This window comes from Equus quagga, chromosome 11 (genome assembly GCF_021613505.1).
Source record: "Equus quagga isolate Etosha38 chromosome 11, UCLA_HA_Equagga_1.0, whole genome shotgun sequence".
Lineage (NCBI taxonomy): Eukaryota > Metazoa > Chordata > Mammalia > Perissodactyla > Equidae > Equus > Equus quagga.
In genome coordinates this window covers 100,116,926-100,189,014 of record NC_060277.1, presented here as the reverse complement: position 1 = coordinate 100,189,014, position 72,089 = coordinate 100,116,926, and the positions used below count along the sequence as shown (strand labels likewise).

The 72,089-nt window shown below is 43.4% G+C and overlaps 1 protein-coding gene across 1 annotated transcript; it reads left to right on the top strand.

Moving 5' to 3' along the window:
• Positions 1–16,546: 16,546 nt before the first annotated feature.
• Positions 16,547–58,839, top strand: MARCHF10 (membrane associated ring-CH-type finger 10). The gene is made up of 5 exons (XM_046677079.1): positions 16,547–16,624; positions 21,647–21,752; positions 30,681–30,800; positions 51,046–51,217; positions 58,412–58,839. Exons 2-5 carry the CDS (start codon positions 21,663–21,665, stop codon positions 58,744–58,746), a joined length of 717 nt encoding a protein of 238 aa, XP_046533035.1. The 5' UTR covers positions 16,547–16,624; positions 21,647–21,662; the 3' UTR covers positions 58,747–58,839.
• Positions 58,840–72,089: the final 13,250 nt, after the last annotated feature.

Sequence of the window (72,089 nt, the reverse complement as noted above, 5' to 3'; positions counted from 1 at the left end):
GAGGAAATACATCAAAACAAAATCCCAGTATTAACTCTGGGATTATGGGTGATTTAAATTTCCTTAGTGTTCTAAATTTTCTTTAATTACCACGCATTATATCTGAAAAGAGTAAAACAGTAAAAATCATTCCAAGGATAAACTGAAAAGCTTTTAAAACTCAATGGCCTGAAGCTGTGGTCATTGGTGGAGGGTTTGGAGTGTCTATAAGTAACACCATGCTGTTGATGTACTGGTAATCCTGGCCCTGCATTAACTTGGAAATAGAAGTGGAAGCGTAAGTGGGAAGCATCACTTCATCACATCGTGGTGTGATGTGACACACGGTGTCTAAGGGAAACAGGCCTACAGGTAAACTGCATAGAAGTTTCACTCAGCTGTACTCCGCGCTGGTCAGATGAGCGAATAACATGGGTGGCAGACTAATGATACAAAAGTTGGTATTTATGGAGCCTTCACCTCATATCAGGAAGTTCTGGATGCTTTACGTGGCGCATTGTCCTCATAACAACATGTACCCCATTTTACAGATGAGAAGACAGAGGCAGAACTGCCTTATGTTGATTGCCCTAAGTCACAAAGTAGCAAGCAGAGGAGCTAGGAATCAAAGCACAGATAGTGTGGCTGCAGAACCCAACCTCTTGATTTCAAGGGTATCAAGAGGGCCTCTGCTGCCCTAAAAATACCTCCTCTTCCAGGTGTTTCTTGACATGCTGTGCTTGCCAAAAGCAGTGTTAAGATGCTTCTGGATGAAGGGAAGATGCAACTAATCTTGCCCGTGGGAATTCTGGTGGGCAAGTACATCCTGTGACATTTCCCTGGTGGTTTGCCACTGATTTTTCCACTCCCACTACTTCTGGAACATTCCCCATGATTTGCTTTCATCCTTAACTTCTGACCGTTATTAGATCTTTGCCTTTGGAAAGGCCACTTTGTCAGTTATACATCACACCTCCTATGGTCCCATCCTTAGGTTCTGTTCCAGCTGCTTCTCATGTTCATTCATATCTTTAGTACCTGTGCCGGGGGTTGACAATACTAGAGATTTTTGGTCCCTGTGAAAACATAGTATTCCTAGAGAGGTACACTAAGTCTTACTAGTATTTTCTCCAGTAAATTCTCACTAAGGCATAATTTCCTGGCCCAGGAGATAAGAACAGATTATGGATCTGTTAAAAATGGAAGGGATGACTTTTGATGATAATGTTGGTTATTTGAGCGATACTTATGAGGTTCCAGACCCTTCACATATATTGTCTTATATATGTAATCTTCACAGCCTTGGCAATGATATCATTTCCCTTTTACAGACAGAGAACACAAGGCTCAGAGAAGTTAAATAAGATTACATAGCCAAGATTCAAATCCAGGTCCGTCTGGTTTGCAAACCTGGAGTTCTTTCCCCATTTCTGTGCTTGTTAGGCACTAGTGAAAGAGTAGAAAAAGTTGAGGACTCCATATTTTGTCTATATATACAAGTATATTATAAGCTCCTTACTGGGCATCATCTACCAATTTTTTGGCCATTAAGTGACATTCATTGGCTCACAAACTTTAGCTGACATATTTACACACACACACAGACACACACACACACAAACATATTTCTTGAAAAATAAAAATGATACCCTACCAAGAATCACCAGGAAAAAAAATCTAAACAAAATTGACTCTGCCCAATGAATTAGGACACTAACTTCAGTGTATAATATTTCTTCTGTGCCTTCTAAATCCTTTTTGCAGAAAACCAAGTTAACATTTCACATTTAGAAAACTCGTTCTCAAAGTGTGGTCCATGGGTCCTGGGAGTCTCTGAGGCCCTTTCAGGGATGTCCACAAAATTAAAATTATTTTCACAATAATACTAAGATGTTATTTACTTTTCTCTTGTCGAAATTTTACTGATGTTAGATAAAAATGGCGGGTAAAACTACTGGTGCCTTAGCATAAATCAGGGCAATAGCACCAAACTGTACTAGTATGACAGGTCCTTTGATCTAAGAGAATGGAAAGACAGGCCACAGGCTGGGAGAAAATATTTACAAAACACATATCTGACGAAGTATCCAAAATATACAAAGAACTCTTAAAACTCAACAATTATAAACAACCCAATTAAAAAACAGGCAAAAGATCTCAATAGACACCTCACCAAGGAAGATATGCAGACAGCAAATAAGCACATGGAAAGATGCTCAACATCATACGTCATTAGGGAATTGCAAATTAAAACAACAATGAGGTACTGCTATATACCTATTAGAATGGATAAAATCCAAAAAACTGATAATACCAAATGCTGACAAGGAAGTCGAACAACAGGAACTCTCATTAATTGCTGGTGGGAATGGAAAATGGTACAGCCACTTTGGAGACAGTCTGGCAGTTTCTCACAAGCTAAACATAGACAGACTAGAAGATCCAGCAATCAGACCCCTTGGTATTTACCCAAATGTGTTGAAAACATGTGTCCACACAAAAACCTGCACACAAATGTGTACAGAAGCTTTATTCATAATTTACAAAAACTGAAAGCAACCAAGATGTCCTCAAAAGGTGAATAGATAACAAATTGTGATATACTCATCAGTGGAATATTATTCAGGCATAAAAAGAAATGAGCTATGAAGCCGTGAAAAGACATAAAGGAGCATTAAATGCATGTTGCTAAGTGAAAAAAGCCAGTCTGAAAAGGGTATATGCTGTGTGATTCCAACAATAAGATATTCTGGAAAAGGCAAAACTATAGAGACAGTAAAAAGGTCAATGATTGCCTGAGCTTCAGGGGAAGAGGAGAAGGGATGAATGGGTGGAGCACAATGGCTGATGACAGTGGAACTATTGTGTGTGATACTGTGATGGTGGATACGTGACACACATCTGTCAAAAGCTGTGGAACTATATATCACAAAGAGGAAACCCTATGTAAACTATGGACTTTAGTTAATAATAATGTATCAGTATAGGCTCATCAGTTGTAACCTCTATCTCACACTAACCCAAGAGGCAAATAATAGAGGAAACGAACTGGGGGAGGGTATGTATAGGGTCCTATCTGTACTCTCTGCTCAATTGTTTGTAAACCAAAATTGCTCTAAAAATAAAGTCTGTTAAAAAAAAAAAAAAAGTCAGTCCACTGATAGGATTTCAGATTCCTCACTGCAACTAACCGTTAAGAAACCACCATTTGTCAAATTGGGGTTTGGGATCAAAGACGAAGGTCCATAATTATTTGAAAAGGCTGTTAAAATACTCTTTTTTCCAACTACTTATCTGGGTAGAGCCAGATTTTCTTCATATACTTCAACCAAAGCAACATATCACAACAGATTGAATGGAAAAGCAGCTCTGAGCGTCCACCTGGCTTCTATTAAGTCGAGCAAAATCTAAAACAATCCCCCTCTTCTCACTAAACTCTTTCTTTTAGAAAATAGTTCTTTTTCTTTTGAAATATTATGTTAACAGGTAGTGAGTTGTTTACATTATTTTTAAACAAATAAATATTTTAAAAATGTCTCGGTTCTCATTTCTCATACAGTAAATCTTGATGGATATAATCTACACAAACTAAAGCTCTTTGGAGCCTTCAAAATTTTTTAAGAGCATAAAGGAGTCCAGAGACCAAAAAGTTTGAGAACCGCTACCCTGGGGCTTCTGTGGTTCAGCTAAACTTCAATTTTTAGGCTATTTTCTGGACCATTTAACAAGTGATATACTAATAGCAACTGCATCTAATAGTTAGTTACACAGAAGCTGCCAATATCCAGAAAGTGGCCATCAGGCTGTTCGGGCGTACGCAGAAAAATATGTATGCTAAGCATATCTTTTTTCAAGCATGAATTTGGAATTTGTTCAATTTTCATTCTTCCATTATCTTCCTTTAGAATGAAACATTTCAAAGGATATAATAAAACATGAAGGTAAATAAAAAAACAGTGCAAGTCAAATTTATGGTGTCGGAACATAAGGCTTGCTATTACAGCTTTTAATGGCAGATAGTTTACAATAAACATTGGGCTTAGCCTGGTAGAAAATAGTCACAGACGGGAGGTAATTACTTGTCCATCTCCAAGCATCAGAAACTCTGGAGTCCCTCCAGTTGAATAATGCAGATCTGCCAACTGTCATTCATTTGGACTAACGTGCTTTTTTTGTTGTTTTAATTAAACTGGAAAAAAAGAACACAAGATAAACCTCCCTCTGAAAGTGCTAAAATTCCATGGATGGATAAATCCATGACCCATCCTTTCACACTGTCTTTATTGGTCGTGAGTAAATCACACAGACGCCCATAAATAGAGTGACAGAGGGAAATGGAATGTATACTGCGTTAGAAAGGGCCCGTTGCCAGCAAATCTGAATATTACAGTGAGGGTTCTATAAACAGTAAGAGAAAAACAGCTAGATCCTCATACAGATAACAAGAATATAAATGGACCTTTTAATGAGCTTTGCATCATCACATATGAAATAATAAATACACCCAAACAGAGATAAAAAGAGGAAGAGCAAAATTATGCAAAAATTCTGTCGTTAAGATATGTGGGCACCGTGGCTCAAAATAGAAACCAAGCAGCTTTCCAAAGACTTGAAAGTTTTAGATAAAGAAAATATAATCGCTCTAATTCTTGTTTCATCCTGTTCCCTTCAGCTTTTGTTGGAAACTGTTACCCACCCCTGGTGATGTGAGGACAGTGGAACTGTTCACGGAAATATACCTGAAACAGATGCTCACAAGTACATATGCTAATTTTAAGTTTTTTACACGTAAGAAAAGAGTGTGGCAAAATTCAAGGTTATGTGTAGGGAGAATAACGAAGATGCAAATGACACACATATTTTATATTAATCTCTAATGTGCTTCACAAATAACATTTATTTTTGCTGTATAAATACTTAAGATTACAGGGTCATTTAGCATCAACTCTTAAACTGTTAACTAAAAAGTCTTCACCTGTTATTGACACCGCAGAGTATCTCAAATCAAGGGCTCTCAATGTCACACTGTATACTTATCCAGGTGTTTTCTTGTTGAAATGAAGAATGTGGGAAAGAGTGATTCTGATTCCTGGATTATCATTTCATTGGCTAAGAGGGTGCCCTAGTGCTACGGTGGAAACTTCCATTTCATTTTTACAGTGAATGAAAACATTTTTTCTTATACAGCTGTCTATTCCATGGCAATGCCAGTAATAGACCGGCTCATCATATGTTCAAAAAGAGTTTAAAAATAAATTATACTAGATCTTATGAACCGTAGTTGGACTTTACTTTCAATTTCATTACAAAAATTTATGGCACCTCACAGGTGCCACACCCCAAAGAAATAATAATGTGAACGATGAGAAAATGAAGAAACTAAAAGGGAAGTGAAGTGCTGCTTCTTGATATTTTTCCTCCTGGTCGTGATGCTCACTTTCCTCAGCTTCACAGGGTCTAGGGCAAGAGTAAGCATGAAGGTATTAAGCCAACGTTTTGTAAACCAGTTAAACTCAAGACCGAGTAGGAAGAAGTCTTAGACTTGCCTGCAAGTTTGCACCTGGGAGGCTCACAGGCAGCACAGAGGCCGTGAGTGGGCTTTATTTGACCTTGAGAGTGTTTTTCTAAACACTGAATTAGTTGCCAACATTGACAAATGATATTGCCCCAAAACAGCAACAAACACAAACCTGCATTTCTGTCTTCCCAAGCAATGAGAAATTCTGGCGACACAGCACCTGCGCCCTCGTGCCACGGCAATGAGGCCCGGAAGCTGGGCAATGGCGGACGCTCTACCCCTTCCAGAGTCTTCCAGCCCAACTTCTCCCGCGCATGTCCTGCCTGGCTCCCGGATATGTTTGCGTGTGAGGCGCCTGTTAATAAGCTATCCTGGTTTCCTTTGTGAGTCGATGAAGTCTCAGGTGTTTGCTCCTTTGGGGTTCCTCCCTATCCCTTTGAGAAAAGGTGATGTTAAGTACAGGGTTTCAGATCCCAATTGGACCTAAAGTGGGGGGCATTTAGGGCCATTGTCCCAGATCAGAATCACTTCAAAGTTACCATTGATCTGAAGATTTTCTGGGAAATAAGGGTTCGGAGCCTTTTCTTGAAGTTTATGTCTAATCTACGTTGAGCTGGGTAATGTTTCTCAATTCAAAATTAGAGTAATTCTGGGATCAAACAGGTAAAAAGATTCACGATGGAGATATTATTGAAATGTTTCTCTGTATATGAGACGGGGTTGAGAAGAATTCCTGGATTCTAGGCCCCCTCTCACCTAGGCCTTAGGTGAGACGCTTGACTCAGCCTCTGTTTCTGCACCTATAAAATGAAGGGGATGTTTCTGTGTTCAGAACCCAGGCCATACGTTAGAATCACCTGGGGGACTTTAAAAAATACTCATGCCGAGGCCCCACCCCAGACCAGCTGAATCTGATTCTCTGAGATGAGGCCCAGGAATCTGTATTTTCCCAACGTTCCTTTCTGTGATTCTGAGGCCCAGAGAGGGAGACATTTGACATGATCTCCAAGGAGAGACATGATCCCACATGATCTCCAAGATTCCTTCCCATTCTCTAATTTTGTGGTCTCAGGCCTTGGGAGCAGGTGCCAGGAGAATAGACATATGCCCTATTAATTTCTCCTTGATGCCAGCAAAGACTATTCATTTTACACTAAAAAATATATACATATGTGGAGGTATGGTCATAGCTTGTCATTTTCATTAAGGGACTAAAAGAAACCTGGAGTAGAAGCCCAAATTTTTAACACTCGCTCCCTTGAATTCACTCCCCACAACCATGTTCAAGCTTCACCTGTCCCAGGTGCACTGATTCCCACACTGTAAATATTTTTATCCCCAAAAGGCATCTAAATTGTTGCCATTTAAAAGATACCAAGAGCTTCACAGTGTAATAAGGTAACATCTGAGTCCGATTGAGAGGCACTGGAAGTGAAAATACACGCTGAACTTTGCATAATTTGTACAAAAAAGTAAACTATCTCATTAATAATTTTTAGATAAATCACATGTTGAAATGATAATGTTTCAATATTGTGGGTTTAACAAAATGTATTATTAAAATTAATTTCACCTGTTTCTCTTTACTTTTCTAAATACGTTTACTAGAAAATTTTAAATTACTTAGGCGGCTCACATTATATTCCTATTGGACAGCGCTAAGAGATATCCATTTTTTGAAGCTTTGGTTGAAGTTTAGAGTGTTTAAAAAAAGCTCCTCAGAATGAACTAAGCTGGGGTTTGAAAAATATCTAATTACTAGTCTTTACCGCATAGACTCCTACAAGGAGACTCTTCTTAGTAGAACTGACTGAACCTACACAACCTCCGCTGAATGGGGACACAGATCAAAAGCAGTACTTTTTTGCCAACAGGACACTTCAGTGCGTGCAAACATGGCCCCTGGGAGAATCCTAGTGAAACACTATGGGGAGAATGATGTGGAGGTTACTATCATTTCCCCCTTCCTTCTGCCTATCTACCTGTTCATCTTTTCCCCATCCACGCACTCCCTTATGCCAGTTCTGTCCTGAAGCAGGAAACACAGGAATGGTAAAGAATGAACCAAATGAGTGAGCACATTCGAGGGGACAACAGCTAAACATCCCACTTGCCACGACTTTGTTGTCCATCACTGGTCTCTCCGATGCCTCAAAGCAGTTGTTTCTGTAGTCTTGGATTCCTAGCCAGAAGGTCTCAGATTAGCAGTTATCAGCCCCCGCCCTGGCCTTATCACCCAGCCACAATAGAGGGCCTGGAGGGAAAAACATGTCAGACTGAATGCTGGGAAAGAGGGCCAGCTTTGAGTACAGAAAGAGTAGGCAACTGTCCAGAGTATGTGAATTCAGAGGTGCCAGGAGCACTCCAGCACACTGAGAAAACACTTTTCTCCTTAACTGGCGCAAGGTCTCCCAGTTGTGCCCCGTATTTATACCTTAATGAATACTTTTCAGATCAGTTCGACTCAGTAAAGACTGACTATGTGTGGCTGCCCCAAGCAGATTTGAGAAGACCTGTTAGGAGCCCTCTCCAGACAGGGAGGGAAAGGAACATGTGGGAGGGAGGAAGAGGGCAGAGACAGGAAGGCTGGGAGAGCCAACGCAAACGTCACCCACTCCCGGTCTGGCCAGCTCCGACACTGCGAGCAATGCTTCTAGCAGAAGGGACTGAGCACCAGCAGGCAGCACTGAGTAGGGCCTCGAGCAGTACCTGGAGGCACTTCATTTCTCACCTTGAGAACGTTTCTCTTCACTCTTGTCCTCTCCCCCTCACTCTCTCCCAGGCCCACACCTACCTCTGTTGTAGAACTTACTCCATGGTCTTGTTTACTTTCCTTCCTCCCCCACAAGCACAAAGACCATGTCTTACTCTTCTGAGAGTCCCCAGAACCTAGCACAGCACTTGGCACTTAAGTGCTTAATAAGCTTTTGTTGAATGAATACATGACTACACCTCCCTGCCTCACTGGGGGCACCAGGAGAGTCTATCATGTCCTGCCGATGGCAGTCAGTTCCTAATCTCTGCATCAAACTATGCCTGCCTTTCTAAACCTGGACACAACATTCTGAAACAAAGATGAAGGGGAAGAGGCGTGGGACAGGTCGGGGCATGAAGATACTGCCACCCATGTGCACGCACACCTATTTAGATGCTGCCAAAATGTTCTCGGCCCTTTCCCACGGGCCTGCGCTCCCGTTTTACCCCCAACCTCGGAAGGTTTCTATGAGAAAGACCATTATTATAACTTATTTTGCTCTATTTTGTATCAAAACAAATAAAAGGCAGAATATATCAAAACTCTACCCCCACAACAGTAGATTATTATATTTTTTAACAAACTGACCCACCACCGTTTTCCAGCACATGTGATATGCTGCAAGGAAGTGCCTGGCACTCCGAAGGCTCAAGGTTCCAGCAGCCGTTGTGTGGCCTTGGATAAGGCGCACAGGGGGACTCTTTGTCCTCTGGTTTCTGCAGTGTGTTAAAGGAGATAATGGTATATTCAATGGGTATGAAGAAAGCTTAACATTAGTCTGCATGAAGCTCTTTGAAATGCATGAAGGGCACTACAGTGTATAAATGTAACACTTGGCCTAGTGTTCACTCAGAACCCTTGTCTGAGCATTTATAAAATCTCTCTGTGGACGTGTACACACACACACACACACAAATATATTTAAAATTGCTTAATTGCTTTTAAAAATTTTAAGTAAACACGCTGAAATGATTATAAGGCATCTGTACAATGTATCCAATGCAAGCCTGCCACGATAAGAGCTATTTGAGAAAGTAAATCACATCAATGAAAGAATCGCAATGAGTCAATTGATGAAATATTGCATTAGCAATGGCCTCTGACCCTGTAAGATGCCACCCGAAAGCTTTTTCCTCTCTTTGTAATTTAATCATTTTCAGTTAAATTAATTTCTTAAAATCCACTCAGATAAGCCGCCTATGTTAAACACACACATGTGCATGCACACACCCCTCCAGGTATAGGTGAAATAAAGGACAAACCCTCGTGTTGTGACTCTCCATCTGTGCTTTATTCTGGAGATGGACAATATCCTGTTTCTTTTTTCTATATCTGACAAGAGTTTTCCATAACTTCTTCCTGCTAAAGTGCGATGTCAAGGGCCTCCAAATACCCCAAGACAGAGACCCAGTCACCACAGTCCGAAACTATGAAAATGCAGCCGTGAAAGGCCCCACTGCGTGTCTGCCGTACTTAAAAAAATTTTTTTTAATTTATTTTAATACAAACTAACTGGCTCAGAAAGTGGCTTTGCAAAGGTAGCGACTCTGAGAAGAGCGCTAACAAGCCCGCCCTGCACATCTGTGCTCGGGCTTGCTGGTAGAGCGTATTCCACACACATCCAGGAATGTGTTTGAGGACTGAGCATGGTTAAGTCATGTTTTAAGAATGTTCTCTCATTATCCTGACTCAGAGGGTGCAGTGAGCCACAGAAGGGAGGCTTCACAGTGATACCTTCTGTTCTGTCTGGTTTTTGAGAACCGCCTTCCACCGTACCGATGGCTGCAAACTGATGTCACCGAGGTTAATTCCTTCACGTCTTCTTTTCACAGAGCTACAGCAAGAGCGGTTTTTCCTGTTGACATTTTTTAAACTGTGTAACCTCGGGGTTAGCCTTGTTCAGGGAGGGGAGAGTGGGGAGAAGAGCGTCCAGGAGAGGTGAGGGGAACCAGAGAAGGGACCAGCATGGAACCAGAGGAGAGAACCAAGGACAAAAATGATCGAGCCAAGAAATTTGTTTGGGAAAACAGAAATCTAAGAGCTGTGGTTTGGCAAGTAACTCTGACTCTTAATGAGAAAGGCAGAGAGAGAAGAGAGGGGAAATGGGGATGAAGATGGGAGGGGAAAGGAGAGGCGGAGGAAAGCAAGAAAGGAAGAGGGGAGGGAGTAAGGGGAGCAAGACTCAGCATGTGACGTAATGCTTCAGGAGGGGACATTATGAGAAAATGCACTGTACTGAGAGACTGGCAGTTAAAAATCAGGACAGACTCCCCACTATGGGACCTCTGGTTATGTTAATGTCCTGGAACTAGGGGAAATATCCTTGATAATCCATCTTTAACCATCTCATCTCATGCCAATGGACAAGCACGTGCTTGAACGACATTTTGAAGTTTCCTCAAAGTCTGGAATAGGGATCACAAGGTCATAACTACCAATTCTGGTGAGGAATCTCCTCAGGGGTCTCCACATGATATGTCAGACACACGCACATGCACACTTTAAAACCACTCCACAGCTTTCCATTGTACTTAGAATAAAACCCAACCCCAACTCTCCCAGCCTCCCAGCCTTCCCTCACAACCATCTTCCAGCTGCACTGGCTTCCTTTCAGTTCCTTGGATCCCCTGAGCTCTCTCTCACCTCCAGACCTTCCCCAAACTGTTTCCTCCACCTGTGCCCCTTCTCCACCCTCAGAGGGCTGGCTCCTCTTCATCCTTTAGGTCTCACCCAGAGAGGCCATCTTCAATCACTCTGTCTAAATAGGTTCCACCCTCCCCATCGCCACCCCAGTATTCTCTGTCACTGCACCCTATTAGTGTCCTGGCACTAATTATCATTTGTCAGTTTATATTTATTGATTTGTCAACATGTAAGTTGTCCTTGACACCTACCAGTCAAGTATCTGTTGATTGAGTGAATGGATAGCATGCTCCAGATTCACTGATGTGGGAGGCACAGACTTGAGCCCTGGCAGCAGTACCCGACCGCCCATCTTAAATGTCTCTTCCTCCTGCCTGCTGCTCCACACCTAGTTCCCACTTAGGCCTTGAAGCTGCTCCTGCTGCCCGGGAACACCCTGAGCAGGCCACCCTCTAGCTGGAGGGGAGGTGAGCAGCTGTCCTTCGGTGGGGCAGGAGCAATGAGAAGCCACAAAGTGTTAGAGACAGAAATAAGAGTTAGCAACTAATCAGATGCTGCTTCCATTTAATTAGAAAAACGGAAAGAGAACCACAAAAGAGAGAGCTCTGAAGAGAAACGAGTGCGGATGTTAGAAATCTTCTACGTCAGGGATGAAGGCTCCCCTGTGTGGTACGGCCATCTGAGGGATCCCACTCCATCCTAGTGAGCGCGGAGGGCACTCTGCAGCACAAAAGCTCCATGACGGCACCGATCAGGAGATGGGTGATTAGAAAAGAGGCCACCTGCCCCCCGGGACCAGTGCTGCCCCTGCTCCTTTATCGTGTGCCTTCTGCTTGTGGCTCTGCTCTCCCCCTCGCTTGCCGGGCACTTTTATCCAAACAAAACATCACGGAGTAACATCTACTTGCGAGGGTTCAGGAGTTGCTCATTACTCGTGTTCCCTTGCTCTCTTGATGAGAAGGGTTTTTTGTTTGGCCTGAGTATTTGTCTGCGCAGACACGTGTGTAGTGATCACGTGTCGCTGTCCTAGCTTTCTGAGGCCTGAGTCTCGCTCAGAGCTTCATGATCAGTCCACAGATTAAACTCTTGGCCAAACATGTGGGGTTGAGTTTATCCAAAGTCCAAACAAATCAGATACTCCTCCTGGACAGAAGTCAAATTCTTTCCTTTGTTAATAATTTCTCAGAAATTCAGAAAGCAATATATTTTATGTTCTCAAAGTTCTTATAATCACATCCAATCATGTATCAGTTGCATCCATTGCCATAATGAAGGGTTTTGAAAAGTCTGAAGCCTCCAAAATGGATAGAGAAATCAAAGCCTGTTTGAACTTTTGAGAAATATCTCAACACTGTGAGGTCCAAAAACTTTAATGAGTTCGCCCTCTCTCTGTAAAACAGCACAATGGACCAGCTACAATCCCAAACGAGGAAAATTCTAAGGGCTCCCCCAAAGGACATGCATTTTTTTTTATTAATTGTAGGGAGTTTGCCAATCTCTAACAGAGTCTACTTTATTCCACAAGAGAATCAAATCTCAAATATCTGGCCTACAAAAGCCCAACAGGCATTACTAAATTTCGTATAGTTCATGGATGGCTGCAAGCCCCAAACTGACTACACCCTCACAGTTAGGGGTGAGGTCATAAAATGTCACTCTCTGAAATTCAGGATAAAAAATATATTTGTAAATTTCACAGCCATGATATTAGTAACATAAGATCAACATTTTAAAGAAATAACAAGCCTTTGGAGATGTTTTATAAATTTACAGGTGATGTACCTTGGTGCGTCCTCAGGTCTGAGCAAGGAGAATTAAATCTACATCAAGTAAGTAATAATGATAGCTACCATTTATTGCACAGCTACTATGTGGCGGACACAACGCCAGAAATTTTGTATTGGTAAGTCATTAATCCTCACAACAAGCCGGTGAGGAGGCTCTGACTATGACCATTTTAACGATGAGAATCTTGAGATGTGAAGGAGGATGGAAGTTGTTCACTGTCAAACAGCAAGTGCCACTGCTGGGTTTCTAGCCCAGGTCTTCTCAACTCCAAACTATGCTCTTAACTGTGTTAAGAGAAATGGTCCCATGAAGTTGAGCAAAAAGGCAGTTAACTGAAACAAAGATGTGGTAAAAATCTCCAAATTCTTTGAGGTAAACAGCCCAAACCAGTTATCCAGACTGAAACATCTCTGGAGGGAAGAAAGGTCATTCTGTGAGGCCTCCTCAGCCTGCTAGAGAAATCCCTTAAGAACACTCAGTTCCCTTTGATGGAATTCAATATTCACCAAACCTTCTGATCTTTAACTTGATCTCCTGAGGATGCCTTTCCACCAGGAGGGAGTACCTTTTACACACGACCATGGCTGGGCAGCTGCCAGCTTTACTCTCCAGGATAAAACAACTTGGACTTGGTCAGGTGGAGGACATCTAGTCTCTGCTGAGTGGAATTATTAGGAATCAATTCCTAAAAAGATCAGCTCTGAATTGATTAAAACGATATTTCTGATCCTACAAAACCAGGGACCCAATCCTGGGTCTTCAGGAACCTCCACAAAAAGTATGTGTAGCCCAGAGGGCTCACCTTGAAGCAGCCTCCCAAGCTCTTTAGCCATTTTAATGACATCGATATAGAACCACTTTTAATGAGTGACATGAAGAGATCGTCACATTGCATACTCACAGTCTGGCCAAATAGAACTGTGGGATGAATGCAGGATGTCACAATAGCCCATGGCATATTCAATAAGCCATTAACCAGTTTTTAAATTAATTGGATGAATTCCCTGCACAAAAGGGTTCTGGAGGAGAACCCATAAAGCTTGAAAGGACTCACCTCCTCACAGTGCCCTTCTCAGGAAACCACTCCTAGAGATTCTTTCTGCAAACCAGCTGCCATGTGCACTGAATGAAGGCAACATCACCACATTGGCCTTAGCTGATGAGAACAGAAGCCCATTAATCATGGTGAGGCCCAAGGGAAAAACGACCATGTTATATATGAGGGAGGCCATCTGCTTCTGAGGCCACATGCCCTTTGTATAACTCTTAGGTTAAACTAAAGGACTTCTTGATGCTCATTTGCAAACAGCAAATATCTCAATCATTCGAATGCACGATCTATTTAAGTCTGAGTTTTTTCCTTCACTTACTCGTCATCTACCAGAGACACTACGCAGAGAATAAGGAACAGTCGGATCCTTTCTCCAACCAGGACTTGTGTTTCTTCCTTACTTTAATATTTCTCTTCCTTAGCATTTTGCTTTTTAATGCCATAACTAATCTTATTTGTACTTTACATACCAAGCTTAAGTTTACTCATTAAACACTAAACTTGGAGTTGCTCACTAACTTCTCACAGGCTGACCTCTGGCACTCCACCCTCTTTCAAGGGCACCAAGATTCTTTCTATAGAACTAAATTTTCAGAAGCACTTGAAATGTAGAAGAGTTTAAAGCTGAGATATAAAGCGACATCTCCAAACTTTGTTAAAAAATCTTAAAATATTTATGATTTACACCCGTGCATTAAATGAAACCTTAAAATACTCCTGAGGAAGTAAAGCTTCTGATTATTGAGTGCTTACTATATACCAAGTATGATATTAAATGCTTCATTTGTCCTCCCAATGTCTTATTTAACCCTCACAGCAATCTTTCGAGGTAGATAGTATTATTTTATACAGCTCTTGAAGTAGGAGGAGAAAAAGCTGGGTCCAACACACACCAAGGTGCTTTTCTTACCAATAGGCAACGTCAGGGCATTCGGAATGGGAAGCTCTGCTTTTGAGCCCTGGGCTGCTACTTACCATGTGTCCTTGGGCATGTCACTTCTCTTCCACTATCTTACCTGGACTTCAACTTCCTCTTCCGTTCGTAAATAATTAATAATTATCATTAATCATGATAATTATTTTTATTTAACAGGAGTCCTAGCTCCAACAGAATAAGCTCTCTATCATTTCACTATTATAGTTTCAATCCAGTGCATCCTTAAGCATCTCCTTTTGAAAGGCAAAAACCATGGGGAGAAGTCTTAGGTTAGTACTTACCAGTTGATGCTCCAACGTTTTAGTAAGGATTACTTGATAACCAGCTGAGAACAAGAACAGAACATGGGCTGGGCTACGAAAGGTATGAGGAACTGCTGGAGGACGATGAAGGTTGGATGACAAAGTACCCAAAACAAATACTTGACCAAAGTACATTTTATCTGGACTCTGCCTGGCTCAGGATATGCCTTAGAAGCTGGCGTGAAGGCAGTGAGAAATGTTTAGTGTGTAACACATCGTCTCGTCTGGCTGAGGTATGAGTGAAGAAGTGCTGAAGCAGGAAAACCAAGAAAGCAGGCCCTGGGGGAGGGCATAGAGAAAGCCACAGTTAAGAATTTGGACTTCATTCCACAGGGAGCGAGGAACCTTTGAGAGCTTCTTAGCGGGGGACCAGTGACATTAGGCCTATGCAGCTTATAGCAAAGCACAAATGGTGGGGATGGGGTATGGAAGACAGGGGCCCCAGGTGTGGTTAGGAGGCCCTTCTAATAATCCAGTTATGAGGTGATGGAGCCCAAAACTAAGGTGGTGGTAATAAGAATAGAAAGAAGGGTGCGGTGCTGCAGGAGAACGGACGCCAACTGGATTTGGGGGATTGTTGTGAAGAAGACTTCTAAAGCATAGGCGCCCAGGGATTCTGGGCACTGATGAAAGGTCCAAGAATTTCTATCCCCCTTTTCCCCTATTTTCCACCTAATCAAAAATGCCTTAACTTGACATCAGTTGGCCAGTTGAGTGCCTAAATATGCAAAATATATGGAAGCGTCATCTTTGCCTATGAAAACCACAGACAAATAAATCTGGTGGAGAGAGAAGGTGACACTAGACAGGTCTTGATGCCTTCCTTCCAAATCTGTGGGCACGGGTCTAAACCTCTAAGAACCTGCTTCCTTGGGAAAGGCAGGGAAGATTACTGATAACCAGGAGATAACTGGGCTCTGGTCTCGGTTCTGCCACCGACAGGGTGCCTCCCTTAATCATTTATGTCTTCCCTTTTTATGTTGGATCAGACATTTCAGAGGTCCCCTGGACACCTCAAACTCCGGGGCTGCACCGTCTTTCCCTCCTCTGCCCATGTATTGCCTTTAATATTATTTTATTCAATTAAAAATATTTTCCCCTCTTTTTCCAGTCTTATTCTCAATAAAGCACAGCACTGATTGAGGGCAAGAGTGATGGCCTCGGTATCTGGGTCTGGGCTTGGACATCAAGACAAAGCCAATTCGCCTCCTCCTTCAGGATCTCTTCTCCACCCGCCGCCATCACCGCTTTGCCTTCCCGACCGCATCCTGACTGGTTCCCACGGCAACCGGCGGGGCGCCCACCTCAGGGCTCAGGACCTCGCGGCCGCAGCCCCGCCCCGCCCCCACGGCAGCACGCTCCCACGCGGGGAAAGAGGAGGCCGGGTTGCCGAGGAAACGGAGGACGCCAGGCAGCAGTCCCCACCGCCTTCGCCCCTAGGAAGCCCGGCAGCCGCCGCGGAAAGCTGCCTCCGGGTAGGAGGAGGAAGAGGGGCCGGAGGAGGGAGGGGAGAAGCGAGAGGAGGAGGAAGAGGAGCATAAGGACGGCCCCCTAGCGTTTGATGGGCGGCTCCTCCGTCCTGGACCAGCCCGCCTGCCCCGCCCCTCGGCCCCTTTATCCCCTCGCAGGGGAGGAAGGACTGACCCGCAAGGTAAGGGTTCGGCTGGGCCCGACCCGCCCCAGCCGCGCCCGCGACCCAGCGGCCCCTGGTCCTCCGAGGAGGTGGAGGGAGGAGAGGGGGACAACCTCTCCGTTCGACTTCCATGATTCTGGAGGGAAATTGGGCCTGAAGCCTGGTGGCCTGGCCTCTCCCTCTTTGGGCTGGCCACAGCCCCGTTTTCTTCTGCCTCAAGGGGCCAGGTTTGGGGGACTCTGAGATCATTTGCACACTGGCAGCCTCCCCGCACCTACATAACTTCCCCGCAGACTCCCCTGGTCTGCAAGTCCAGGAGAGGTAGACACGGACCATGGCCCCTCTGGCTTCTGAGTGCGAAATTGTTCATCTTGTCATTGCTGAGAGGTATAGCTTGTCAAGCCTGTGACATTACCAGCCACCCACCCAGGTTTCCCAGTTACACACTGAGTCTCTCTCCTGTGGGCTCCATGGTCAGTGTGTGACCACCCATCTCTCTCACAGCTTCACAATAAAACGAAGAGTCACCGCCGAAGAGCTTTTCTTACGAGCCCTTTGCAGCCCCCACCCCTTGGCTTCCTACGCCAAATGGGCTGGAGGAGGGAAACCATGTCCCCGGCGCCCTCTCAAGCCCTGCTCTTTCTCTGGGGTCACAGTATTCTCTCAGTGGTGGAGTGTTCGGAAAATTGGGCCCAAATCACTCATCTTTGTTGCTTATACTCAACACATTTTTCTAAGTTGACTTTAAAACTCGTAAGATTTTTTTAAGGCTAAGATTTAAATAAATCCTGTAATCTTTATCATTACAAATTAATTGCGTAAAAGGATGAACGAGGTCTCCCAAACTCCCTCTTCCAAGCACTCAATTGTGGAAAAGGGGGAATTTATAAACCTGACCGTCAGGTATTAATATAGCCATTTGGATTTTGGTTCAAAGGAATCTTCAGCCTAAAAAGCGGCTTAGATTTACATTTTTCTCTATTGCTGAACCAGTAAAATATTCACTTTAATGATATTTCTAATATGAGGCCATAGTAAGAAAACAGTGAAATAGCTTGATTGTTATTGAAATGGAAGCCCTTCAAATCAATTGTTTTGACAAATGTGGCCATAGATGTATACAGAAAGATGTATACAATATATATGTGATTTTGTTAGAGAACTGAAAGAAATATATTCTGCCATCATATTCTGTTCTCCTTAGTCAGGGAAATTCGCTTTGAATTCATTGGAAAGCTACACCAGAGGGGAATGCATATGTCACAAAGTTCTTAGAATATTCCTCATTGAAATTTCAGATATGTAGAATTTTGAGGCCAAGAAGAATCAGTCACTCCTGCTTTCAGCGAGGCAGGACTCCCCTCTCCCTTCCCCTCGTGCCTTCTGCTCACTTCTCCTTGCCCTCTCCCTCTCCCCATTTAATATAGCTTCTTACGTTGAGTTCTAAAGCACAAATTTGGCACCACATATTATCACCAGAGACTTCAAACAGAGGCGTGCATGACTGTGAGTGGATTTTCATTCAAGAAGCAGTTCAAAGCTGAGAAACAGGAGAATATAGGATGCTATTTGAGAAACCTGTGTCTTGCCCACATTTTATTATCGTTCTCCCCCCTCCACCTGTCTGTATTTGCTGAGGAAAAATTTTGGGTTTCAAATGGCCATCTGGTTGAGTAGGCCCACAAAGCCAAGACCGATGAATCAAGCGTTATCTCGTGTGGATTTATTTCCATACAGTTACTTCTGTTGCTTGTTCATCCTGGTCAGTTTTTCAAACCCGCAGTAAAGCATGAAGTTCAAGTGATACTTCAGAAATGTGGAGAGTGTTTGACTAAACTGTGGTGGTCCACCTGCCATCTCCTTGATCCATCCCTAATAGTCCGCTTCCTCGGCGCCTGTAGTGTTTGTTTAATCACACAAAGTATTGATGGGTTGAAATAAGAAATTACATGTGGCACCATGAAGCTTCTAAATATTCATTTGACGGTAAAGTACCATAATAGAGAGTTTATGGGAGGGTAAAGAGATTTTTGTAGGCAATTTTAAAGTCCTTTATTTGGTAGGTGATTGTGAAGTCAGAGGTAACCTAGCAAGTAATTCAAACAGTGTTATTTCCTACCTATTTAGACAAAGTGATTTCATGCCTCTTGACTAAGAAACCTCTTTAGAATAACACTGCATTAAAGCCAGGATAGATTAGCTGGCTTTTCTATGTCAACTTTGTAACCAAAATGTATCATCCAAGTGGATGCTGGGATGTCCCCCGTTAGTGACCATTAACACATTTTCATTACCAATCCTTATATTCTCTGCCTGATTAATATTCAGACAGGCTTCTCTTTCCAAGTGTAGCAGCAGGGGTTCCTCTTTCTGCCTGTTTTAACACCATCATTTTCTGAAAAGGGTGGGAACATAACTCCATTCTATGTGGATACAAATTCATATAAAAACGTAAAAGTGACCTTTTAAAATATAATCCCATAAAAGACTATAAAAATGTTCAGAGACAAAATTTAGGCTTTGTGTATACCTGGTTTGGGAACTACCTATCGGATTGTAGTTTCAGATTCTGACTCTCAAAGACCAACTTTCTATACTTGGGAGAAAATAGCTTCCGAGGGACCTGCACGAGTTCTCCCTGTGGCTCAGACCTAGACAGTAAACCTCTTGAGATTTCATAGGGACCAGATCAGACACTGGGTCTGCCAATATCCACACAACTGAAAAAAACGAAGAAGGGAAGGAAAGCCGCATGATGTAGACACCTGGGGGCAGGGACGTGTCTATGTCGTCCTGCTGTTTGCCCAGAGCCTAGCACAGCACCTGTCACATGGTAGTCAAAAGACATGTGCAGAAATAAATGAAAGAGCTTCACTGGACAATAAGCAGGAATAGCGTGGGAGCTTTGAGACCTCAGAGATGAGGTCTAGCAGACTATTTTTTTTCGTTGAAGTATAATTGACATACAACATTATATTAGTTTCAGGTGTATGACACAATGATTCGATATTTGTATGTATTGCAAAATGATCCCACAATAAGTCTAGTTAACATCTGTCTAGCAGACTCATTATTAACAGGGCCTTTAATAACTTTGTGAACTTACCGATTTTGGCCACAAATTAGGCCAATCAGAACCAACCTTCTTGAAAGCATTGTCTCTACTTCCTTACCTCTCATTTACACAACCCACTGCAGTCTGTCTTCAGCCCGGCACTCCACTAAATGCTCTCACCAAGGTTATTAATAACCTCCTTGAAACACGCTCTTCTCGGCAGCGGTAAAACTGCACCCACCTGGTTTTCCTCCTGTCTCTCTGGCTTCTTTGCAGTGTTTCTTGTCTGCTACCTGTCCCTCAGTGTTTTGTGCTGGGTCCTCCTCTTTTCAGTACCCATTCTGCCTTCAAATTTAGTCGTCAATGCCAATGATGCCCAAATCTTTATATCCCTAATCAGCTCCAGGGCCCTACATCTAACTGCTTACTTGACATCTCCGTTTGCTGTACCCTAGACACTTCAAACTCCACGTTATTTTCTCACAAACCTGCTGCTCCTTCCTCCTCCCTTCTGAAGGAATGTTGGCACCAAGCAGCTAGCTGCTCCAGCCAGTGACCTGGGCAGCTTCCTCCACACTTCCCTCTCTGGGCCCATCTGTATAATCACCTGCAAGTCCTGACGATTTTCTCTCCTGAGTAACCATGGAATCCTTCATGGTTTGAGTGAGGGCACTAGCATGAGACTCTCTGGGTTCAAATCCCAGCTCTTCCTCTTAGTCGCTCTGTAACCTTAGGCAAGTTACTTAATCCCTTTGAGCCTCAGTTTTCTCATCTGCAGAATAGAGGTATAGCGCCTGCCTCATAGCATGGTCGTGAAGACTCAGTGCCTGAATATGTGTAAATGCTTAGAACAGTGCCTAGCACTTCCCGAGGCTCAGGAAATAGTAGCTGTGATCTCATCTCCCGCCTCCCTCCTCTCCTCTTTCTCCTCCTCCTCCTCCTCTCCACATTTGCTACCCAAGTCTGGTCACCATCTTATCTCATCTAGATTACTGCGGTATGTTCCCAAGGGTCTTTGCACTTCCATTTTTACTCCACCTCCCCTCCCCTCATCTGTTCGTCATGCTACAGCTGGAGAGACCTTTTAAAACCCCAAATCTAATCATTAACTCCCCAAACTGAAACCTCACAATGGCTTTATGTGGGTCTTTGAGTCACGACCTTCAAGGTCCCGCCCACATTCGGGGCCCCGCCTCCTCCCCGGCCCTTCTGGTGCTGTTCTCCCCTTTCTCTGCTCCTGCTGCACTGGCCCCTCCTCTTCCTCATCGGCACCAGCTCCTTCCTGCCCTGAAGCTTCTGCACCTGCTGTCCTTTCTGTCTGAGATGCTCTCTATCCTGCCTAGCTCACTACCTAGCAAACCCAGTGTCCTTTCCTGAGGAAAACCTGGCCTCCCAGACCAGGTTATGCCCTCCCGTCATAACACTCTCTCAAAGAACCCCGTACTTCTCCGCCACGCTTATCACATTAGGCTCACTTGTTCAGTGTTAATCTTCTTCCACCCTGGAATGTAAGTAGCACAAAGGCAGGAGCCATGTTCACATTGCTGACTCTCTACCCCAGTGCCCAGCATTGTGCCTGAGTTGAAACAGGGGTGCAACAGTTATTGAATAAATGACTTTCAGTTCCCAAGGGCTCGTGACTTTGGTCAGTGCTAATTTAGCTAGGTTCTTGGGGGTTTTTTGTCATGTTGTAGAACTGCTTCTGAGTCAGGTGTCTGTTAATCTAAGTCCCTATGAATAACCAGGACAGGATCACTGAAGCCAGCTGATGAATGTGGCTGCATTATTTATGCCTAGAACAGGAGGGCTGAAGGGCATCGACACCGACACAAAGAGTCCTTTCAGCCTGAAAGGAGCATCTGTGCCTTTCAAACAATGGAAATTAGATTAATAAGAGAATAAAAGCAGTTATACTAAATAAATTCAAATATGGCAAAGCCACAAAGAATCATATCACAGCACATTTATTTATCTTTTATATGCAGGTGGGGATTAAGAATCATGTTGCACGAAGCAAGGGACAGGCAGAAGTTCGTCAGTGATGCTCAGTATCTGCGGGACATGCAGCATAAGGTGGACTCTGAATATCAGGTAATTGCAGAAAATGAGAATTATCTTCCACCTTCACTTACAGTATTATGAGAGAATTCAGGACACAGTGTCAGTATAGCATAAGCGGTAATAGTTTTCTAAAATCCAAAACCCACCCCTTATTAGCTCTGCGACCGTGGAAAGGTACTTTATCTCTGAGTCTCAGTTTCCTCATCTGCAGTGGGGAGAATAATAGTACCCACTTCGTGATATTGTCATAAAAGTGAAATGAAATAAGCTTTTAAAAATATTTAGCGCAGAGCTTGGCACACAAGCCTTGTCAACAAATGACATTAGGGCTTGAGTTTGATAAACCAGCTATCAAGAAAAAAGACATTAAGGAGTTAACTAGGTTGCCCCACCACTTATAAAATACCATGCCCTTCTGCTGTCATCCCGCCAGGAGAAAGGTGGTTAGCACATTCTACAATAGCCAGCTATTCGTCACCCTAGTTACAGTGTTTACGTGCAACAACACAACAGACAGGGAGCCGGAGTAGCCGTGATGCAATTACCCGGGGCTGGCAGAGGACAAACTTGCCAGACTGGGTGTGGGATTTGGGGAACAGTTAGAAAGTGTCACTCAGCCCCCTGGCTGGAGGTCAACCCTTGCTAATCAAGGAGGCTTGTCCCCAGCCTCGGCCGAGGATTGAAGAGTGCTCCTTCCCTAAGGACAACACAGAAATGCTGTTATCTGGTTTTTCTCCTTCTTAGCAATTTCAAATATAACCAAACCTCCCAGGTCACCAAGGAAACCAGACCCATCTCAGTAACCTGATTTCACCTTACAGCACAGCTTAGCTCCGGAGCTGGAAATGGAGGCAGCAATTTCCTCCCACAACTTGCCAACCCACCGACAAGACCATAAAATTGAGGGGATTTCTATAAAATGAGAACGTAAACATCCCAACTGGTCACGCTGGGAGTCCCACTACTGTTCACAAAGAGGCCTCTGCCACCCGCCTCATGTTTGGAAATTCTTGTTTGAAATTGGCTCCAGAACAGGCACATAAGATAATCAATCTTATTATTTTATGGTCTGTGCTGAAAAAAATCGCACAACTGTGTGGCTTGGAGCCACTGCGGTTTTAGTTTCTAATCTCAGTTGGGCTTTCAACACTATCTTTATAAATAACAATATTTATTAAGAGCCTACTATGTCCTGAACAAAGTCCCTTCTTTCCTGGAGTTCTTATTCTAGGATTGAGAAACACAAGTAAATAAATATATAAGGTAGTTTCAGTTACTGATGAATATAATGAGTCAAATAAAACAGAGGTGGTGGGGGGTGGGGTGATGCTTCCTTACACAGGCAGGGAAGCCTCTTTGAGGAAGTAAATTTGGCTGTGGAAGTAAATGATGGGAAAGAACCAGCCAGAGTATCCTGAGCAGAAGGAAAGCTAGTGCAAAGGCCCTGAGGCAGGAACTAACTTGGAACATTGGAGGAAACAAAAGAAGGTCAGAGTGGCTGGAAGACATTGACTAAGGGAGAGTGAGGGACATGATGGGGTAGAAGAGGTAGATAGGGCCAGACCATGCCGAGTCTCTCAGGACGATGCTTGGTGTTTGGAGTTTGTGCTTATCACAATGAGAATTTTGGGGTGATTTTAAGCATGGAAGTGGTATGACCTGATTTACATTTTTTAAAGTTCTCTCTGGGGGCTGACCCCATGGCTGAGAGGTTAGGTTCCCGCGCTCCACTTCGGCGGCCCAGGGTTTCGCTGGTTCGTATCCTGGACACAGACATGGCACCACTGAGGCAGCGTCCCACATGCCACAACTAGAAGGACCCACAACTACAACATACAACTATGTACTGGAGGACTTTGGGAGCAAAAGCAGAAAAAAAAATAAAGTTCTCTCTGGCTGCTGTATGGGGAAAGGACTGAAAGGGGCAAGAGAAGCGCAGAAACACTAGTAAGGAAACTGTGATAAAAATTTAGGAGAGAAACGATAGCCACCTGGCCCAGGGTGGGAGGAGCAGAGGTTGAGAGAAGGGACCCAACCCAGGAAATGGAAAGAGCGCAGACATCTTGCTGATGGATGGAGGGGGGATGCGGGAGAGACGGGAATGAAGGATGACTCACTTCAACATGTTTACTTGTCCGTCAGCTCCCTCTGTTATCATTACTATTTTAAACTTCTCTGCTTTTTTCAAACCTCCAATCCCCATACTTTCAACAAAGAACTTCTCTTCCTGTTTTACACACACATGAAACAAAACAAAGAACCCAAGGTCATCAGGTGGGAAGCCACGTAACTCCTCCCCTTCCATTCCAGGCTACACACCCATGTAGTCCTCAAGTCTCCCTGCTAGTGCCCGCCTGAGCTCTTGGTCCATGGCTCCTCTCTCTCCAGCCCCTCTCCGTCCATGGATCTCCCATCTGTATCTCTGAAATTTCCCTTCTTCTTATTGGCCCAGCCTACAAGCATGCTCAAGTCTCTCCCATACTAAGAACAAAAGAACAAAGCTGTCTGTGGACCACGCGTCCTTTTCTAGCCGCAGCCCTGGCACTTTCCAGTCTCCAGATGTCCCCAAATAATCAGCTACATTTCTATCTCCGCTTCCTCCCCTCTCATTCACTCCCTAACCAGCTACAGCCTGGCTCTCACCTCACTGCCCGTGAAACTGTTTTCACTAAGGCCAGTGGCCACATTCAATGGACACCCTTTTAGCCTTTGTTTTCTGAAGCGTTATCTATATTTGACACTATTACTCCTTTCTTCTTGAAACATTACTCCTTTGGCTTTCTGACATCACATTCTCCTGATTTGCCTTCTGTCTCTCTCACATTCTTCTCCCTGCCCTTTGAATGTTAATTCCTCTCGGTTTCAGTCCTCAATTTTCTTCTAATTCACAAGGTCTTTATGACCCATCTCATCCCCTCCTGTGGTTTTAACTACCACTCATAGAGTAACGGCTTATAATCCTGAGTCTTCACAAGGTGTCAGCATCACACGCACCCCTGCTTGCTGGACATTTCCATCTGGATGTCGCACAGGCACCTCAGATTCAGCACGTCCACGGTTGCGCTCCACGTGTCCATCCCCCTGCCACCCTCCTCTCTGTGCCCTCTCTGATGACAGTGACCTAAGCCTTCCCTGACTCCTTCCTCTCCCTCACCACCCACATCCCACCAGGTACCAAATCCTGCCAGGTATACCTAAAAGCTCATGATCTTGCACCTCCCTTTTTATCCTGTTGCTACCACTCTGGTTCCAACCACCATAGTTTCCCTCCAAGGCTATTGCAATATCCTATAACCAGTCTTCTTGGCTCCAATTTTGCCATCTTTCAGATGGCTTTCTTGAAATCTGTCTAAAATGTGAATTTGACTATGTTGTTGGAATGCACGAAACCCTTTGGTTGTTTCCCCTCATTTAAAGGCGGATCCAAGACCCAAGAACCACGGCAGGTCCAGCCTAAACCTCAACCACTTCTCTGATCTCTTCTTCCCCTTTCTTTCCTCTCTTGACAAGGGTGGTAAAGACCATGGGTTTAATTTAGAACTAAAGGGAACATCTGTACTCCCATGCCACCCTTTTTTAAAAAAACAACTTTATTGAGGTATAATTTACATACCATAAAATTCACCTGACATAAGTGTATAATTTAATGACTTTTAGCAAATTTACCAAATTTGCAGCCATCATCATCATCCAGTTTTAAAACATTTCCATCACTCCAATACCAAAGCATCCTTTTCATACCTCTTTCACGTAGCTTATGAAATTGTATAAAAATTGTCTTTTGTGTGACTTCCTCTCAAACTGGCCCACAGCTTCTTAAGTGTGGGAGTGGAGTCTTGCTCTTCTCTGTTCAACTGAATGCCTTGTCATGGATGGAAGCCAGCATTACCTAACTTGACCACCACCTCTGTTTATGAGACTTAGATCCAGCTGACTTGTAACTATTCCTTAAAGTCACATCCACCCTCACCGAGTATGTTCAAAAACACTCACCACAAGGTCTGCAAAAAATAAATCTGGTTGTCTTTAATATGTGCTGACTATTGGTGAATTAAGCATATAGCAACCCACAGAAACTACTTTGAAGGGAACAGTGACGAGTTAGTTATATTATTTCATCCATCCCTTACCTTGTTCCAGAAAGGATTTAAAGTAGGGGTTTAAGAATCAGTTGCGGGGCCGGCCCCGTGGCCGAGTAGTTGGGTTTGCGCGCTCTGCTTCGGCGGCCCAGGGTTTCGCTGGTCCGAATCCTGGGCGCCGACATGGCACTGCTCACCGGGCCATGCTGAAGTGGCGTCCTGCATACCACAGCTAGAAGGACCCACAACTAAAATATATGCAGCTGTGTACTGGGGGGCTTTGGGGAGAAAAAGAAAAAATGAAAAAATCTTTAAAAAAAAAAAGAATCAGTTGCTTGACTTTAACGACCCCTCAGTAACTTAGTCCATATATGACCTCTGTGGGTTTAGATACTTTACTAAGGTGGACTTTCCATTGGGTGGACGTTGAAACCCTGGGTTGTTAATGAGCTTGACCAGTTACTTGTGGAAATCCCAGCTTTTGCTCACAGTGCAGCAACCTGCTCGGACACCAGGGATTCCCCCATTTCAGGGTGTTCAAATAGTGTAAAACCTAATAACTAGATATGGCTCCCAAATCACATATATTTGCTACATATTCCTTCCTGCGCTTGACTCACCTTTAATGAACTGGCTCAAATTGAAGCCCTTAGAAACTTCCTGTTTACACTATTCCTGCTACATCCTAAAATAACGCTACGGGTTCGTATGCACCAAATTAGCAGGGCCTTTACAGGTCCATGTGCTGGCAGCAGGAGAGGAGGGTTAAACCCACCCTGAGTTATTTTGATGCTACTCCTTTCAGTGGTTGGGTGGGCCCCTTTTGAGAAAACAAGAAATAAACATCTATTTGGCATATTACATGCTATTTCGGAATCTGGTAACTGGTACATAATTATATGCCATCGCAGAATTTGGCTCTGTTTCTTCAAGGGTGTTCATGCTACATTGCTTTTTTTTCTTTCTTTTGGTCAAACGTGTTTATGTAATTTGAGGCAGAATTTAGCCATTAATGTTCACTGGAAAGCTGGAGAGAAAGATTACACTTGCCATTTCAGGATGATTTTCCATAATCTATCAAATGTGTTCAAACAGGTTTCATTTCATGTCACTTATTCTTCCTGATTCTTTTAAGTGCAGATCAAACAGCTGAACACGTCCATATAAACTTATTCAGGACGTGACAGGTGACTATACCAGGTGGTGAGGGCTTAGGAAACATCCACTCAGGGGGTTGAGGGAATGGAGATAATTCAACTTCCCTTCCCATGGGATTCACATCTGAAGAGCGTGTTTCTCTACTCTTCACAGCTAACACAGGAAAATAAACTCATTTGATGGGAATAGCATGTCAAACTGTTTTTATACCTTTGATTTCTTAACCTCTCAAAACTAGTGAACTTTAATAATGTCACTGATGATAATTAAATCCCCAAACTCTGGATTATGCATGTTAGGACAGAGAACAGCAGCGAAAACTAACCAATCGAAGGCAGTGGTAACTCCCACTTCTCAAAATGCTTGTGGGGTTCAAGTAACGGTACCATTGACAGAGGCCATTGTTGATCGTGTAGAGTTGGGTTGTAGCTATAGTTAGAATGTTTTTTATACCAGAATTATTGGGGTAGGAAGTGTTCCTGTGGTATGTGGCTTCTTAAGGCACCAGGAGCCTGGATGATGACAAGAAGGAGGGGACTGATAAGAAATGAAAGAAACTTTGAGCATCCCTGTGGATTCAGAATACTGTAATGCCTGAGAAAAAGCAGTTTACAGAGGGGCCCTGAGTGACTGACAACAGGATCTGCTCAGTTGGCTGTAGGGGTTTAGGACAACGGGCCTAGGAATCAGACTTCTACTTCTGGGGCAGAAAAACAAGGATGAACCGTAGGCCTGGACAGAAAGATTCTTTCTTCTTCCATGACCAAGATCAGAGTCACATTACTTGGCAAAGGCTGACTTTAGAAATAGAAGTAAATCAAGAAATGAGATGGGAAGCAACAATTAAAAGCCTAGTAATGATACTGATGATGGTGATGGTGATGACAGTGAGTACCTCTGCTAAGCATCTTACTAACAGTGCCTCGTGCTCTCCCAACAACCTTGCAGCACAGGGACATGGCTGTCTTAAGATGAGGGGAGTCAGATCATTGAGGTTAGTCAGCTGGCCCGAGGTCACGATGCTAGAAAGTGGCAGAGTGGGGTTTGTCATGTTTACCAGTATTGAGTTACAGTGAGTCACAAAACCCACGTCATCCCCCACAGGCATACGTGCACATTCTGTGTTCTGCCCCCACAGTGGTAGCTTCTGCTCGGAAGGCAGCCTGACTGCATGTGCTGTAGTCAGAAGGATGGGCTTGGGAGGTAGAGAGGCAGGGGTCTGGGGGCAGCAACACTAAGGAGGAGTGAAGGAGGAAGCCCTGAGTCTCCCCAGAAGGGAGCAATAAGAAGTTACCTGAAGCCTTCGATTTCATGACCGCCCTCAGCCAGTTTTGTCACATGAACAGAAACTTATTTATAGCAATCTAGCTCTAGGCACTTGAAACTGAAGGGGAATATTTTTAGAGTTCCAGGGTATGGGGAGCCCCTGGTGATGATGAATTACGAATCCATTCCTCCTCCTCATCCTATGGATTTCACACTCCTCTGCCCCTGTCACTTCGGGAACCCCAAAGTAGAAGTGACATCAGCATCAACAACAGTGAGAACTCATTCACATTTACCAATAAGAAGAAAACTAGCCCCTGGGGGGAGTATGACCAGGTTCTTGCTGTTTCCAGGACTGGAAGCCTGGACTTGGCTCTGTCCTGTGTTCCCTTTCCTCAGCAAAGCTATACCTTGGAGAGGATCCACATTTGATTTACACAGAAAGATTGCTTGGCTGTCTCAAAATAAAAGTCAGAAAGTACCTACCTTGCTACTGGTTTGTTCCCCTGCTTCTCTATGAGAAGAGGCATAAGGAACCAGGGGGAAAAAATTTTTCAACGTTGCAAACCATTCTCTTCCTCCTCCCCTTTTGGTAAAGAAATATTTAAGTCGCATGCATTCTTGGAGAGAATTTTCAAAAAACACTCAGCCCACAAAAATTCTGTTCATCCCACAAAGTCGGCCTGGGTCCTGCGTGCATTTGCTAACTCTGGCTCCTCCACTTCCAGTCCGTCAGCATTTTCTTTTTGCGCCTTTAATGCCAGCAGGTTAGGAGAACACAGACATCTGCCGCTTCAGGAAACACCACGCCCCACCAGGGCTCGTCCCGAACAGGAGCTTGATCAGAAGTCATTGTAAAAGGAACAGAAAAAAAGAGGCCCACTTTTAGTTGAACGTCACTAAGCTTTCCAACTGACTTTCTAAGGGTTTACCTTTGTTTATTATTTGGTGTTTGCTTGTTTGATTTATTCTTTATAGTTACTGTCCAGTATTTTTTGGGTTTTCTTGTTTATGCGTTAAAACAAACACTGCCCGGTACTTATTACAATGGCTTACTGTCTATATGGCATAGTTTTTGAAAATAAGATTAACTGTGGGACAGAAAAAAAAAAAACCCACACCATTTTGGAGTGCTCTCCCTTTCCAAGCAAGGTGGGATGAAACAGCACCTCTCTCCTGGGAATCCAGGACTCCACCTGCTGCAGGTGACCACCTGGCCACTGTGATGAGCCCGGAGGCCAATGCTTCCCCTGCAATTCAGTTGTGAAGCGCACCGTGACTGACTCTGTTCCCAGTGCCAAGTGGGAAATGTTTTCTTAATATCAGGTCATTTCTATTCTTAACCTTGGAGTATATTAGGCTTTCCCCCTGGCGTGAAATTCTGGCAAGTCCTTCTACATCAAGGAAGGAGATGCATTTGCTGACAGAGGGAAAAATGCGAAGGAACCTGTTCTTTCTAATCCCAGCCAGGAAGGGAGAAATTTCAGGTCTCGTTTAGAAACAATATTGTTGATCTTTATGCTGCATTTCCTGAGTATGACAGTGGGTAATTTGGCTCTGGCAGGGCAAAGATGATTCCAATCACTGGATCCATACAAATGCTCTGAGAAGTATAAGTATTTTGGAGTATCTAAAATATCATTTGAAACCCCCACAGCACATGATATCCTTGGGTTTGTTCAGTCTCAATACTGGAGGAGAAATATTTTGATGCTAGATTTTATTTTAAAAAATGGAAAATCATTTTTGTTGGTCATTTTATTTCTATTTTTTGCGTTTGGGGATTGATATTTCCCTCCAAAACAAAAATGCAGTTCAACTAACATTGAATGTTGTAAATGCCAGATGCTGGGGGATTCAAAAGATAAGAGGTGGTCCTTACCCTCGGAGTTCTTACTGATCAGCAGGAGAAACAGGCTCAAAAACAGAACAACTAAATGCAGTAGGAAAACATTGCATGATTCAAGCTCTGTATGTATAAAGGAGTATGAATTCAGCCCAGGGAAGAGTAGTGAGTCAGGAAAACTACAGCGAAGAGATGCTGTGAGCTGGTTTAGATCAGCAAAAGGCATTCCAAGTGGAAGGAACACCATGTGCTAAGCTCTCATGTCTGAGAATTCCTATCCTGTAACTAGGGTGCAATCCTAGGGAATAGAGTGGAGTGGAGGTGAATATGAGGGAGGAGCTATGAAGAGAATGAGAAAGGGCGGAGCAGTGAATACAGTGCATTAGGTACTACCTTTCTATCTAGGCAGTTGTCGGGTAAATCCCTGACAATGTGCCTCTTAGTATTTATTAAAGCGATAACTAACATTTTTGACCTGGCATTTTGGGCAAAGGGAAAACACTGGGAGATGTACACCATGTAGTTTGTGTTCCTCACAATAGGAATTAAGCATCAAGTTACCAAAGCTAGTTGTAGATCTAAGATAAAGAAAGATTTTTTGTTCTCCAGGCTTGTCTGAGACGACAGGAATGCAGGAGAGACTCAAATGAGAAGAAACGGGATCAACCTGGGGGGCAAGAGACAACTTTTGAGAGATCTAGGTTTTCAAGTGGGTCATCTTCCAAACAGGTACTTAGACCTTTGGGAGAGATTATCCTGATGCCGTGTGTGTGTGAGTGTGTGTGTGCGGGGGGAGGGGGTGTGGGTGGGTGGGTGTGTATGTTACTTAGGGAAAAGCTGATGTTGAAGAATCCTAAAGGTCAGGGAAGGGAGCAACGGGGTCAGGAGCTCCCATTCTGGGTACCACGCCGGCCACTCCTCTTTTATGTGACCTTCCCTCTTCACCCTGCTTGGGCCTCACTCTTCTTTCCTATAGTCTAACCCATTGCATTGTTGAGTCTAGTTTTTATTTTAAATGAATAGAGTAAAATGCAGTAATAACTGAATCATATAACTAGCAATTGTTCAAATATTTTGTCTAGGATGATAATAAATAAGACCAATATAATATAGTTCAATGATGATAATCGTATTAGGTACCATTATCTGAGTGCTTACAACATTCCAGCACTATGCTGAGCACTTTATACATATTAGCTTATTTAAGTCTCATAAATCGATACATATTTGCCTCATTTTACAGATGAGAAAACTGAGCCTTAGAAAAGTAACTTTCCCTAAGGTTTCTCAGCCAGCATGTGCTAGAGTGGGATTCCATTCCAGGCAGCCTGACCCCAGAGAGGGTGCTCACTGAGCTAGACAACCATATTTCATGTTTAAGATTTCATCTGCTTAAGAATTTTACTTAACCTGTGTAAGCACCAAATACCACAAGCTGCATTCAACACTGGTTGTTAGCATGGTGAATTGATTTAAGATGAGTAATGTGCCTTTTATGAATTCTTATTTAATATTTCATGCCTGAAATACACTCTCGAGGATGGGTTCTCTCTATGCTATCTGTGGTGTGGATCCCTGAGATAGATCCGGGATACCTGATATCAATCAAGTTCTTCTTGGGATTTCTTCTTTAATCTAGGATGTTCACGCTGCGGTTATTTAATGTTCAAAGGACACCTTAAAACGGCATGATTGATGTTTATGGATGCAGATGTAGCCGTGGGAGAGATCTCCAGTTGCTATTAAGGAACATAAAATCACACGAGAAAATATTTCACCTAGAGTCTGAAGGTGAAAAAGACCATCTTACAATATTGGCAGCACCGAGAACACGTGGCTTCGATCTTTTCCTGTTACTCAAGGACTAAATAGAATGCCTGCTGCTGATTAAACTCAGGGAGTGAGGTTAATCCAAAAATTAAACCTAGTTTGGCCAGAACAACACATTTTTGGCATTAAGATAATTTCTCACATTTTTGCACTTAGAAACAAAAATCAAGGACAGATAAAAAATGTGATGTCATTTCAGTCAAAGAGTAGCATGTAGCAATCTTCCTAGATTGGAGTTACTAAACAAATGGGCAGCTGAGTTCTTCGGTTTTCATGCAGTCTCACGTGCGTACTCACGGCCATTTTGTGTGGCAATACTCATGCATTTGGGATTTTCTAGGACTTGAAGTTTTCATGCTCCTCTCCACAAACTTTGTCTGGGGGACAAGCTGGTGACAGATTCCTGTAGTTTTCTTCTTCCTGCTATAAAAATTATTCATTCTTTAAATCATCATTGCAAAACACTCAGACCACATTTTAAAAAGGACATAGTTGTATATGTAAAAGTAATTATGGAATAAAGACAAGAATATGTGGCAAAATGCGTAAAACTGGCAATTTCTATTCGAAAATATAAGGACAGGATTTTTTGTTTGCACTATGTCACCCTACCTCAGTATGTCAGAGAACTCAAAACAACATTACTTGTCTAATCTTAATTTTTTCCTGGAAATGATACCCCAAGGGTTTGGGCCTTGACTGTACAAGTGCCTTCCAGCTCGCATCTTCTCTATCAAGAACAGTAACAAAATTGGAATTTTCCACAGTGGAATTCACCTCTGCTTTGCTCTCTGTGTTACAGATATTCTTTGGGGGGTACTGGAGGATTTGCCTCTGGATACAAAAACCCAGGGAGGGCAGGTGAGAGGAAATGTCACTGAAGGCATCGCCCTCAATAGCCATCTGACTTGTGTGCTCATAATGCCCACCCCTCCTGGCTCAGTCCTCCGACTTTTGCATGGTACGAATGAAGCCAGAGATTCCTTAGGAGACTCAAACCCGATTCCAAAATCTTCAGTCCGCAGGATCTGGGTTGCTTTGGAGATTTCCCCTCCTAGATTTGGACCCCTACCCAAATTTCTATGAAAATCTGGTCGTTCTTCAACCTTTATTGTCTGGGCCTGCCCTGCTGTATCTTGAATCCAAAGGGAATGCAGAAGTTATTGAACCTCTTTCTACAGGGTCCTCAATGCCAGGGAGGTCCTGAAGCTGGTCTCCCAGAGGAGGCTGTGAATAAGAATGCCAACACCTCCCAAAGGAGAACTCAGGCCAGACTGATCCAATTTCCAGAGTTCAGTGTATTGAATGTCACATCAGGCACTAGAGTTACGAAAGATCCTCAGTCCGTCAGAAAGGGGCAAGGGAAAGACACAGCTCAGTGAGACGGTGTAAACCCAGCCAAAGCCCTCCTCCCTAGGAGAACATTCCTCTGGGTAATTTCCTTCTAGAGATCGCTGTGGCTGAAAATTCTAAGGAACATTTTGGCTCGGATTTGTGAAGGCAAGTTCATTCTCTGATTGAGTGGGTAGAATGAAAGTGGATTGCTTAATCCGTGGACGTTTTTCCACTGTACAGTCACTATGTGAAGCATGGCATCACTGAGCTTTGACGCTTGTATTGCAGTTTCCATCACTTGTTCATTCCTTAACCCAGTCTCAGATTGTCACAGTTTTGATGGGCCTGGAACAAGGGAGGCATTTGCTCTCAAGGAACAGATCCAGCATTGTTGTCATTTCCAGACACCTGTCTAGAAGGGGGCAGACGCCCAAAAGCACAGTTAACGCGGTGGCCACTCCATCATGGCACAGCCTCCTTGCTACCCCCAGTGGCTTTAACCACTGTTAGGCAGAGGTTGTGCTAAATCTAAGTCCGGGATAAAGCAATAACAATCAAGCCTGTGCTGAGATATTCTTAAAGCAATACCTCCTAAATACATTTAAGTTAGTCATGTGACACAGTAGAAAGAACACTTATTGTCAAGGGCCAGCTCTGTCCCTCATTACAGTGTGAATTCAGGCAAACCACTTTGCTTCTAAGCACTTCAATTTCCCATCAAGGAAGTACTTATTATGCTTATCTCGTGGGATCATTGTGAGAAGGAGTGAGACTCTTAAGTGTCCTACTAACGTTAGATTACACTATAAATTGCCTTGCTGTCCGTCTATTCTTGCAAATGATGCTCCAACAGATATCAGCAGAGGAGCAGGTTCTGAAGCTTCTAGAAAACCTTCTTTCACCTCAGTGAGGTCCCAGACCACATTTCCAAAAGCCAACCTAATGTAGCAACTTAATTTTAGACCCTTTCAAAGTTATATACAACCTTGTGAACCATTTAATCAGATTAGAATTTAACAGGGAAATAAACAGCAGTCTACATAAACCAAAGTCAGATGATTTAATGGACTAAAAGCACAGCAGTTTCTCGATATAAGGAGGAAACAGCGTCCTTCCTTCACAAGCTGCCCTAGGACAGCTGCTGGTCTAGAGGGGCGTGCTGTGATTGACAGGGGCACCAGGATATTTCAGCCTCTCAAACCTTTACAGAGAAAGGACAGGAGCCCTGACTTCCCTACAGAAGTTGATGAAAATGATTCGCCCAGGACTTGGGGCGGGGCGGGGCGGGCAGCAACCTTTTATGAAGAAAATCCCTTCTCATCTTCCAAAATCCTGTATCCTTGCTGGAAGGGACACTGTTCCAAAGGCACAGAGCTCAAGGACTGAGGACACGTCACTGCATTTACTTCCATTTACTTCACTGGCAAAGAAGGTGGAGATCAGCTCTCAGTTTTTCAAGAGCACCGTTTGCTCTGCTAACAGGAATAGGATTATTCCTTTCACCATCAGCAACCAAGCAACTAAATATTTAGATTCCAGGTCACAAGGACCCAACCTTATGTTGGAAGGAGGCATAGGCAGTTAACCTGACTCCGGCAGCAGCTGGCTCTGCCTCAGGCCTGGCTGGCTGGGATGTTTACATCAGTGAGATCACTCGAAATCGCCCAGGAAGCCAGGTAAGCTTAAGAGTGAAGGCGGTTACCCAACACAAACATTTTAATTGTTTTGTCCATAATAATCTGCACAAACTTTGGAGGTTAAAATAAAAAATAAAGCCTTTTCAAGTAACCTGCAGTGGTTTAAAAAGTCAGAATGTCCATCTGTACCTGAGGGCAGCAGAAGTCTAAAACTGTGCTGTCCAATACAGTGGCCACTAGTCACGTGGGGCAATTTAACTTTAAATTTGAATTAATTACAATTAAATGAAAAATTCAGTTCCGTAGTCTCACTGGCCACATTTCATATGCGCAGCAGCCACATGCAGTCCGTGGCTGCCTCACTGTGCCACGCAGATATAGAACATTTCCATCATGGCAGGAAGTTCTATAGGACAGCGCTACTCCAGACTGTGGTCAAATCCAAAAGGCAAAACAAGACCCCATGGGCCAGAAAGGGATTTTGTTTCCCAGAAACTGGCCCTGCATAAGCCACAATTCAGTGCTTTGCATACTGCAGCTCCTTGCAAATGTCAGCTCTCGGATGGTGATTCAGCTGTCCGTGAAGGCTGTCTCCATTTGCATTTTGTGTTTTTCTATGACCTGGTATATTTGCATGACTCCTTTCATTACCTATTTATTCAGCCTACCCTGCCTGTGAAACCTTCAGCTTCTCCTCTTTCAAATGGCTCTCGGGGAGTTGTTCTCCCATTAATCTGTCAATGTCAACCTACCAACACCCTTAACGGTGTCATGAAAGCAGCCACAGCTTAGCACATGGCATGTGCGCTCCGTGAGTCACGGTTTTAATTTTCTCTAACTTCTACTTGTCCATTGTCGGATTCCTTGTGGGCTGGGCCGCCTGTCTTTCTGGCCCCAGGCAGTTGTGTGCGGACGAGGCAGGTCACACATGCGCTCACCAGTTCTAACTGCCAGAGGGTCCCACCCTGGGAGGCTGTGAGTCATCTCTAACACCTGGTGTGGTGTTTGTCACAGCCTCCCTCTTGACTCCAGCTCAGACTCTGCGCCCTCGAGGTGTACCTGAGTAATAACGCAGCTCTGCGCATGGCATCTCAAGCCTGAAATGTCATGGAGAGGGAATGTGCAGCCCACGTTTTGACGATGGAGGATCTGTGGGAATTTTCATTTGAGCTTCTTTTCCATTTTAGCTGTTGATCTGTTCACCGTGGCACGTCCCACGAGCGCCTCACACTCAAGATGTTCAATGCATCATCTGCTCCCCTCAAACTGGTTCCTCGACTGAATTGATTTCTCCTCAAGCCAGAACTCTGGAAATTATCTTAGACTCCTCCTCTTTCTGCTCTCCTCACAGTTCACGGCAATCAGACCCCGGAGCCGGACTGTCTTATCTCCTCTCTCTTGAACCTGTCCACCAGCGCCTCCCTTTGCAGGGCCCTGTGGGGTTTTTTTGCCTGAATTGTTGTAGGATTCGTTCCCCCCGTCATTTTGCCTTTCCCTCACCCCTTCCAGCAAGTCTTCCAGGCCGCACAAAGAGTGATCCCTCTAGAAGGAAATTGGATCACGTCACTCCACTACTAAAAAATTTTTAGTGGTTCCCCATTATCTTTGAGACCAAGTTCAAATATCTTAGCAAGGTGCTCAAGGCCCTTGATCTTCCCTGGGAAGAGTTTCCAGAGCTTCTCCTGGAGGTCAGGTGACTGTCCTGGTCCCTTCTTTGTATTCCCGTAACACCCTCTAAGCTCAAGTCAGCCTTGAGGTCCATCTTCCTGTCTGCCTCCTCCCATAGTCTGGGAGCTGCTCAAGAGCAGGTGCTGTTTATTGTTGTATTTCCAATGTCAACCGCATAACAGGAGCTCAATGAATGTTTCAGGGATGTGCGTATGTTGAAGTCATAGTGATACAGCCATAACAGCCAGAATAGGAATTCTCACCCTGAGCGCGAGAAGAAAGGGGATACTGTTACTCGGAGTGGAGAATGCTCCCTGACCTGGCTTGAAATTATTGAGAGACAGGGAGTTTGGCGAGGCTGCCAATGTGCAATGGCCAATTTGGGCTTGAAGGTTAGTCAGTTACAATCAACCGTTTGGAAACCTCCACACTGGTGGTGACCAGAGTAACCAGCTAAAGAGAGTGTTCTTTTCCTGGCATACCACTCTACAAAGGGACAGATGGCTTCCTTAAAACTCTGGGTAAGAGCTTTTGTCACAATTAGGCAAGAACACAAAGATATAAGAATGGCTGGGTTGCAGCTCTCCACGAACAGAGGAAAGTCCGAACAGCCCAAAGCTGACCCAGGGCTCACTTGTACTTTGTAACAGAGATCGTCTTGTGGTTGAATATTCTTCCAGATAACTCACCAGACTGAAGTGGATATTTCTTTTACGATTAGATTATAGATTGATTGGAATAACTGGTGTGGATGCCCCTCTATGGGCAAACCAAGGTGCCAGAGAGCCTTCAACAGCATTAATGGAGCAAAGCCAGCAATGCTTCCTTTCTCCTTCATTTCTGTGCTTTGTCTGAATTCCACTAGGTAATTTTAAAATAGGCCATGGCAGTAAAATGGGGCAACTGTCAGTTTAAATTGCCGCTGCTTCCAGAATGTTGTCGTGCCTTTTTCAGCAGATAAGCAAGACAACCTAGAGTCAGTCCTTCCACCTGGGTGATTCTGCCACGCAGCTGGGTGATACAAACACCAATTGTTATCCCAGCTCAGTGAAATTGTCGGCGCGAGAATTGGTGGCCTCTGACCCAAAGAGTTCCCTGTGTTAATTGGACTCAGTAGCTCAGAAATTGCATGAGGGAAGATTATAATAAAGTGGCTTTTCCTCATTTTATGTAGTGCTATGTATTTCGGTTTTCTACATTTTATTAAAATCTCCCTGTTAAAAAATGGTTTTAATTTTTAAAACCAAAAAACTTGTTAGGGGCTGGCCCCGTGGCCGAGTGGTTAAGTTCGCGCGCTCCGCTGCAGGCAGCCCAGTGTTTCGTTAGTTCCAATCCTGGGCGCGGACATGGCACTGCTCATCAGACCACGCTGAGGCAGCGTCCCACATGCCACAACTAGAAGAACCCACAACGAAGAATACACAACTATGTACCGGGGGGCTTTGGGGAGAAAAAGGAAAAAATAAAAAAATCTTTAAAAAAAAAAACCAATTAAAATTCAGATGTCAAAATTTTAAATTAAAAAATTTTAAGTTTTTTCAGTTACAAAATATTACTCAGGTGCATACCTGCATTAAACCTAATTTATAATTTATAACGTACAACATGTCATTCTAAAACCTTCTTTTGGTTTGTTTTTATGTTGCTTTATTCATTAAGGAATTATAAATCGCTTGTGTCCAAGACATTGTGTCAGGTGCTGTAGGGAGATAGTAATGAATAAAACCTGCGTGCCCCAACCCTTGCCTGGTTCACAGTGCTGGTGAAATAAGATGTTATGTGAATGCCCACAGTTCGAGACAGTATCTGATGAGTGTAACAAGAAGGCAAGGGGGAAACTGGGAAGGCTTCATAAAGGATACAGATTTTCTGCTGGATCTTAAGGCATCGTGGATCAGAGGGCAGGATCTGGGGAGCTGGAAGTGGGGATGGGGAGCTGAGGTAGGGTGGACATTACAGGTGGAAGGAAGAACCTAAGTCAAGGAAGGACGGGCTCATTTGGGAAGGGGTGAGCCGTCCAGTATCCTTGCAGCACGGGAAATGTGCATCAGGCCTCTTTTCAGAGTTTCCCTCCCTAGGGGGCGCTGTTCATATCCCTCGTGCACCCCTTGCTCAGGCTCAGAAGGTGGAGTGGGGTGGGGGCCCTTCTTGCTCCCCCATGCTGCTCCCAGACCACTGCTCCCCAGGCTCTGTTAGAGGCGCTAGTCCACTGAATCTCGTGCTGTTTTATTCCACCGTTCTTGCCCTCCTCATCCACCTCAGTCTCCTGGCCACTCCCCCTTATTCAGTGAAGACTGGCAGTGGCTTGGTCTCTGTCCATCCCATCTCCTGATCTCCTGCCACAATTTGAGATGACTTCAGCATCCACCTGGATAATCCCACCACACCCTGGCTTCTCAGTTCCAGATGCATCGTAAGTGGCCTCCTCCATTCCATTCTACCACCCTCCATAAGGGCACATCCTAGACTGTGTCATCAACTGAAAGGACTCCAACTCCAAAACTGCCCAATCCTTACCAGCCTCCCAGCTCTCCTGCTCAACCACCTCTACAACGACATGTTTTCCTCCTCTTAGGAACCTCTGGCCCTTTGTTCCTCTCCCTTTGCACTCTCATTGCCCCTCTGTACTGACTTTCCCTTCCTAAGCAGCCTAGGTTCTGTGCTTGATCCTCTTAATAACTCCCTTACCCTTACTCTTTTTTTCGCATCTCTCCGGCAAAATCTCACCCATCTGTGGTCTCTGGACCCACAACCCAGGCCACTGGCTGCTTATGGAGAAAAATCACCCAACTGAAAAATGGTTCCATTGAAAGGTCACAGCCACCAACCTCCTGGAACTCCTTAATACTGCCCAGTTGCTCTGGTCAACTCTCTCTTCCACTTCAAATCTTCTTCCCTTTCCCCAATCTTCAATCCCTCCTCTCTTCTGCCCTACACCATAGTGGTCCTCCGGTGGAAGCTTCCTCAGCTCACTGCTGCCCAGCCCACCCTCTTCCTTCCTTCCGCACCACCCTCCCCTCATTCCCACCTCTCCACCTGTCCTTAGGATCCCCCTCTTGCTCTCCTCAGGACCATTCCTCCGTCCATCATCCTTCCCCTGCTTGCATCTCTGACTCTCAGAGCACTCCCCTCAGCATTTAATCATGATCTGAGGTCTCCTACCAAAAAAAACCCAAAACAGCCCTTGATCCCACATCCCTTCCTCTTGTTTCTTCTCCTTCACAGCCAAAGTTCTCAGAAGAATTATTTACACTGACTGACTCCATTTCCCCACCTCCTACTCACTCCTCAACCCACTCCAATCTGGCTTCCACACTCGTCATTCCGCAGAAACGGCTCTTCGTCAGATGACTTCCACATCTCTGAATGCGGCAGGTCTCTTCCAGTCCTCACCGCGCTTGACCTCTCGGCAGCTCTGACTCACCCAGCTACTCCATCCTCAAAACACTGCATCCCTGAGCCTCTGCAAAGCCACATTCTTCTCCTGATTTCCTCCCTTGTGTCTGAGGCAGCTCCTCATTCTCTGCTTCTCATCCTCCTCCACTCAGGCTCTGAGTCCTGGAATTCCTCGAGGCTTGGCTCTATTCTCACTCTACACTTGGGGGTTTTGTCCTATTTTTGTATCACAGACCTCTTTGGCAATATGGTGAACTCTCTAGATCCTCTTCTCAGAATAATATTTTCAAATGCATAAAATAAGATACATAAGATTTCAAAGGAAACACTTTTATTGATTTAGTCGTCAAAACATTTTTAGAAATCTCATTTGGTAATATACATGCTTCTTTATTAACACATTAAATAACAAGTGTTAGGCGTAAAGGGTATTTTGAGACATCCGCAACTAATTTAATGAAATGTGAAAATATCTGTGATTTCTATTGGTGACAAAATCACAGGTCCTGCTAATACTTCTGTGGTTTGTTGCCTGCATTTGTAAATGAAAGATATGCTTAAATTTCAGTTAGAGGTTAGTAGAAATAACGATGTAATTTTTTTCCCATCCAAGTTCATGACCCACCCCCAAAAAGGTCTCCTCTGTACATTCTCCTTAGGTTATGTCGTCAAGATTTTAACTGCCAAAGTCAAGATATTATTTGCCAACGACAAATCTGCCTTTCCAACCCAAATCCCACTTTTGATCTCCAGGTCTGAATATCCAACTGTTTACTCAATATCTCTACTGGAATGTCTCAGAGACACCTCAAACCCAACAGGCTTGATGCTAAAGTTCCCAACCTGACCCTTCTTTCTTCCTTTGTGTGGTATTTCTCTCCTCCTTACCCTCATAATCAATTCATTACCAAGTCCTATTGATTTTACTTCTCCACTATCTGTCTGATCCATCTGTGTGTTTTTCTCTGCTAACCCAGTTAAGTTACTGCAGAGGCCTCCGAACAAGTCTTCACACTTCCGCTCCTGCCCCAAATCCCACTTTCCACACCACAAGTGGAGTGATATTAAGTGGAACTCAGATGGATCACTTTACTTGCTTTCTTAAACCCCTTCTGTGCCTTTCTGTGACTTTTAGAATGGGGACCCAAATCCATCATGTAGCCAGCAAAGCCCTGCAGGAGCTGCTCTATGCTTCATCTACACTGGCTTTGGGTCCTCTTACATGCCAGGCCACCTCCTGCTAAGAGTCTTTGCACATGCTGTTCCCTCTTATTGCAACACTCACCCCACCTTCCCACCATGTCTTAGATCTCAGCCCAGGTCACTTCCTCAGAGAGGTTTTCCCTGATTACCCTCTTCCCTCAACTGTCTCCAGACCCCTCTATCCTAGCTTCTTATGGCTGCCATAATTTTCTTTTTTAAAAATGTATGACTTACAATTTTACATTTATTTAATAATTATTTAAATGATCTACCTCCCCACCTAGATTGTAGGCTCTGGAGGGGCAAAGTCTTTGTTCTGCTCATCATTCTCATATCCCAACATATGTAGTTACGTTACCTTTTCCATGGAGGTTCCCTGTTAGTATCGCTCTATGCTCATCCTAGAGCACCAAGTGTAAGATAAGACGTATTTTTTAACATTGATCTTACATTGACTTTCCTGTATGGATCACTGATCTCTCATTGTTACCACATGATATCATGAAGGGAACAATTTTTTAATCTAATGACATTTATTTCATTAATAGTAGCATTCCCACAAAGTGCCTAGTTTATCCCAGCAGCTCTACAACATCTATATATCTATATTTCTGCTTCACCTCCCCCCCATATTTTACTCTGAGAGCTTCAGAACATATAGAAAAGTTGACAGAATTGTACAATGAATATCCATATGCCCACTACTGAGATTCTACTGTTGTTGGCATTTTCTATGTTTGCTTTATCACTTATCTATCCATCTATCCATCCATTGATCCATTTTGTGTTTTGATGGATTTCAAAGTAAGTTGCAGACTTAATACGCTGCCCCCCTTAAAAACTTCAGCATGCACATCATCACCTAGAGTTGAATATTTGTTTATGGTTTTGGTGCTTTAGATTGTTCATATTTCTTTCCAGTTTTTGTTTTAGAGGTAAAAGTTATCTGCAGTGAATTGTACAAATTTTGAGTAATATTTAATGAGTTTTGACAAATGCACATAACCTTGTAACTCAAACCCCCATCAAGTTTCCATCACCCCATGAATTTCCTCATGCCCCTTCCTAGTCAATTTCTGTCCCTCTCAGAGGCAACCACTGTTCCGAGTGTTTTCACCATAAATTGGTTTTGCCTTTTCTTGTTCCATTTGTTTAAACTGTTTTGAGTTCAACTTTTAAGTCATCTCAGACCCTTTTAGAAATAGGTGGAATATACATTCCAAATAGATGAGATAAATAAACTGTGTAATAATTAAAGTTACTACAAGTTACAAATTAAAATTATAATCTTCTCCCAAAATGACAGACTTTTTAAAAAAGATAATAGTTGGAAAAGTTATGTAGAAACTGGCATTCTCACATACATTTGAAAACGTGAATTGGTACAATATTCCTAGAGGACAATCTGGGAACAAAAAATTTTAAATTTTTGTGATGTTTTTAACTACTAATATAAATTCCCACTTTGGGGAACTTAAAGAGATGATTAAAGATGTGCATAAATATATAAGAATATTCATCATAACACTATTTATCATAGGAAAAAGTTGGAAGCAATGTACATGACCAACAAAAAGAATTATGATAGATGCATACAATGAAGAATATATTCTAAAATGAAAGAGAACTGCTGAGAAAGAATAAACCTTACTGAGCGGGTTTTTTCGTAGAGTAATATTTGTATTGTAATTCCAAAATTATTTCATGTTTATTGCAGAGTAAGACAAATGAATAAATATATTAATATAATTAAGGAATATTTTAAATGTGAGAAAAAAGATAGAAATATAAAATAAAAGAAAGGAAGGAAAAACCTCACACAGTGTTAAATTTTAATTAAAAATATTGCTGTGAACTCATGATTTTTTAATTACATGTTTCTAATTAATTCCATTGAGAAGACTTATGAACAATGTCACTCCAGTAGCAGTGAACACACCTAGCATGCAGATATTGATTCTAAATACCATTGTCAACTAAAAGGAACAGAACTTTGGAGAAATAGCTGATTTCAGGTCTGAGGCAGGTAAAGTGCAAGGTGAAGCCATGAGATCTTATTGAATCAGAGAGCAAAGAAGTGCTCAAATACTCAAAGAGCCAACTTGAATGGACTCCTACACACCATTTTTGGTGCAATTTGAGCATATACAGATGTGGTGAGATAACTGAATAAAATATACCCTTGACACCACAATGCTAAATAAATAAGTAAGAAAGATTGGGGGGAAAGGAACATTTTTTAGAGAAGAATGTCAGCTAATAATTGTAGAAGAAACGCTAGAATTTGAAAAATCATCATTTTGCTACCCCAGTGTAATTATCAATTTGGGCAAAGCACACCAAAAGATAACTGAAATCACTGAGTAAATTGTTGTTTATGAATGGCTTACTCAGTGTCAAAGAATCGCCCCATAGATGACCTTCTAATTACAAAGGGGGAGAACGTAGCCTTAAGCTGGAGAGATCTAGCAGTCACCACCTCACCCTAAGAGCAAACAGCATTGTTAGGCGCTGGCGTGATGTTGTAAAAGACACCACACCATCTATAGAATATTCCTGCCAAAATGATTAACCAGAATTTGATTATGAGGAAACAAGCAAATTCAGAACATAAGACCTTCTGTGAGGCTGGGACTCTTCAAAACAATAAAAATCATGAAAAAGCAAAAAAGACAGAGAACTAAAGACTGAAGAGACATTATAACTGCATCCAGTGCACGGACCTTGATTGGATCATAGATCATACAAACAGCTAAAAGGATGTTTTGGGGACAATTTGTTGGGAATATGCTCTGCTGTATATATATATACACACATATATATATATAGTATATTACTATGTATACTATAGTATATACTACTATATATAGTATAGTATAATATATATATTAAGTAATGTTATGGAACTATTAAATTTTCTTAGGTGAGTTAATGGTATTGTGGCTTTGTAGGAGAAGGTCTATTTTGATAGGAGATGCATATTGAAGTATTTAGGTGAAGTATCACGAAGTCTAATCACTTTGAAATTGTTCAGAAAAAGAATATATATAGAGAGAGAGAAAGCAAATTGACAAGGTAAAGGGTAATGAGTGTTATCTGTACTATTCTTTCAACTTCTCTGTAGAGGTGAAATTTTTCAAAATAAGATTGAAAGAATTACAGAAAGATATCTATTGATGCACTGTATTGTTAAGTGAAACAGCATGTAGGGTACAATTCTAGTTTTGCAAAAAAAAAATTTATACATACACATAAACATATATGTTAGAGTAATGTTAGCTGCCATAACAAAGGGACCAAAAGTGTGATAAGTCAAACAAGCTAGAAGTTTATTTCTTGCACCTGTGATGGACCAGGTTGGCTGGACCAGATCAGCAGGCAGCTCCCCTCCACTCAGACTTTCAGGGGCTCGGACCGCTGATGGTTCTGTTGTTTTTAACACGTGCCCGCCCAGCTGAGGCAGGGTCAGAGATTCTTTCTGAAGCAAGTGTCCCACTCACTTCCGCTCACACCCCACAGGGGAGACTTTCCTCCCGAGGCCACACCTCGTTACGGGAGGCTGAGACATTCAGCTCAAGGTGGGTGGCCACGTCCCAGCTTTGACTCCCATCACTTGAGAAGGGATTTCAGTGGAAAGCTAGTAGTCTCCATCCCGGTCATTAAAAAGGAGTCTAAAAGAACACAGACCAAGCTATTTACAGTTTTTATTTCAAGGTTAATGTGGTTTTGAATGTTTTAAATTTTCTTTCTTTATGCTTGACTTTATTTTTACTTTATGAACATAGATTTCTTTTGTAATAAAGAAAAGAATTTCATTTTACCAAAATAAACCATTGAGGGCTGGCCCTGTGGCCAAGTGGTTAAGTTTGCACACTCCGCTGCAGGTGGCCCGGTTTCATCAGTTCGAATCCTGGGCACGGACATGGTACTGCTCATCAAACCACGCTGAGGCGGCATCCCACATGCCACAACTAGAAGGACCCACAACTAAGAATATACAGCTATGTACCAGGGGGCTTTGGGGAAAAAAACGAAAAAAATAAAATCTTTAAAAAAAAATAAAATAAAATAAACCATTGAAACTACAAAGAGATTATTTCCCTGCAAACTTACAGGATGCTTTGTTTGCTCCCTCTGAAAGAAACATACAAGATAATCTTAAATACCACTTTAAGCATTTTTCTACTCAGAAAGGTTCAGTTGGACCCCATTCTCTATCACATTGACTCTCAATCCTTTGCTTGAATCTCAAAGTCCCCCACAATCTGACCCCACTCTGCCATCCAGCTTTATTTCCCTCCTCTTCTCCCCGCATCCTCTGCTCTGGCCCCTTGCTTCACTGTCTGAGAATCATGCCACACTTGTTAATCCATCCGGACCTTGGCTCACAGCTGCCTCCAGCCTAAGCCAGTTCCTACTCATCCTCCAGGTCCCAGAAAACACCTCCTCCTTCATGAAGCCTCCCTTGACTTCTCACCTTTTTCTTTTTTTAAAAAAAAATTTTTTTTTTAGATTTTTAATTTTTTTCCTTTTTCTCCCTAAAGCCCCCCGGTACATGGTTGTATATTCTTCGTTGTGGGTCCTTCTAGTTGTTGCATGTGGGACGCTGCCTCAGCGTGGTTTCATGAGCAGTGCCATGTCCGCGCCCAGGATTTGAACCAACGAAACACTGGGCCGCCTGCAGCAGAGCACGCGAACTTAACCACTCGGCCACGGGGCCAGCCCCTAATTAACACTTAGATTGCATTTTGCTAGTATGGTATAAATCTTGTCTCTCCCATTGTAGCTTCTTGTTTTTATATTCCTTCACAGTGTCTAACAAGGTGTTGAAGGCATAGTAGGTGCATATGATACTTCTCAATTAATTCCCGTGTTTTATGACCTGTTGTTTTGAGTAGGAGCTATTTTCATGGATGATCTCCATTGGATGGCCAAGTCTTTCGTGTTCCTCAGATGCTCCTCTCAGCTAAAATGAATTCAAATGAAGGATGAAGAAGTACATTGTAGCAAAACCATACCTGAAAATACCCAATTGGAGGCAGTCATGATGTGCTATGAAACACTATGCTTTAGTGGTCAAATTTTTTAAATCCAACAATTGTCTGGCCACATACCACTTCCTTACACACTACCCACCACACAGAGCTCCATCCCAGAGAACACTATACACACTTGTCCCCAAAAGCATGAAAATGTATGGTCACCACCCATGTAAAATGACAGTGATTTTTGCAGTACACAGGGATTAATTTGCATTATAAGAAATACCTAGCAAGTGTCAGAAAACATGTCACGTTCGCTGTTTCGGTAGCTCGCAGCCCTAAGTTTCACCCGAAGGCCATTCCATGGTGGGGTGGATAGTAATCATGAAGCCAGTTCTAAAGTCCCACATGTCTCTCCTTCAGAGAGTAGACCCAATCAGTGGTCATCAAATGTTATGAACACTTTAATTACTGAAGCCACTGTTGCTCCTTGCTAGCGTGAGAATGGGAGAGAAGGCGACAGGCAGGAGAGAGTTCTCTACAGAAGTCAATGGCAGAGACAGGTGCCCACAATATTTATGCACGTGGTAGCCCCGCTGACTCCGGAAAGCATCTTGCGGCAAAATGGAGAGCATGGGCTTCTCCTGCGGATCCTGCTCTCGCCTAGCCCCACCTGGCAGCCAGCCGTGTGTCAGGTGGGAGAGACAAGTGGGGTTAAGCAGCAGTTTGATTCAGGTAGGTGGTACCTGTTCAAAAAAATCCAAAAACAGTTACCGACCCCTGATCTCTATTGTTGTTCAAGTTTATAATTCTGGTGAGCTCAAAACTGTCCTGAACATGTGACGGTTTTTGCTGCTCTTAGAGCTTTCTCTAGACGAGAGAAAGTCTAGCCTGCTTTGTGATACAGCAGCACGCTCTGTAGAACATACTACCTTTGTATTTCGTGAATACGTGAAGGCATCCATCCTATCCAGCATGCTATTTATACAAGCTGCCCTCAATTCCCTAAGGCAGTTTTTGTGTTTGAGGCAAAATTTGAGTGTGGACTTTGGGGACAGCACTCTGAAGACACTCATTTGCACCCACAGTCCCTTGGTCACCCTTCCCATGTTGTTACTATTTGAGTGTTAAGATTCACTGCCTTGATCATCTTTCATAATCTCATGAGAATACATTTATTTCCAATGTAATAAACACAGTTTTCTCCGGCACCAGCCTGACACTACTCTTTGCCTCTTCTCTCTTATTCACAGTAAGTTGTGCCCTGATCTACACTATGTCATCAGATCCGCTCAGCTCAGCCTTCCATCACATGAGACGTGGCAAAAATGGGTTTTGTACACATCAATCAGAATTCAGTAGCACACCCTGGGGGAGGGAGGGAGGTGACATACCAGTGGAGAACCATTTCCTGGGTCTTGGAAATGAGCCACATGACAAGAGTTGAAAAATGACTTCATCTTTTCTGTCCCTGACTACATTAGTCTCCTTGCTCTTCTGATCATCTCTGTTCATTGTCAACTTGCCGCTTCAAACTCAACCTTGTTAGGTCCCAGTTGAAAAATCTAGTCATTCTCACATCCCTGAGGAAATGTGTCCCACTTCGTAACCCTGGGGTCTCCATCTTCCAGGAGACCTAACTAAAACCATTGTAATGTCACTAAGTGCCCAGCGCCTCTTACACCCATAATCTAAGTCCCTGCTTCCCCCAGTGTGAGTCTTTCTCTGAACTTTGGAGAGAGCCTAGACCTGGGCAAGTAATATATCTATTACGGGTGATGCCAGCAGAGTAAGGTGGGGATCTTTGGAAAAGGTTAAGTACGAAAATACTACTACTCCAGGAAATATTAATTTTGATAACCTTATAGTTAACATGGCTTTATTAGGACTTGCTCATCAAATTACCAATAGAGAACTTCAAGTCTAATCATGTATCATGTAGTTTGGGTTTTCTTAGTTTATGTGGGTTTTTTTTTTTTTATGTTTTAGGCTTTGATTTTGAAAGATAGAGCTGGTTTTCTTTGCCCAAAGGAATAGCAATGTTCTGTTGCCTCCACCTCCACGTGACATTTCAACTTAAGAACATATGGGGAAAGAAATGAAAATTGTAATTACTGTTCAAAACTACAAGAGGAAAAGACATAGTTCTTAAATCAACTTTAAATCACAATAATTTAATTATTATTGTTTGAGAATTTCTAAATGTTGTTAAATATTTGCAAATTAGAGCTTCACTGTCTGAAAAAAAATGTTACCATCTTTTCTTGAGACTAGATACATTTCAACTGGCTTTTTATAAGACTATCATAAATTATACAGCCTTTGGAAGAAGCCAAGAAGTTTCAATTGGGACTTTTGGTTTTGGTTTCAACAGTGGGTAGTAAATGTTCATTAGTTAGCTAGTTAAGTTTTTAAATAGCTAAACATGAATTAATGGCTAGTTGCAAAAGCCAACACTTAACATGGTACTTGCTGTGCGCCTGGCACTGTTCTAAGTGCTATAAACATATTTTAACTCTTTTAATCCTCATAGAACCATCAAAAGGTAGACACTATAGTTTATAGATGAGAAAATCTGAGATGCAGAGAGATGGACTAACAAAAACTAACCCTACGTCATACAATAAGTACATGAAAGAGCCAGGTCACCCCCAGGAAGCTGGGCTCCAGAGTCTTAAATACTACATTTTGGTGCCAGAAAGAGTTACAACTTCTCCCACCCAAAGTTCATCCTCCCTGGATAATATGAGTTTTCATGAGAGAGGATAGATGAGAATGGCTGAGTTCATGAGACGATATGAATAAAGACACAAAAAGTTGAAGTGATTTGCTTAAGATTAGTCAATGAAGCAAGCAGGAAAAGATCCAGTGGCACATTCATAATTATTATAGTTCTTGCCATTGTGGCTTTAGTTTCCAACTGACAAAACACCCACTTCCAGCTGCAATTTCTGGACTCTTAAGAATGATTACCAACTGGAAGTAAGGTTGATGGAACCAGGAAACAGAGAAGGATGTACTTGGAACACAGGTGCACAATTCCATACACAATAGGCAGGGTTTAATTGGCCAAGCTTTCTTTCACCTCTTTGGTGCTAATAAAGGCTTGAGGTTTAATGAATGGATGAAGGAAGGATAAACATGGCTTAACACCCACCCAATAAAGAGTCTCTTCACCAACTGTTCCCAACTCACCACTGCCTGGGACAAGCAAAGAATTCTAGCCCTGGCTGGGGGTGATGGAGGTGCATCCAACAATAGTAGTGGACACCTGCTCCTAATGCTGTGACCGTGGATACTGGTAGTCTTAGCCCAGAGCATCTTTCCTGCCTTTCTGTTGGCTGAAGACTAGATCTCTGTGTGAACAGGCTCCTCCACCCACTAATATGAGTTATTTGTGTTGGGCAGTTTGTGGAAGAAATTTTATCCCCTGCTCACGGATGCTCTTCTTGCCTATGACAATGGTAGGCATCATAATTAAAATTTGCCCACATTTCCTTCTCTGAGAATGGAGAGCCTATCTCATGTTCACAAATGGCCTAATGTTTCATCCTTGACATTTCAGAAGAATTTTCAAGGATTTCTATTAAATTCCAGAATCGAAAGGGAAAAAAGGAGAACCGCCAGTTCATTCTGTCCTTCTGTTTTCCTGTCTATCTCAGGGTGGTCTGTTTTCTGAAAATGAAAAGAAACAATAATTATTTGCTTGAAGGCTGTATCCAGACTCTAAATTTCAAAATAAGATCTGTAATCTTGGAGAAGAATGGCCTGTCCACCTGTAGATCTGCATAGACTCCTGTATAGGAGACTGACAAGTCGGGGACTTTTTCAGAGTTTAGTCTGTCTTATGCTGCACCCAATAATTCAAAGCTGTTCAGAGTATTTTCCTGAGTCAGGAGCCTTGAAATGAAAATGCCACAACTGTCAGCGAGAACAAGGAGCAAGATCAATGCAAATTGCCACAGTTGGGGAGCTGTGGGGGACACTGACTTAGCATTCTGTGTCTGCAAAAGACTGCATTTTCAGAGGACTTTCCAATCCTGGCTTAATGCGCAATGTAGGAGAATTCAGTGACGCCCACCCCCTCAGGCAAGGGGAGTGTCTTGTTGCAGAGTGTATTGCCTAGCAAATCATACCAACACCAGGCCTCAAAGCGCAAACCAGGATTTAGATCACCCTTCAAGACCAGTTTTCTCATGATCGTTTATATTGTTTTCATCATTTCTTCGGTGAGTGTAAGTGTGGCAAAGTGTAAAAACTATTGAATGCCTGGATAATTTTTATTGTGTGGGCAAGTCTGTGTTGAGATATTCTGACATTGCAGAAATCATGATTTGTCTGTGCATAGATTTATACTGACTTCTTTACAGAAGCCTGACAAGTAGAGGGCTTTAAAAAAAAAACTAGTCTCTTACATTGCATCCAATAATTCAGAATATTAAACTGAGGTCTGATTTATTCCATCCCAACACACTCTCTAAATTTCCTTTTCATTGTCAAGTATGTGATTAACATAAGAAACATTTTTCCTCACCCATCCCAAAGTAGTTCAATTAACAAATAGCAAGAAGTTTCAAAGCACTGATTGTTTCTCCTGCTTTCACACGTAGCTTTTAACATGAGCTGTTTATTGGTCATCAAATTACTTAACGGTCAGAAATGCATTCTTTTCATAGTGTTCTACAAGATGGACTCATAGATGTGCATTCTTTTTATAATGTTCTACAAAATAGACTCATTAACTTTGCTGTTTCCAAATTGATACACCCAGACCATCAAAATCTCACTGATGAAAGTGCATACTGGGCATACACGGCAGGATGCTCCAGTGTTGTCCCAGCACTGGGCTCGTCTCTTTTTCCTCTGCCCAGCAGACATGACCTACTTGGCCACTGATACTCAGACACCTTTCATTTTCGGTAGAGTTCTGGTGAGGAGGATCCTCTAGCTGAACCGAGATTATCTACCAAGAATTCTGTGGTTAAGTGTGATTCCAGACTGCCAGCGATTGACCAAACATCAGTCAAGCAGAAACATAAAAGTACCATGACTGCAAGGAAACCAGAGAAAGTGGTCCCCAGCAAACCATCTCCAGGTGAGCAGCTGGATTATTGAAATCCACAAAATCCCAAATCCCAGGATTGAAGGTAATGACAACAATCAAATCGGTGGCATTGGTTACGCCTAGCGTTTTGCAAGTGGCTCATTCAGGTTTTGGAGGGTCTGAGGATCTTACGCAAAAGGTAAAATTCATTTCAGAGTAGAATATCAGGTCAAGGAGGCGTGAATTATGCAGAGTAACTGTCTCCACTGCCCACATTTTCTGCCCAATCATTGGCTTTGTGTGGCACTCGCCCAGAATTGCTGCCTTTTTATCTTCCTCACCCTTCTGGGGGCGATAAAGGCGTTTGGCCCCAGGTATCAAGTTTTATGACTCAAGAGAGAGCATGAAGAGAAGCTTTCAAAAGCATCTGAATGACAGAATTTATAGCCGAGAAAGAGAGTAATAAAGTCCTCCAGTCCTCGGGTTGTCCTCTTTGGGAGAAAGGGGGCTTGATAAATCCTCCCTTTTGTGCAATTTGGTAAATAATTCACTCTTTAGCTGCCTTTGAAGCAAAGGCCCATCCTCTGCTTGAGGCAGGAGTGATTTAATAGTATCCAGAAAGGGGATAAATTCAGCTGAAAGTTTAGAGTCCCTCGGGCTCATCCCCATCAAAGCCAACATCTGTAGGACGAACTTGACTCCTCTGGGAACTGCCGTCAACTTTGGGGTAACTAGGCAGAAAGGTCTGCCTTCTGCCTGCAGTAGAACGGAAATGATCCAGATTAACTGCCCAAGAATTCGTAAATAGTGTGCAATTCATTTAAATCCAAATCACAACTACTTTCTAATCCTGAACAGCTCCTGTCAGGCAACCACCCGTCCAGTGAAGTCTTAATGCATTTTTAGAAAACAGTGGCTCCTGTTCAGATTAACCACCCACATTTTATTGCGTTAATGAAGTAAAAAACAAATTGACTTCTGAAAGGATGTTTTTTCACGCAAAGCCCCAACTCTTTTTCCTTATTTAATCAGGGGAAAAGTATCATCGTAGTTAAAAATTTCTCATTTTGAAGACTTTTAGTAGGAATCAGGTTTTTAATTCAGCTGTTTAAGAATGAAATAGGGAGGGGCTGGCCCCGTGGCCGAGTGGTTAAGTTCATGTGCTCCGCTGCAGGCAGCCCAGTGTTTCGTCGGTTCGAATCCTGGGCGCGGACATGGCACTGCTCATCAAACCCCGCTGAGGTAGCGTCCCACATGCCACAACTAGAAGGACCCACAACGAAGAATATATCCCCCAAATATTTCAAAATACATGTTGTAATTTATGGAATTGAGGATGTTTTTAATAGAAAAAATTCAATTTAAGTTTCAATAATGCAACTCCATTCACTCGATATAATTTTTAGCCTTCTCGCTAAAACCAGGTAGCTGTTTGCACAGTGTGCTTTGGCATCTGTGGAGAAAAATCATTAAAATGAACAGTTTAGGCCCACTCAATGATTATAGTTTGTCTGATTAATACAGATGTTTTTCCAACTGAGAAAACTCCATATGGAGCTTACAACACTGACAAAGGGAGAATTAATTCACTTTATATTCTATAAAACATCAAATTTGAAGACTACTAGACTAGAAAACACCAAAGTTTAGGCAAGAGAGTGAAGTTGGCAGCAAGATATCTATTTCATCCAATGAGGGATGTTATTTGTAGCAAAGACCCTTAAAACCAACCAGCTTATTGTCATATTATGGCACTAGACCATGACCAAGAGCTGTGCAGCCCTGAGCTGGAGGGTGGCCTGGCTGTCCAGCGAGTGTAGGTGTTCTGGTGATTGATGTCAGTTGCTTAGAAGCCGAATCAGTTGTGTAGCAAACTGGGTTGATCATGAAGTTGGCTAAATGCAAAGCCATGGTTGTTAAGATCCATTCGTTTTACATGTGGTGTAGACATGCCCTCAGAGTTCCTTAATTAGCATAGCAAAATGAGAGCTCAGAGACATGGTGAGAATTCAAGCTGAGTCTCTTCAGGAAAAGTTGAGTTGAGGGGTGGTGACAATTCAGAAAATTCAGATAAATATTCTAGAAAAAGAGGATTTGGGACTTCAGTTATCTGGAAATGTTGATCCAATTCACTAGGTAAATTCATAGTTTCTTACTTTTCACTTCTGTAGAGAAATATTTTCCTAAAGCTTTTTTGGGGTGATCCAAAGTTGGCAGTGAGTCACCAAAACTCCTTCCCATGTCAGACCTGAGATTCTAGGCAAAATTGATGCATCAAACACAATAAAATCCCTTTGCAACGTCTGCCTATTGGGCCAGCCTTCCATACTGTGTTATGCCAGACTTTTCCTGAATAAAGTAATACAGCTGGGAAGGCGGCTTGACTGATTCACACGCACACGTGCACATCAGTGTAACGGTAATCAATGTCATAAAAGAATTTTTCCTTATATGTCAACTGCCATCTAGAACCCCTAAAACAGCTATTTAGAATATAGGAACGATAGATGCCGTCTACAAATAGATTTATAACTGAGAAGGCGTCAGAGTTTCATTGTTCTTCACACTCTATTAGAAGGAATTCACACATTTTAAATTAAGTTCAGATGTTCCATGGGAGCTGCTTCTAAATGAGTTGGCTTGTGACTTTCCTTGTTGTGTCTCTCCACGCGGTGGGGTGCGCAGTTCAGGGGTGCATGCTTTAGAGTCAAAATGCTTGGATTAGCATCAGGGCCCCATTTCTTATTTGCTGTGTACCTTTGGGCAAGTAACTTTTCTGTGCCTCAGTTTCCTCATCTGTAAAATGAAGGGTCAAAACAGGCTCTACCTGCTGGCATTGCTGTGAAGATTCAAGGACACAACATGTGCTTGGCCATTACAACATAAGCACTGGGTACATTATGGCCTGATGATATCTGGCACATGAGAGCTATATTTAGTAGGGAGAATGGACTAGAAAACTTTGTTTTCTTTGTCTTAATGTTGTCCCCTCCCCCCAATCTTTTTTTTCTTTTACCAAAAATCAGAGTTGTCTTTTAAAAATCCTAACATAAATGCAGGTACAGACACTTTTGCTGCACTCTGAATTTCCAAAGCCAGACACAAAATGGAAAAAGATGAATAATCAGAAATCATTCACCACGCCAGAGATTTGCTTTATCTCCAAAAAGACATGGAAAATTCAGGCAGTGAGTCAAGACCCAGCTGGGTCCGAAGGGCAATTGATTCAGAAATCTTATTTCGTGATCAAGGCGAACACTGAGGCACGGTGAGACATAAGCCTAGCGGAGTTACATCCTCGTCTTTCAGAATTCTGTATGGATCCGTGGGGAGCAGAGCAGTCGGCAGGCCCGACGAGTGCAGAGGGACAGGGAAAGTGTAGGGAGCTACGGTGGCCTCTGACTCCTGGACTCCTGCCTGCTCCCAAAACCTCTCCCAGCCCCAGCCTGAGTTGAAAAGGAGCCACGTCTCCTTTCCAGGACAGTAGAGGCATCCAAAGGCCGTTGTGCTGTGGGGTTCTGGCTCCTGGAGTCCTAAAGCGCTCTCCTCCCCAGTGCCAGGCCCATGGGAAGTGGGTGTGCCTCTCTTGCCCTTTCCTCTCACCTAGAGCTTGGGCATAGTCCCTTAGTTATGCGCCAGGAAAACGGATCTGGATAGAGTCCTGTGAGCCTGCTTCCAAAATCTTGCCCTTTAAAACAAAGCCAAACGTTCTGAAATTATCCTCACTTATTATTGAGTTCAATGTTAGTCATTACCACATTCAGATTTGTAGGAGTAGCAAAACCTATTCAGCCTAATAGTGGCTTACTGTGAAGCTAGCTATGTTCTTTAAAACTAAGAAAAAGTAATGAATTCAAATTTTAAAAGATGCACATCTAAAACAACTGGGGTCCTTTTGGATTGGGAAATATTTATTTGAAGAGCAGCCTAGAAGAGAAATTTGAGGGCAAATCCCAAATCTTCATAACTTACCTTGCAAATAAATTCTGTTGAAAATTATCTCTGAAAGGCCAAGATTAATGGGTTTCCAGGCAAGTCCATTGGTGTCCAACAACTTTCCAAGCTATCTGCCCAAGTTAGAAAACAACCAACATAAGCAAATGCTCCCATTTTTATAAAGAGAATCATAATTCTAAACCCGTTTATGGTAATGCTTCTAAGCCCGAGAGGCTCAGGGTGTCACAGAGCCCAGAATTTCAAGTCCTGGCTCAGAATCCTGGTCTACCACTTTATAGCCCTAAAATGTGAACTGGCAACTTCTCAAAACTCAGTTTCCTCATCAGTAAAATGGAGTTATTGCCTGCCTAACCAGGTAGACAGGAGTACTAAAATCTAGGGTGTAGACTAGACCTTAGGTAAAGGTCAATCCCCAATCTTCCCTCTGCTTATGAAGCCTGCTACCACCACCACCTGCTGCTCCCGGGTTAGCATCATTATAAGAGAACTGCTCAAACAAAGAAAATTTAGTTTGAGATGTAAGAGACGTTATAACTTGATTATTAAAAATTTAACCATTTGATTGTCAGTGAAGTCATCCACTTATCCAGTACCTATGGGAATGTTAGCAAATACATTCAAGTGCCCCCATTGTCCCAGGGTGTAAGATACCAGGGTGCATTGGTTTTCTCATCCATCACTCATTCGTTCAGCACTTCAGCATCTATTGACTGCATACTTACCTGCCAGGCACTGCATGGGTGCTGGGGATACAGAAGTAAAATACAAAGGACCTGTCTTCCAGGGGCTCAGAGTCTGATGGGAGAGCAGGACACCAACACACCCTGACCAAAGGAAGTTCTAAGGGCTTGTAGGGAGGGGCAAGTGGGGTGAAAATCCTGAAGGACAGGGGATTTTGCCAGGGAAAGAAGGCGAGAAAGATGTGCCCAGCAGGAGGGCAGGAGTGTGCAAAGGCATGAAAGAGAGGGAGAGCAAGGAAGACGGGGAGAGAGAGATGACAGGCAGACATCAAGGAACTACAAATAGTCTAGGGCCTTGTGCCTCAAAGTGTCCCCAGACTAGGAGCAGAGGCATCCCCTGGGAGCTCGTTAAAAATGTAGAACCTCATATCCCAGCCCAGACTCACTGAATCAGAACCTGCATTTAACAAGATCTCTGCACATTTGAGTTTGGGAAGCTCTGGCTTAGGGTCAGGCTACAAACTAGGAAGTGTAGAGTATAAAGTTGACATTCTATAGGTAGGCAAGGACCAGGTCCCCAAGGCCTTGAATGTCATGCTGAACCGGATGGAGCATCAGTCATGGAGGGGTCTAAATAGGGAAGTGATGCAATCAGGTTGGCATTTTTAAAGCTGACTATAGCATGGAACGGTAACGGAGGCCGACAGACACAGGCCAAGAGACTAGGCAAGCAGTAGTTGCGGTGGACCCAGAGAGAAATGGGAAGAGCTTGACCTGCAGCAAAAGCAGAGGGGACATGAAAAGGACTCGGCCTTGAGGGATGTTTAAGGAGGTAAACCTGGCAAATCTTGGTGACTGTTGGGTGTAGTGGTAAGGAAAAAGGAGGAATCAAAGAGAACTTGGAATTCTGGCCCAGAAAACCAGGAGAATGGAGATTGCCTTTGCTAAGGTGGAGAAAGCAAGAAGAGGGTGGGTCCCATTCTGTGGATGTTGTCTTTGAGGGGCAGGAAGGACGGCCAGGAGGAAATGCCAGGAAGCACCTGAGTACCCAAGTCTGCTGCTCAGCAGAGAACTCCTGGCTGCCAGTAGGAATTCAAGGTCCTACAGTCTGTAAGAGGTGGCTGAAACCACAAATGCGTCCCCACTATGAGAGCGGATGAAATCAGAAGAGAGATGACGAAGGAACCTTGGGAAATAAGAACAGCTAAGGGAAGATGGGAGACGATAACTAGAGAGAAATGATCCAAGAGGTAGGAACCACTCCAGGAGCCAAGGGAGGCACTTGGAAAGGAAGGAGTGGAAAATAGTGTCAGATCCTACAGAGGATTCAGGTAACTAAGGACCATGACCCCTCCATTACAGGTAATGGTTTTCAATTGGATGGTTACAACAATGGCATTTTAGAGTTGCAACTGATTTTAGCTGCATCATTTCCCAAACTTCTCTGATGATAAGAATCACCTGGGAGGTACATAATTAAAATACAAATACCTGGTTCCAATTCCTGACCAGAGCATCAGAACCTCCAGTGAAGGGGCCTGCAAAACCGTGTTTTTAACAAGCACTACGGATGATTCTCATTACAGAGTTTTGAGCAACTGTCTCAGAGCCTTGCTTCTCAAACTTTAAAGTTCATGAGAAACACCTGGGGACCTTGATAACCTGCAAGCTGTGATTCAGTAGGTTTGGGTGGGCTGAGATTCTGCATTTTGAAAGCACCGAATCCTAGCCACTAGACCACCAGGGAACTTGATTCTGCATTTTGAGAAGCTGCCAGGTGATGTCCATGCTGCCGGTCTAAGGCCCACCCGTGGAGGATCGAGGCTAAAAAAAACACCTGTCTCACTTTGCAGATGAGGAAACAGATTTCAGGAAGGTAAGCGGTTGATCCAAGGTGACCCAGCTGGTTGGTGGCAGAGCTGAGAGGTTTGTCATGCATGAGGGGGGTCTCTCTGGATCGTGACTCCATCAGGTGCCCATATTCTGCCTCCAACAAGGTTGGTAGGTTGAGTGTGAGGTTAGTGAACAAATGGTTAACTTCACTTGGACACCTCCCTCGCCCACCTGCTTTCCCCCCCACCCCTCGCTCCTTCCCCCATCCATGATCCCACCAGGATCTCTTTGCTTCCTTCTCTCTTCCCAAGCCTCCCCTCTGCAGCCGAAAGGCCAGATTAGGGCATGACCACAACCTCCTACCGGGGGCAGCTGGAGGATTGGCGGGGAGAGCCTTACCTAAGTGAGGCCCTGCAGGCCACCATATGTTGCTGCCAGTGCAGCTAATTAGACTGGCTGTGGGAGATGTGAAGGGACTGAGAACTGCCACACGGGAACTACTGTGGGGAGAACTTCCCTGCATCTGTCAGGGACGCCAGAGACTACTGGCTGGAAGATGGTGTGATGGTGACGCCATTTTCCTGGCTAACTCTTCAATGACTTTGAGATCCAAGCCAGGTGCCTCCTGGGCAGGAGCCAGGCCTGCTGCCCCTGTGACACCTGGAGAAGCCACTCCTGAAGAACAATTTTTGAGTTTTGACTCATTCACAGACTTTTTTTATGTCCTTGCCCACAATGAGTGCTGCTTCCTGATTGCTCTTTTTCTTTTGTGCAGGTGACAGCAGCGAGCACCCCCTGTTCTGTGTTGAATATTCCCCTTACTGCTCCGTCTTTGCTTTCTCCCCTGACCAGCAGCCCAATACCAGTTACTGCTGCCTCCTCCTGCCACTAGTGCCACCCGCCTCCCCAGTGGCCCAGGACCCTTCCCCCTATCTCCCTCCAGTTTCCTTTCCCTCCTTCGTGAGCCCCACTCTCTCCTCCCCGGGTCCCGTGCCCGAGTCTCCAGCAGCCCTGTGCTACTTCCCCGTCTCCTGCCCTACTCCGGCGGAGACCCCTGTGCTGTGCCTGCCCGGCCCCAGAAGGCCCAGTAAAATTTACCTCATGTGGTAAGCCATCCTCAGCAAGGCATGCAGCACAGTGGAGTCAGGGAGAGGGGGACTTCAGGCTTCCAGAAGGCAGGTGGACGAGAGAGGGGCCAGAGGGCAATGCCATGAACAAGACCAGGAGGTGTGGTGTGCGGGGGAGCAGGAAGACGAGACAGCTGCTGCCACTTCACTCAGCCTTCTTCTAGCACTAAGGAGCGAGCAACCAATAAAATCCCGTCATCTCTCGAGACTCATTTGGTTTCTTCTCTCCTGTGTCTGGCACACTGTGGAACGTTACCACCAGAAACTGAACAGGCCCTTCTGTGTCTGGTCATACCCTTGGCTATGCGAACGTGCACACGCCAAGACGGCCCCGAGAAGGTGGCACCGGGGGCAGGTCATTGGGAAAGCACACGTTGGAACCGAAAACCCATTCAGAAGCCACTGAGGAGGGACAAATGAAAGGGCTCTGTCTCTGTTTACATTCCCTTTCCTGCCTACTTATTAGGCACTACATTTCCCAAAATCAAAAATGCCACCTCCTGGTTTCCAAAATAAAACATATTTATGGTACATAATTAAGCTTTAATTAAGATCTCCTCTGGGTATATGAGACAACACACATTTCCAGCACACTCAACCAGGCAAATAGACGTGGCCTATTATTTGTGACTGTACAAAAAGCTGCCTATTACCCCACAGCAACACAGGCTCTTGTGATTAAGCTGTAATTCTTCCCATGATCTGAAGGAAGCAATAAATTTTTTAAAAAGGCATCTCTTAGGCAGAATCCTGATACCTCCTAGGCACTGGGCATCCCAGTCAAGATAGTATGGGGGAAGGGTAAAAATTCGAGAACTGTATTTTTCTCTTTCTCTTTCTTTTCGACTCTGTCTATCAAGAACTGTGTCTGTGCATGGCAAGCGATGTGACGAACTGAACAATAATCAGATGCGTGGAATTAACGTGGACCCTTAAATGGATTTGGTTCCCAGTTGTCAGGGTCTTGTATAAGTATGAGATCTCTGTGTATTTTTTTTTTTTTTACCTTTCCTGGTCAAATTAAGAACTATTCAGTCAACAATTACAGTGTCCCAGCATTGTCAAGAAAACTGAGGCAGATACCTTCATCTAAACAGCTTTCTTTGTCCCTGGAGGCATCACCTTGCTCAGATGTTAGAAGAAGGTGTGGGTTTCATGTTGTCCAAAGCAAACCATAGTCTTCCCAAAATTCAGTGACAAACTTCAAGATGTTGAGTTGCCTGGCAATGAAACTCCTGAACACAGACCCCTCCCTTTTCTATAAGGCAAAAGGCCTGTCCTACTACCTGAAGAGGAAGGTACAGTTCGTCTTCCAGTGTAAATACGACTTAGTCATCCGGCAAGTTAGTGTGTGTACCATGCCACAGTGAGGACCATCCTAGAAAGGCCCCAAAGGTCTGAAGTTTGGTTCACTTTTGGGTGTGAGTGAGGTGATTAGGGACTGGAATCCATGTACTTACAAACTAGGCAGTTGAGGTCACCTCATTTATGACTGCAACTGCAGATGGAGAAGAAGGAATATTTTGCAAGAGTCCATGGAATCTAAAGGGTGTCACAGGGAAGAAGTCAGTGGTGCAGCCAAATTAAATTATCGTCTTTAAGGTCATGACCAAAATGTCTTACTCATCTTTGTGAACCCTCAATCATTGCATAGCAAAGGCACGCAGTTATTTGGTGAACAAATTATGATAAAAAGAGTTGCTATTTACCTTTTGGATTTTATAAAAGGATTGAGGGAGAGAGCCAGGAACGAAGGCTGCTGAATAAGTTGTTCTCAACCTATGAAGCCTGCATAACAATAAGTTTCTGGTCAAATTCAGTTCTCTCATGGGAGTGACTTCAGATTTCCAATTATTATTTGTAGTATTATTATCACTATTTGTGGTAGAAGCACCAGCTACCATTTTTAGCAGCTAATATGCGCCAGACACTGAGTTAGGCCATTTATGTACATTACCGCTAAACTTTACAATAACTCAACAACGTAGGAATATTCCCATTTTAAAGTTGCAGATACTGAGGTTCAAAGTGTCAAAGGTCAGAGGAGCCTGCCTGTACTATCAGTGGTGATTTCTTCACTGCCAGGCCTGGTAAAAAAAAGTCCCCAGTCATTCAGCTTTATTACTTTAATTTGCTGGAAACTTGATTAGAGGAGACATGGTAATAGAAAGCATTTTGGAAATTATTTAAGAGATCTGATGATTTGAAAAAGGCACTTGTTTGAATAAGAAAACAAAATAACCTATTATCTTAAGCCATCTTCGGTGTTTTGCACCAGCAAAAAAAAATGTTCTACTTTTAGAATTCCATGTAGTTCCAGCTGAATGCATCTTCTCGAGCCCTGCAAATCATACTAGGTGATTATTATTATTTGTCCTGCAGAAGAGTGCAAGGAAACACAAAGGCTGGCTCAGACAGGGTCCTCATCCTTAAGGAGCTTATGGTCTAGTTGGAGAGAAGAGACACACACATTAGGCAATTTTAAAATATTTAAATGCTAAAGGCCATAAGAACCCTGAAAGTTCTGGCCAAAGCAGAGTCAGAGCAGACTTGGTGGATGGAAAACTGGAAACAGACCTTGAAGGACCTGCTGGCAGGCAGGCCCTCCGGGAAGGAGGGTCACTCCCCGCTGAGGGTGTGAGGGGGTGGGTGGGGAAGTGGGGGGTGTGAGCAGTGTGAAGTTCTGCTGCACGGAGTGTGAAGGAAATTTTAATATTCTACTGAGATTCCTGCTGGGAATCAAACTGATATCCTTGTGACCAGCACCTTTGGGCCAAGTTGAATACACACTGGACTTGGGCTGAGCCCCAAGCCTGTCCCTTCCCTGGTCCTCCCTGTTTCTTCCTCAGTAAATAAGAATCCTGCTGCTTCCTTCCCTGTCAGCCAGGTGAGAGGCGGGAGGCAGTTGTTGACTTCCAAGAGCTGGGGAGGGGTGAGGCCTTGGGTGAGGATGGGAGGAGTGCAGCGCTTGGGGCCAAGAAAGTGACTCCCCGTTTCCTCTGTGCTGGATTCCTTACATAAAGCCCCATCCCTCCCCTTAACCCTCTTCCTCTCACTCTCCTTCTGGTCAACGTAATTGTGTTGAATCACCACCCTACACCCTCCAAAGAATATATTCTTATTTTCTAGAGAACCCTCTCCTCTCTTTTCTGGTCATGCCCACAACCTCTCTGGGCTCCACCAATTTGCCCTAAGCTGGCACCGACACGACCAGCAGCTCCCCTCTTCTAGTATGTTCCCTGTGGAACATGACCCTCTCTGTCTTGGGGCACAGAACCCACTGCCTTCCCCTTCTGGGGCCTGTCAGAAATAGGTAGTACCTAATCATTGTGTTAAACTAGCCTTCATGGACCGCCCAGGAGAACTTTTATTTCTTTCCAGAATCTGGATGAAAACCATCCACGCAACCACAGCTTACACTCTGGAACATAAATCAGTTGTCTTCACATGCCAAAAAACGCTGCTCTCTCACGCATAACTCAGGGACCCTCCCGGCTGTACCTCTGTTGCCTGCTGGCCACGGCTATTTGTGAAATTTCTGAACTGTCCAAAAGAGGATGAGCCAGGCAAATTCTTTTGGAAGGATTTAGTCCAAATATTCACAATTTAACTGCCTTGTGAACTCAAGAACTTGTAGAGATGCATGGAAAATACCAAAGTTCTTTCCCCAAACTCACGTGCTCTGACACAACGTAAACATGTGAAGAGGAAACTTGAGATTATTCATACCAATTAGCAACCTAATTCAAAATGTGAATTTTTTATTATTCATTGGGAACTCAATTCACGTTAGCACTTCAGCTACTGTCTTCCTGTGAGTGTATCAGCCCAGTGCAGTGGTGAGTAGCACATAAGAAGGCAAAGATTCATGGTCCCCAGATGTTCAGAATCTTTCTGGAAGGGCATGTTAGCTGCTAATAAACAACTTGAGGATATGAATATACAGGTATACGAAGTAGGCTGTGATTCAAACTTGGGGAGCAGGGCCTTGTGTGTCCCAACTATAGAAGGCTCTTGACAGTGTTACCAACAGGCCCATCTCGACGTCTTATGAATTGGAAGCTAGAAACTTCTTAGCAAAAGGAAAGACCCCTACAGACTCTGCATTGCAGGTGTCACGGGTGCTCACTAATGCCGAAATAGCCTTGTGAAGTAGGTATTATTTTCACGTAGCAGATGGGGAAACTGAGGCTTTGAGAGGTGTAGAGATTTGCCCCAACTCACATGGCTACAAAGTCATGGGACCAGGTTTTAAATCCAGCTCCTCTCTGGCCTCCTGAGTCCACTTTCTTAACTGCCTTACCAATTGCTGGCCCTTTGAGCATTCTTTGTGCAGAAGATGTTTTCCTGTAAAAAATTAATTATTGAAAAGATTTTGCACCTTTCAGCAGCCCAGACACCACAGATTTTATCAAGGAAGAGGAGGCCGAACCTGGGGAGACTGACAGTTAGCCCAGAAGTGCAGAGCTCAAGAGCGTCTGGGGACAGAAGCAGACGGAAATCGCAGCTGCTGATGAAGGCGCCGGCCCACAGAGGAGCAGGTAAGGGCCTGTGGCTCATGCATCTTGGTCCTCAGAGAGGTAAACTGACTTATGCTGTTAACCTGGTGAATTCTATATGGTTTTTAGAAACTTGTGCTTTTATATGAAGGAGAGTGTACCTTAAAATGAAATGCTTAAAAGGTTTTAAAAGCAAACTATTGGATCTAGTTTCCTTCTCCAAGAGAGGCTGGTGGAAAAAGGCAGGGAAGGGAGAGTTTAAAAAAAATTTTTCTCTGCATTACACCAAAAATATAACTGTGCAGGGTTTTGAGTGGATGCTGGCCATTAGGCTTCTGGAGAGGGCATTTGGGTGCTGGGTGTTGCGTTTTGGAGTCCTGTAGCAGGTCAAGGATGGAGAAGGAGTCTGCCGCTCTGGAGATGTCGCCCCTGGAGACAGTTCCTACCCACCTCCCAGGGAGAAGCAGACTGCTCACTTCCCACAGACATCTTCTCCCCTCTGATCCAGAGCATCGAAATCTTGATGTGTAAGAAATAACATCAAAACAAATACATGCTTTATTTCCAAACATTGGTTTGGTGGATACTTCCTCCTTCAGTCCTGAGCATTCATCCTCAGACCCAAGCCATGCTGCTCTGCTAACCACATCATCCTCTCCTGCGGTAGCAGAAGGAACAGGACCCGAGGACCCCCCCATAGGACTCCAAAGAAAGTGACATTTGGCAGCCAACCCTGCCATGATCCTGTTCTTCCCCTTGGGGAACCACTGAGCATCACACTTCCTCGCCACCCAATGAACACAGTATCCTTTATTTTAAAATATGATATATACTGTGGTGGACACATATAAATATAGAACATGGTAGTTTTTGGATGGCTATTAGAGCCTATGTGAATCTGTAGCAACTAGACATCCACAGGCCCCCAAGCATCTAACACCTCCTGTTGGGAAGGGCAGACCTCACTTCTAATTCCAGTTCTTCCTCCTAGCGGTGGACCCTCGGATGGTCAAGTAGCCAGCCACTCTGGATTATAGTTCCCTTGTCTTGAAATAAGCATAATGAAATCTACCTCATCGCATTTGCTATAATAACTAAGTGAAATAATGTATGGCCAGAACCTGGCTAGAGTAGACACCAAACTATTGTTCGTTTCTCTCCTGTCACCACCCCAATGGCCCTCGATGAACTCTTGAATATTATTTCAAAGGTTAGCCTCCCCGTGCTCAAAATGTTCCTCCAGGGGCCGGCCCGGTGGTGTAGCAGGTAAGTTTGCACGCTCCGCTTCAGTGGCCTAGGTTTCGCCGGTTTGGATCCCGGCTGTGGACATGGCACGGCACGGCAGGCCATGCTGTGGTAAAGTAGAGGAAGATGCGCATGGATGTTAGCTCAGGGCCAGTCTTCCTGAGCGAAAAGAGAAGGATTGGCAGCAGTTAGCTCAGGGCTAATTTTCCTAAAAAAAAAAAAAAAAGTTCCTCCACCCGTGAGGCTCATATAGTCCCCCACCTGCACTCAGAAGACATCTTCCATCATCCTGAGATCTGTTGAGAATTTGTCCCAATTTTCTATCATACCCAGGGCTCCTTATCTTCCTTATTTCCTTACTAGTCTCTCTTCAGTTCTTTTTCTCACATTCTAAAGTGGATTGCGTAAACTGGAGTAGGAGCCAGATGTTTGAGTTGTATCAGTGAGAGATTTGACACAAATGTGACAGAGGCAATATATAGAAAGCTCTTGCAAATCAATAAGAAAAACATGAATACCTAATAGAAAAATGGGGAAGAGGCCTAACAGTTTCACAGAGGAAATACAAGTAGCTAATAAACATTTGAAAAAAAGGTTCAACCTCACTAAGTTATAAATGTAAGTTTACATGAGAAAAATTTGACCTACCAAATTGGCTAAGGTTTTAAAAATAATACTCAATACTGGTAGTGAAACTAATAACACTTCCTGGGCACTGCTGTGTCAAATGTTATGCCAAGCCCTCGGCGCGCATCGCCAGTGACACCACTGTGAGAGCCATGCTTTTGGATCCTACAGGTAGGGTAACTTGTACAAACTGGAATTTGGCAGCATGTGTGAAAAGTCTTTAGAAAGCTTGTACCTTTTGACCCAGCAGTTCTACTCCTATAAGTCTATTCTAATAAGACATGTAGTCAAAGATGTATGAACCATGACGCTTATCCCAGTGTAACTTGTGACAGCAAAGATCTTGAAACGATCTATATCCCCAACAACAGAAGAAAAGTTAAACAAATTATGATCCATGTATATAATGTACCCTTATACTGTAATTAATATCATGTTCTTAAAGAATAATTAATGGCAGGCAATAATGCTCACAATAAAATGTTTAGGGAAGGAAAGCAGGACATGAAGTTGCATATATCCAAATATCCCAATTTTGTTTTTTTTAAAAATATTTCTAGATAAGAGATCCCTGGGTTGTAAATTCAAATGTCTTCAGGGAGCAGGCGGATATGGCAGAAGAAATACGTAACAAGGGCTGTGGGGCCTGCGGTAAAGCAGAACATACGTGCTCCACCTAAAGGCGGCTAACTCAGCGTTCAATGCTGAGCCAAACAACTGCGAGATGAAAATTGCCCAGGGTCTGGAGTTTACAACCCAGCCCTGAATTCCAGAACAGTAGCAATGGTCATCCGAGTTTTGGATTATGGGTGATTTTTATTTCTTCTTCCATATTTTCTGCAATAAATGTCTACTACTTTTATGACCAGAGGAAAACAATTAAAAGCATATGGCTGTCTGAATGTAGGAAATTATTGATCAAGCACGTGAAGAAGTCTAGACCAAAGACGTTGTCTTAGGGCAGATGGGTGCTTTTTCTGGTTTCCTCTCACTGCACCTAGAACATTCACTTGCACCTAGTTGAACTCCTGGAAATGGCAGGCCCTCCATTCACAGCTGGAGCCCTTCCAGGGCCTCAGAGGGGCATCTGACAGCATCTGTAGGGCCTGGTCTGTGAGTAGCACATCCTGGCACGCCAAATTGGATATTTATTCCCAGCCCTGAGCTACTAAAGTCTGCTCCCTATTTGATAGGCGCAAGAAATAGGGTTAAAATAGCACAAATATAGAATGGCACAGTCTGCCACCTTTAGGAGCACACACATACACACACACACACTCCCTGGGGAAGCACTGGTTGAATTTTTAAAGAGGAAGGCAGTGTGGTGACGAGGAAGGGTTAAGATGCACCCTGGGGTGTTTCCTGGATTCACAGGAGCCGCAGCACAGCACTTCGCCTGCGACTTCTCCTGGCCCAGAGGCCAGTGTCACCAGGTGACAGCTTGGTGGCTTCTGTGAAATAAGCTTGTGGTGCCTGTTGAGTTTCCAGTTTCTGTTTTGGAGAAGCTGCCCTAGCTGATTCTTTTGCCCATTAGGTGTCTCCCGAAGCCCAAAGTAGATTGGCTCAGGGCAGAGGGGGCAGCTCGCGCCATCCATCAGCTTCTGTGTGTTTAGGGAATGACCCCAGGTTCGGCTTCCAGCACTGGTTAGCTGGTCTCTGAGGCCCTTCATCAAATTCAAAATGAAAGTTAATCAAGCAGAGCCTGCATTTCCAACTCCTCCGTATCATTTTCTCTCAAAAACTTGTTAGAATTCAGGTGGTCACATAGAGGAGTTTGTTCCTCAAAATGTGATCAGCCCAGTCTGGGTGGGCACACCAGCTCCACTCCTCTATATACATAACCGGATGCTCAGATCATCCTGAAATTGCTGGAACATTTCTTACTGGGGTTTATAAAACCCATGAGGGGCCTGAGAGGAGAGCTTAACTGATCTCTAGAAGAGCTGATGAGTAAAGATTTGCACTGCGTCGCTGAGTGTCCCATGCAGTTAACAATAAAAGAGGCTTACAGAGCATTAGGATGTTAGAGACTCAAACTGGTGGTCCCCTGGGAGGCACCTCAATTAAAGTGAGTCGACGAGATTGACTTGGCCCTTGGCTGAGCCAGACGCTCCGAGGATTTGCATTTCACCTGCCTGAGCTGTTACCCCACAGGCCTTCCCGAACCTGTGGGGTCCCGTCCACAGCAATTCATCTCTCTGCAGGGGGAATCACTTTAGAAACTGAATGATAAGGACAGCAGTGCCTCATCAGATACTGCAGGATAACAGCAAGGGGAGCAGAGGGGGGAAGGCCGATGTCAGGAGGGACCAAAGGTAAGCAGAATCAGAGAACCACTTTGAGGATAAAAAACCCTCAAGAGCACATACACATGATGATGAATTAAATGGATTCTTGTTTTCACAAGGAAATTGCAAGTCCAGCCAGTTTCTTAAGGTGTAACGCAGGGTAGTGGTTAAGAATACAAATGATGGTTTCAGGCAGGCTGGAGTTCAAATGAACACCCATCACTTAGGAGAAATGAGATCTTGGGTAAGCTATGTGACCTCTCTAAGTTGGTGCCCTCAGTTATAATGTGGTGTGATTGTGGTAGCTGTTTCATAGGGTGTGTGTGTAATACAGTTATCATGGCGCCTGACCAGTGCAGTATAAGGCCTCAGTGAGTGTGCTTATTCATTATTTTTATAAGGAAAGTTTTGACCAAGTGATTTCACCAATAGAAATTCCTACCCATTTGGGCACTTGACCTCTCTCCTCTCTCTACATCTCTTCCAACTTTACAGTCAGGTGGTAGAGGGAAAGAATTCTCTTATAGCTAGAGGTTACAAATTGACTAGGGGCTAGTGACAAAGAGGAAATAATGATTTCATGAGAGATTTATAATTTTTATTTGCACTAAGTAGTAAATGTAGCCAAAATCATCAGTGTAAGTGGGCACCAGCTTCTGGAGCCTTCCTCCCAATCTTCCGAGGTAGATTGTACTTTTCTTAAGATTTTGTGAAGCTGTGTGTGAAGGAGTGTCAAAAATGTATGTTGAACAAATTCAGATGAGGAAGCACTGGTGGTTTTCATAGAAGTCATTCCTGAAGTGCTGGTTTTCCTTTTCAATAAATACTGCAATAAAAACCATCATTTGAGAGATTTAGCCATCATCAGCCTTAACTGGCCTGGGGCTGGCCAGTCTTCTGGAAGCTTCTGCAAAAGGATCTGTGTCCTCAGTGTCATCCAGTTTCCCCAGAAGCAGCCTGAGCTCCACAAATGTACAAAGGAGAATTCAGAAGCAGTCAAATGAAGCCAACTCTACTGTACTCCTCTTGTACCCTCAGCCGTGTGGACTATGCATATTTTCTACTCTAGGGTTGGTTTGTTGCCTTAAGGGATTCTCACCCTTGATGTTGGAGGTCTTTCATCCATGAGCACCTATAATAGATGATAAATTTGTCTTTCTTAATGCAGATCCAGAACCGATGTGGGCAAGTGACACTAAGCTGAAGAAGCCAACTCGAGAGAGAAGAAACTTAGTCCCATCCTCACAGCTCATGATGATGACTGAGAACACCCCTGAGAGAGCCAAAAAAGGAGACCCCAGTGTTCTTTCCCAGAATGAGCCACATCCAGCCCTATCTCAGACCTTCCAGGAAACAAATAGTCCTCAAGTGTTGAGCAAGTCCTTGGGGCCACCGCTTATAACCACCGCCATAGGAGGGCCAAGAAGGACATCATTTAGGTTCAGAGATGAAGATTTTTACTCCATTTTATCACTAAACCCTGGAGGAGAAAATGATGACACTGAAGAGGAAACTCACATAGAGGAAGAACTTTTGTTGGTTGGTATGCACGCACCCTGTTCTCCTTCCAATCATAAGAGAAGTAGATTTCTTGGGACATCAGCCACGCAGGCCAAAAATAAAAATTTTGAAGAAAATCCTAAAAATTGCAGAGCTAATTCTGTAAGAAGAAGTGAGTCCAGTCATGGATCATTAAGAATAAGCAATGCAATGGAGCCAGTGACAGAGCAGCCTTCTGTCGGGCAAAGGATGTTCCAAGATCTCGGGCTGCCTGATGGGGGTCCTGCTAAAGAGAATGACAGTGGTGACAGTGAAAATGAGAAAAAGACCTTTCACTCATGGGACACCAAATCCGAACCCAGTCTAAACGATGATCTCAATGCTGAAAATGTATTTAATGATTGTACTTCTACGGAAGATAGGCCTGGTAACCAGGATTGTGAAACAGATTGGCAAGCCTATTTAAACAATTCTAGTAATTCTCTTGACTATTTTCTTTCTGGTAGACCAAGAGCTCCAAGATCATCAATGAATTCATCTTATAATACTCCTGGATCATTAATGCATTCAGCTCTGAGAGATGATGTTCCGGTGGACTTGTCAATGTCATCTATTTTAGTTCACAGTTCAGACTCAGAGGGAAATTCAAGGTTTAATGTTCGTCGACCACTGTCCCCCATTAGAAATAGGAATCCACTTGCCAGTGCTGAAGACCACAGTTATTTTCCAGTGAGCAGTGCACATGAATTTGGTGTCAGGGGAGCAGAAGACATTACTTTAACAAGTCAATCTCAGGTGGATCCGTTATATACAGAAGATCTCTTTCTAAATCCTCAAAGCAGCTTGTCCTTGGTGGAGCCTTCCAGCTCCTCCCCATCAAGAATGAACTTACAAGGCCACTTGCATGTGCCTGGCTCCCTGCAAGAAAATATACCTTTTACTTTCTTTACAGTGTCTGATTTCTCAAATCAAAATGATAATGGGAACAGAATAGCAGTCTCTGGTTTCACAGATGAAAAGGAAGCCACTAAAATAAAGGGAGACCCTGAGAAGCTCAAGAAATTGCAAGAAAGGTGAGGAATTTTCATAATTCTATGTATATACATGTATTTTTTTATTCCATTTTTCCAATGCTGAAATAAACCGTACTTTCATTAGAGGGTCATGGGGATTTTAAATCATAGCTGGGCCCTTCCTTGACATTTCATTGATGGCTTATTTCAGGAAAATTGTCTATGTTGTTGCTTTTAAAATATACGTATCTATAAAGAAAAGTTCAGGGTTCCAGCTCAATTTCTTTGGTATTCCCAAAGCATTTTTCCCTTGAATACCATAACTTTAAGGAAGCCAAGTTTCCTAGATGGAAGGGTTTCTGACGCTGCAGAGGGCTAGCTCTTCTCGCCAGCAATTAGGAACCAAAATTTTTTACGAAAAGGTTGCTATCTCCCCAGAGAATGAGCCATTCAGCACTTGAAGCTCACCAGTTCTCCCTCATGGGACTTTGCACAAACCCAACCAACAGTTCTAGAATTTGAGTCTTCCAAACCAAAAGGCCGTTCCCAAACTGTTACCATAGTTACCTCAGTTCTCTGAAGGGCCGTGCTGGGGTAACCACAGCTTCCATTTTATATGCTCTTCGCGTGCATAAGAAAGAGAAGTAAGATCTTTTCTGAATTGCTCTTTTCTTTGATCTTTCCTTTCTTATGAGCCGATATTGGGGTATTTCACAACTATAAAATCTGATGCTTTTTAAAGCTATCATGAAACACCATGTCAGGATTCTACCCTTTCATTTACGGTGTTATCATGCCCGATGTTGGCTTACTGATCTGGAAAGCGATCCTTTGAATGGGAGCCCTCTTTGTGCATGTTAGTATGGCTCATTTGGGCCACTAATTATCCTACTGGCATTCACTTGTAAGTGGGAACATTCATGGCCATGAATTAGAATGCAAAAAGGAGGAAAAGACAGAACATAGAATGCATACATACTCCTATGTCTTTTATCCAACTGCAGGCATGAAGGAACTTTCTAGTTAGCAGCACCTTTTACATATTATACAAAATACCAGAAAACCAACCAACTCATCCTTAAGGGCCAAAAGGCCTCATAGCCACCCATCCTCACGCCCCTAAAAATACAGCTTGAGATTCACCTGTCAGGAGTCTGGACTTGCACCATCCCGAAGTAGTATCTTTGGGCAAAAAATTATTTCTTTTAAAAATTCATCCACTTCTAAGCACGGTAATGCATCGAACAGCTATTATTTGTGTACTTCAACAAAAACTCTCTTTTTCTGTATATAATAAGCCTTATGCTTTTCTTATTATTTCAAAAATATTCATTTTAGGAAATATTAAAAATATAAACTTAAAAGAAAAAATCACCTATAACCCTGTAATCCAGAGATAAGCACTGTTAAAAACATTCTGTTTCCAGTCTTCTTGCATATAAATGCAATTTTTAGCAAACATCAGTTCATATTTTATAATACACCTTATTTTAATATTTCAAGCCCGTTTCTCTACGCCACTTATACTCTTTAAAAATTTTCTTTTGGTTAGTTACTTTAATACATACAGCAAGTATGTCACATGTGTGTACACACTAGAGAATTAGAAACAAAACAAAACGCAGACATCCCGTGCCCACTTTCCAGCTAACAGAATGTTCTGGAGCTCATGAGCCCTCACCTGCCCTGTCTCCTACATCTCCCTCCCTCACCTCCTCTCTCCCAACCCCCTCCACTCCCAGGAAATCATCCTTTCATTGCCGCTATCATTCCTTTGCTTTTTATCTTGTTGTTGGAAGCTTTTTGCTTTATGGTTTTACCATAAGAATATACGTACTCCTAAACAATATAGTGGATATATTTTTTAATTCTGTAGCAATGTTACTATTATTTTTGAACTCTGTGGACATGGAATATCTAATCTTCTGCGACTTTCTGTTTCCTCTTACATTTTTAGCAGGATGCATCCTTGTTGATATTTTTGGCTTTGATTCATTCGCTTTCACCACTACAAAGTATTCTGTTACATGAATATACCACAATTTAGCCATTCCCCTGTCAATAAACACTTGGGTTCTTCATTGTTTTCTGCAAATAGCGCTGCATGAACATTCTTGTATATGTCTCCCGGTGCACATGGGAAGAGTCTGCTGG

Bases quoted from the DNA above. Each gene is read 5' to 3' on its own strand.
- MARCHF10 (XM_046677079.1), top strand. From the start codon at position 21,663: ATGTTGCACGAAGCAAGGGACAGGCAGAAGTTCGTCAGTGATGCTCAG. The intron at 30,801-51,045 runs GTACTTAGACCT...CATTTTCGGTAG, and splicing joins GTGGGTCATCTTCCAAACAG to AGTTCTGGTGAGGAGGATCC. The intron at 51,218-58,411 runs GTGAGCAGCTGG...TCTTTTGTGCAG, and splicing joins CCCCAGCAAACCATCTCCAG to GTGACAGCAGCGAGCACCCC.